Source organism: Odocoileus virginianus, chromosome 7 (genome assembly GCF_023699985.2).
Source record: "Odocoileus virginianus isolate 20LAN1187 ecotype Illinois chromosome 7, Ovbor_1.2, whole genome shotgun sequence".
Lineage (NCBI taxonomy): Eukaryota > Metazoa > Chordata > Mammalia > Artiodactyla > Cervidae > Odocoileus > Odocoileus virginianus.
In genome coordinates, this window is record NC_069680.1 from 61,148,556 (window position 1) to 61,219,154 (window position 70,599).

General features: G+C 50.5%; 1 protein-coding gene across 4 annotated transcripts; it reads left to right on the forward strand.

Moving 5' to 3' along the window:
• Nucleotides 1-343: 343 nt before the first annotated feature.
• On the forward strand, nucleotides 344-53,616 carry SLC29A3 (solute carrier family 29 member 3). 4 transcript variants are annotated; one of them, XM_020877428.2, is made up of 6 exons: nucleotides 344-665; nucleotides 11,196-11,494; nucleotides 33,870-33,952; nucleotides 41,211-41,437; nucleotides 45,742-45,904; nucleotides 52,055-53,616. In XM_020877428.2, exons 1-6 carry the CDS (start codon nucleotides 359-361, stop codon nucleotides 52,242-52,244), a joined length of 1,269 nt encoding a protein of 422 aa, XP_020733087.2. In that variant the 5' UTR covers nucleotides 344-358; the 3' UTR covers nucleotides 52,245-53,616. The 4 variants fall into 4 exon arrangements, with proteins under 4 accessions (XP_020733087.2, XP_020733084.2, XP_070326891.1 ...); XM_020877425.2 differs by lacking the exon at nucleotides 52,055-53,616 and adding an exon at nucleotides 50,166-51,951; XM_020877426.2 differs by lacking the exons at nucleotides 344-665; nucleotides 52,055-53,616 and adding exons at nucleotides 7,937-8,038; nucleotides 50,166-51,951.
• Nucleotides 53,617-70,599: the final 16,983 nt, after the last annotated feature.

Consider the following 70,599-nt stretch of genomic DNA (forward strand, 5'->3'; position numbering starts at 1 on the left):
CTTTGCCCATTTTAATTCAAAATGCTATGATGCCTATGGTTTAAAAATTCAGGTACAAAAGAATAGGTGAAAAGTAGATACCCTACCTCCTGCTGTCTCACCCCTCCCCTGCCACCCTCCCCATTCCCAGTCCTCCCCCATAGAGGCAATTGTTACTTTTCTTACATATCCCCTCAGGAAGATCTATGCATATGCACACATATATTTGTACATGTAAATATTTAAATATAATGGGTTTGATCCAAGAGTCTCAACCCCTCAAGGTATAAATATGAACTAGCTTTATTTTTCCAATAACTGCTCAGATATTCATTTTGTTGACACCATCTTTCCCGCTGGATAGCAAACTCCCTTAACGATGTCTCCACGGAGGTCCCTAACTTTTCTCTCCCTTGCAGTTATTAAGACAGATTCATTTTGGTTGCTAAGGCTCAACCGATCCATCTTGGAACGCCAACCACGTTTAACTAAGTCCCTGGGAGCGCCCTCTACAGGCCACTGGGGGCGGTGCTGCCGGCTCTCTGCACCTCCGCCGTGCCCTCCCCCTCTACTGCCTCTGCCAACCACTACCAGCTGCCAACTTCCGGATATCTTCCTCTCAACCTCCACCCTTGTCACTTCATCTGAAAAGCTGGCATCAAACCGGTTGCCGCCTCCTGCACCAGGTACACGAATCTCACACCAAAACCTCGGCCTTCTCCAAATGGACGCGAGGGAGTCTAGGGACCGTTCCCGACAGGTTGCCGTTTCTAACCATAATCCCTGCCCTGGACCATCGTTACAGGGACAGGAGATGAGGAACCGCCAGGACATGATACTTCAAAACACAAACTGGTCGGGCAGGGCGTGTCCCCGTGCTGGTGCACATCTCACTGGGCACAGGGCCCATCACTGCTGGGTACCAGGCCCAGGCAGCACACACTGCCCTCAGAGCCATGGCCGGGGGGGAGACAGTGAAACAGATGGGCAAGGGGACCGCAGAAGCTCCAACTAAGCCTGGGGGTTCCGCAGAGACTTTATGGAATAATGATGTTTTAGAACGCTAGGGTTGGTGTCTCTAAATCAGTCTCTCAATTACGCATTTTGTGGAAGATGCTTTTAGGCAAAAGTCTGCAGCAACTTTTTTTTTTTTTTAATGAAACTTTTTACAAAGAGAAGGTGCTGATGTCCTTTTAGCAGGTGATGGGCCAGATGTAAAGGCTGCTGTCTGCCAGAGGTGCTGGGGTGGCTTCAGGGCCCTATCTGTGTGTGTTTGTGTGTGAATGTGAGGGTATGGGGGGGCTGGTGTCCCCTTAAGGGTCCTACCCTGGGAGAGGGAGGTGGGGGAGAGTCTGTGGGAGGGGTAACCAGTAAGCCTGCTATTCCTGCAGTCGTGAAGGGCTGGCCCAGCCCAGGCCACACTGCAGGGGATTTGAATCTACCATCCCAGTTCTTCAGCCCAAGAAGCTCCTCAAGGAGACGGTCTGGATATTTGGAAATTCAATCAATATTTATTGATCTGATCCATAGACTGACACAGCACAGTACACAGGGGTGAATCAGACCTGGACTCGGCCCTCAAACAGCTCAACAGAATGAAAAGCAAATTCTTATAGTGGGTACACAAGGACTGGGCAGAAGCCAGGCTGAGAGGGGCAGCCAGGACATGCTCCTGAGCCCCTGGAGCTCTCTGCAGACTGCCAGAGGCCCTGCCTGGGCGCTGCTTTCTTCAGTTTGTGTCAGAGGGACAGTGGCCCCTGTCCCAGCCCCCCTCCTTCATCCCTCCCCCGATGGCGGCCTCAGCTGCTCCTCTCCTGATGAGACCCAGGGCAGGGCTAAGCTGTCAGCCCTCAGGTCCCAGCGATGCCCCCATGACCAGGAACTCAGGCACAGATGCCCTGCACTCACACCAGTAAACACTGTGACTATCCAAGGGGGTTACACTGGGCAGAGGCAGTCCCTGCGGACTGCAGGGGTTCGTTGGGATCCATTTCACAGACATCTAGGATGGAAGAGCTGGGGTTCTTCACCATTTGCTAATCTACCCTCACCCGATGCCAGCATTCCCTTCACAATGGCCTACACATGGGCTTGACCAATCTCTGCTTGAATACTTTCAGAGTTGGGGAACTCATCATTTATTAGCAATAATAATTGCTGACATTTGAATGCTGACTTACTTTCACCATAAGGAGTTGATTTTACCCTGAAGAACCAATAAGAATAAGTTTTAAAAGTCTTCTAATCCCTAAAAACTTCTCAAACACTTGAAAACAGCCCTCATGGTCCACCCTGGAGACACTTCTGCCCCAACCAAATGCTCCCAGGTCCTCACGTGATGCGGCTCAGCGTCCGCACGTGGTTCTGTGCTCCCTGGGTTCCTGCTCACCTGCCTCTGCCACTTTGACTCCCACAGGGAGTGACGATGGTGCCCGCATCTAGGGTGTGGGAGGCATAAAAGCCACCACCTGGGAGGTGCCAAGCACGAGGTGTGGCACTGAGGAGGCTCAGGAAATAGAAGTTATTTCACCCATAGCCCCATCTCAGCTATGGCTTTAAGGGGGTAAGTTCAGGGGTCTGCCTGCCCTAGGCTTGAACCCAGACTCCATCATCTGCTTTCCAAGTGACCTTGAGCCAGTTGCTTAAACCAAATTCCTGACCCACAGAATCTGTAATATAATAAACAGTTGTTTTATACACTACATTTTGGGGTCATTCATTTTGCAGCCACAGTAACTGGAACACAGGAGCTTCTGGGGTGCCAGGGTTACTGACCTGGGTTCTTAGACTCTTTGTTGGTGGTGGTGTTTAGTTGCTAAGTTGTGTCTACTCTTTGAGACCTTTGGACTCTGTGCTGTGTGCTGTGCTTAGTCACTCAGTCGTGTCTGACTCTTTGCGGTCTCATGGGCTGCAGCCCACCAGGCTCCTCTGTCATGGGGATTCTCCAGGCAAGAATACTGGAGTGGGTTGCCATGCCCTCCTCCAGGGGATCTTCCCAACCTAGGGGTCGAACCCAGGTCTCCCGCATTGCAGGTGGATTCTTTACCAGCTGAGCCACAAGTGAAGCCCAAGAATACTGGAGTGGGCTATTCCTTTCCTTCTCCAAGGGATCTTCCCAGGAATTGAACTGGGGTCTCCTGCATTGAAGGCGGATTCTTTACCAGCTGAGCTACCAGGGAAGCCAGACTCTAAACAATAACAATTGATGAGAGCAGGCGAGGAATTCCAGTGAGCATCAAGGAATGAGAACAAGTAACAGGTACCCTTGCTCATTCTCCATGGAGGGCAGGCTGGTTCTTTCAATGGGGGTGAGGCCGGGAGTGTATCAATAGGTGGGGCCTAAGGGTGACTTAGGTGTCCCGCCGCCCCTTGGAGATGTTGTGTGCAGGTATCATGCACAGTATCCTGCTTTTTCTCTGGGCACCTCAGAAGTGGCAATTGGATTTTGGCCTTTTTGTATCTTGTTGCTCATAATTTGCCCCAAGTGTGCATGCATGCAGTTACTTTTTAGCCCCTGTAGTTTCTTGGTATTCTGTTGCTCGAGGATACAAAAAAACATATGTCCAGGTGAAAGCACTGCAGCAAAGGTTCCCAGGTTCCAGCCTGTGTCACTTACTAATGTTCCATTTCTTGATCCAGGTGTTGATGGCATAAATACATCCATTGTGTGGTCATTCATAAACCCTACACTTACAATTTGTAGGTTATACTTCCATCAGAAAATGTCAAACAAGGAAACAAAAGAAGCAGAGGAAAGAATGCATTAAGGAGTGTTAGACTAAAGGTGTAAGAAAAAGAAAGCTTGATGGATCCTGAAAGGCTCCTGAGCTGGTGGGAGGGGAGGGTTTAGGATCTGGGGCCAGAGAGGGCAGACCTAGGACAAAGAGGAGAACTTTCCTGTTGTAACTGGAAAGAGAAAAACAGGAGCAGATGGGGGGCATATTTGGTGCTGAGAAATGAGGAAGTTCCTCCCTGATGGTTTCTGTTTTCTCTGCCAGGTAGGAGGCAGGAGGCAAGGCCATCTCAGGGTGGGATGTGTTCAGATGTTTGAGATGAATGGAAAAGGAAAATGGCAGCCGTTTCTATGGAGAGCAGGGGCTAGGGCTGCCATGAGACTACCAGACTCCTGGACGCCCAGCCCAGGTTGGTAACGAGTTCAGAGTGAGCCACTGGCCTGCGGGGGACTTCCTGCAAGAAGGCTCATCCACTCAGGCGTAGGGAGTGCCACTGGGAGTCGAGGGGTGTCAGAACTGAGAGTATTGTCAAGACGTTACTGAGATGATGAGCCATGAAATCTAAGCTGGCTCCAAGAGGAAGTTAGATGCCCAATGCATGGAGGGAAGACAGATGGGTCAGGGCTGGAGTCTTCAGCAGAGGCCCAGAACATTCCTCAGTGGGAGCAGTTCGGCAAAGCAAAGGACAGGTGGTTCCAGTCAGAGAGATAGTTAGGACTTGAACTAGTGATGTAGGCGCAGAGAGTTATGGGTCAGCAGATACGGATAATTCTTTACCTCCCAGGAGCCACATGCCCTGCTTGGGGGTCCAGGAAATCCTAGAAAGCAGGAAATGCCCAGGCAGCCCAGCTCATGAGAACAGCAGTGACAGGGAAGGGCCACAAGATGGCAGTAGGAGCCCGATGAGGGCTCCGCCTCCACCGGTGGCCTGCCTTCTGCGTAGGCTCTTATTGCTTAATTGCCTACAGGTTTGCAAGCTTTGGAGCAATGAGGAGTTTATGTGAGCCTCCCCCGCCCCCACTCCCAACCACTTTGGATGCAACCCCTGACTAAGTTCAGAAGGCAGAAAGGCGACAATTTGAACCTTGGTTTTGCGGTTTATCAGCTGCGTGTCTCTAAAAAGGTCTCTCTCCGCACCCCAGGTTCCTCATACATGAAAGTGAAAGTTGCTCAGTCGTGTCTGACTCTTTGCAACCCCGTGGACTATAAGTCTATGGAATTCTTCAGGCCAGAATACTGGAGTAGGTAGCCTTTCCCTTCTCCAGGGGATCTTCCCAACCAAGGGATCAAACCCAGGTCTCCTGCATTGCAAGCGGATTCTTTTACCAGCTGAGCCACAAGGGAAGCCCAAGAATATTGGAGTTGGTCCTCATATGTAAAAGAAGCTAACTAGAGTACCAGCCTCAAAGGAGATGGTTGTTGGGGGTGGGGGAAGGCAGCCAGAGCGTCCTTGAGAGCTATCAGTATTACTTTTGAACCCCCCAATCCCCCACCCCAGGCCTCATAGAAGGCTATTAGCTTGCGCTGATATGAGTAGGGAAACCAGGCTTGACTTCATAGGGATACCTAGACAGCATCTAAGCCTAAGGCCAGGTTCATATGGCTCCAGTTTGTCCACCACACCAGGAGGCCTCCCCAGCCAGTCTTCGTCAGGCCATTGCAGCTCCCCGGGGCCAGAAGCAAGGTTTGTAATACTGAGATGGCTTCTATTCAATTGTTAGAACTTTCAGAGTATTTCCAAGCCCAGGTGTGGCAGGGTGCTTTACTCTGAGAATTATAAAATGTCAACTCAGTGAAGAGCACTTGGGATGTTTTGAATTTTCATTTGTTCTTTCTTCTTTCTTCCTCTCTCTCTCCCTTCTCTTCCCTTGCTCTTCTCCTCCTCCTTCTTATTCTCCCTCTCTTCCTCCTTTCTCTCCCCACTTCTCTTTCTTCTTCATGTGCATTTCAGAACAATGGTGATGCCCAGTAGCTATGCAGCACTGTACCATTTACAAATATTTCCCTGACATTCTCTGACTGCCTGCAAACAGGCATCCGCTCTACCCAGTTGAAATGCCTCAACTCATCTCCACCCCAGACACAGAGTAGATGGCCCTCAGGTAGGAAAGTGTTGCTTCCATTCCTGTGCATGCCCGCTAAGTCACTTCAGTCATGTCCGACTCTTTACGACCCTGTGGACTGTAGTCCACCAGGCTCCTCTGTCCATGAAATCTCTAGGCAAGAATACTGGAATGAGTTGCCGTGCCCTCCTCCAGGGGATGTTCCCGACCCAGGGATCGAACCCGAGTCTCCTGCATTGGCAGGTGGGTTCTTTACCTCTGGCACCACCTATCAAAAGGGGCCTCCACAGCCAGTCCACAACATCCGCCAGACCAATCACGTGGCCTGCCCACTTGTTCCCATCCCCTCCTTGGTACTGAAATCAGTCTGTTCTCAAGCCGGCTGTAGGTTGCAGGGCTTCTCATGTCCTCCACTCTTTCTGGCCTGTCCCCCAGGCAGAGGGCAAGCCTCCTCCAAAGCAACACCCCAGCCCTTTCCTCCTTTGGGTCTTCGCATTGTTTTTACTCTCTCAACACTTCTGACAACAGATGCAGTGGGTTTCTTTTTTACATGTATACTCCAACAAATTCTCCAACTCTCTGGACACCAGCTGGGGATCCAACAATTCAATTCTGACACTATCTGGAGCCACAGATCCTACACGGTGAGGGGTCCCACAAGGCTGCCCCTACTTCAACTTCAGGCTCCAGTCGTTAAGTATAGAGTACCCAGGGTGCCCGAACTTTTGTCCAACTTGGTGCCAAAATCAGGGGTTCCCACACACTCCCTCCAGTTTCAATAATTTGCTAGGATAGCCTACAGAATTCAGGAAAAAACTTACTATCACTGGTTTATTTTATACAAAGGGTACAAAATGAACAAGGTACCAGGTCCCAAGTTTCTGTCCCCATGGAGTTGGGGTGTGCCACCCTCCCTGAAGGTGGATGTGTTTGCCAACCCAGAAGCTCTCTGAACCCCATCATTTAGGGGTTTTATGGAGGTTCATTATGTAGGCATGGTTAATTAACTCATTGGTCATGGGTGGTTAGGTCATCACCAGTTCCTCTCCCCTCCCTAGAGACAGGGCATGGAGCTGAAAGTTCCAACCTTCTAATCCCCCCGGGTGGGTTCTACCAGCCCTCATCCAGAAGCTATCTGGGGCCACCAAGCCCACCTCATTAGCATCAACTCAGGTGTGGCTTAAACGGGCTTGAATAACAACAACAAAAAAAAACCCTCCTGTCACCCCCATCACTCAGGAAATTCTATGGGTTTTAGAAACAGTCTATCAGGAACCAGAGACCAGATCAAATATATTTCTGACCCTAACACACCACAGGCCCCACTGCAGGGCCTGGAACATAGTTCAGTTCAGTCGCTCAGTCGTGGCGCATGGTAGGTCTGCTTAATGAAGGACGCACAGTGTTCTGCGAGCCTCACGATGAAGCAAGGCTGCCACCTCCCCGTGGCCCTGAGAGCACCCAGCGCTGACCCACCCCTGTGGGGTCAGGGGCCTCTCAATAGTTTTAGAACCAGACAGACCTAGCGTTACATCACACTTCCGTCTGGGCTTCCTCCAAGCCCAGCTTTCTCAGATCCGTGAGAGGGGCACAGGGCAACTCCGGCCCCTCCGGGCATGGGACAGTAATGAGCGTGGACGTCAGCTCAAAGCGGAGAGAGGGTGACTGCCTTGGGCGGTAATTCAGACAGGAAGTTCTGGCGGCCGGTGCGAGGTCCTGATGGGGTCGGAGTGGTCCTGAGGACTGTACTGCCCTCCCAGCTACTCCTCTGCCTCTGCCAGTGAGCTTCTGGAAGGTGCTAGCACCCGGGAGGGTCCCCGCGAGTGCGGAGAACAGTAGGGGATCAGGGAGGCGCAGGTGAGACTCCGCAGCTGCCTGGGAGCGGGCGGAGAGCTCTTCCGGGTCCTAGGGCGCAGGGCTCTGGGAGCTGACGGGGTGGTCCGGCTCCACGGTGGGGAAGCAGCGGCGGCAGCACCCGGAGCCGACTCACTGTGCACTCGCGCGCTAGCCTGGGCGGTGCACCTGGCGGCCGGCGCCTCACTCTCTCCACCTGTGCATTGGGCTTGTGCCCACAGCCTGCCGCCCGCTTAACAGCGCCAGGTGGCGAAAGGAGACCCGTTTGCAAACCCGGAAGCGCCGCCAGGGGTGGGGCGGGGGGCGGGGCCTGGAGGCGGAGCCCGGCCCGAGGGCCGGCCGAGCCCCGAGTCGCAGTGGCCGCGGCAGCCGGGGAGGCAGCGGCGGTGGCGGCGAGCGGCGGCGACAGTAAGTGCGGGCCGGCGGTCGGGCGCGGGCCTGGCCCCCGCCCAGCTCTTCAGGCTCCCGGTCTCTCCCCGGGCTCTCGCTGTGGGCGGCCTCCCCCCACCACAACCCCGCGGCCCTCCTGGGGGTGCTCCACGAGAGCCTCAGGACCCCGACCCGGCCTCCGGTTCGGCTCGACGCCTCTCGCTGTGACCCTTCTCCTCGGCGTCCCTTCTCTTCCTCCCTTGCTCTCTCCTCTCACTTTCCTCTCACGTTCCCTCCTCCTGGGTCTACTTTCTCCTCCAGATTCTCTTCCCGCCCCCTCAGGAATTTCCTGAGATCGGACCTCACCGTTTGGATGTGGGGGGCCTGGATATGGACTAGTTAGCCCAATGTATCCAGAAGGTGGCTGAGAGCCAAAATTGGGGCTCCTGAGTCTGGGGGTGTCCCCGACCCCAAGGAAAATTCTGCCGTGGCCTCTGGGTGGCGCCCTGTGTTTCCCACAGAGCTTTCCCATAGGGTAGCCTTACCAGCCCCTTGGCCCCATTTCCCAAGTGAGGAAATCGAGGCACAAAGGCGAGATTGACTTAAGAGTCAGTCAAAAACTTCCTGGGAACCAGCGCCCAGACCTGGACGATGGTCTGCAGTGGCCCCAGGCCCCACGAGTTCCTGCTGCGTTGAGCAGGGTCTACCCCTTGCCCCAGGTCAACCAGGACAGGACCAGGGCTGAGCCCTGCTGATTCCGACAGGTGCCTGAAGAACACACCCCAGGGCATCGCCCGTCTGGCCCTGGGGATGCCGGGACTCTTCTTTGCCTTTCTTCCTTTTTAATACAAAGCCCGCAGCTAGCTTTCATAAAGAGTAATAAGACTTTGCTCACTCCAGTGCTCCGGCCTGTGACCTGAGTGAGAGAAAATTCCTGGCTCTTTCAGAAGCTTGGTCAAGGCTGAATGGTCCTGGACAAATAGGCCCCTGGAGCTGAGAATGGACTCCAGCCGAGTGTGGCCTGAGTGACTGAACTTTAGCCGCAGAACCCACCCCTGGAGTTGGAGCATCTGGAAAGAACCACTTGCCCATTGTCTGTTGTCCTATGTGGGTCATAAATTTTACATTTTTAAACACTAATATAGAAACTGTATGTGTGTGTGCACACATGTGCGTGCATAGCCACACTGTCTGGTTAGTTTGTTAGTGCTGAGCTCCCTGTGAATCAAAGCTGGGAAAAGGCTCTGCTCAACCAGGGGAGTTTAAAATAGACTTGCTGACACAGATGCTCTGGGCTTCCGGCTGCCTCCTGCCTGCCTGCTGCAGGATAGATGCTGCTCCAGTAGGGGTACATAGCCTGGCTGTTCAGAATCCATTCGTTCAGCAGATATTGATAAGGGTGCCCTGCAGTGCTACCTTCTCCTCTGCTCACAGCTCACTGACCAGGAATTTTTCCAGAAAGTCTGTACTTGGAGCCAGTAGACAAGGTTGCACATTGCCAACCACCTTCCTCCGAGGGAGGCCAAGGAGTCCACATGACCCTCAGACTGATTGGCTGAGTAACCTCACTTTTGCCATTTGTTAGTTGCATGACTTTGAGCAAATTACTCAGCCTCTCTGAGCCTCCCTCTTCACCTGTGAAATGGGTCTTAGAGTAGCACCTACCATATTGGGCTGTCGTCAGCTTCAAGTGCCAGGTACAGACCTGGACATAGCCCAGTGCTGGATTTAACTATTGGGAATTCTCAGTGTTTGAATGTGGGACAAATCAAGTAACTTTACGTCCTCGTTCTTTGCATCTGATAAAAAGGAAGCAATAATTCCTGTCCTGCTTAATTCTGAGAAATATTGTGAGGCTCTCCTGAAATAGCAGATAAGGCCCTATACCTCTGTGACAGAGTGTTCGCATTTCTCCTGGCCTGGCTTAATGCTGAGTTAAGGCTCAGCCTCCTATGTGAGCCTGGATGCACTGATTTATTTATAGCAGAAGGGACTACGGAGTGTCCCATCCTCAGTTTTATGGAAATATTTCCCATTTATCAAGCTGCTGCCACAGCCTAGGTGCTATATAGAGCATAGAAGTAGGCATGCTACCTTGCAGCCAAACTCCACAGCCAGCCAGCCAGCTGACAAGCCCAGGATGGCAGGGAAGATGCTGACATTTATCAGCATTGCCAGCCAGTTGCAGTTTACAATAACCATTGTAAAAAGGCTTCCCCGGGTTTGCAGATGGGGAAAGTGAGGCTCAGAACTTGGTGACTTACCCGAGGCCGTGTACACAATTGTTACTGGCAACTCAGAATCTTTAGTTTGTTTTAGCTGCTACTGCAGATGGGGAATTGCTGTCTCGTGGTGGGATGTGATGAACAGAGGTGGGGGCCCAGGCAGGAGCTGTAAACCCAGGCTTGGCCATTTGCCTGGTCTGTGACCTGTTCTTTGGACCTCAGTTTTCCCACAGTGAAATGAGGGAGTGGACTATTAGATGTTTCAAACCAGCTTCTGGGGGCAGCTTTAGACACTATGAGGTTTATTTTTTTAATGTTATTTGAAAGGCTTTATTTTTATTTATAATTTTTATTTTTGAACAGATAATACACTCACAAAGTTCAAAATTCAAGAGGCACAAAAGAACATGCAGTGAAATCCCCAGCCTTGCTCCTCACAACCATTGTTTGAAATTTCTTGTGTATCCTTCCAGAGGTTATACTTACATATATATCTTCCCCTCCCCACCTATCCCATCTGTACTTCTTATGTACAGATAGTACCATATTCTACACACTTTCCTCCTCCTTAATTTTCTCCCATAAAGTTGAAAAGAGTTCAGAGTGCGTTCTTGGCTCATCAAGGGGCCTAATTCTTTTTGTTATGACTGCTTAGAAATTTGAATGCCTTGAGACCAGGTTTGCCCTTCTGGACTGACTGCTACAGGCCCCACTAAGCCCCATTGCCTTACTCCCAACCAACCTGTCTGCTATCATGTGGCCTCTGTATAGTTTGGGGGGATCCTGAGGTCACTTACAATTCTGACATCTTGTCTTTGCCCCTAATAATTAAATCTGAAGCTCTCTAATCCCACTCTGGTGACTCCACAGATCCCCAGGTAGGAGCAGAATCAGATCTGTAAGATGGGTGAGTCTCCAGCTGTACCTGGCCTCAGCTTCTGATCATGTGCCCTGTCTCTCTGCTCCAACAGTGGCCATCATCTCAGAGGATGACTTTCGTCATACCTCCAATTCCACCTACAGAACTGCAAGCAGCTCCCTCCGAGCTGACCAAGAAGCACTGCTTGAGAAGCTGCTGGACCACCCACCACCCAGCCTGCAGAGGCCCGAGGACCGCTACAACGGTACCTATATCATCTTCTTCAGCTTGGGCATCGGCGGCCTACTGCCATGGAACTTCTTTGTCACGGCCCAGGAGTACTGGATATTCAAACTCAACAACTGCTCCAGCCCAGCCACTGGGGAGGAGCCTAAGGGCTCCGACATCCTGGTAAAGCAAGCTTCTCCCAGGGGGTTGGGGGGGGTGGTGGGAAACAAGCTTCCTGGAAGGGACAAAGGGTGGGTTCACTTGGGTGCACCCTTCCAGGAAGGCTTGTATCATGTTGCGAATATGGATGCAAGTTGGGAGGCTGTGTGGAGTGTAGTACGCAGATGGAATTCATTTCAACCCTAAGACATGCTCTGTGTTATGTATGAGGCCTTTTGTTTCACATGGCAGGAGAACATGGAATTGGATAAGACACAGTCCCAGCCTTCACACTGCTTAGTATTTAACTTGGGGAAGAGATGCAAATTATGAGTCTGTGTAGTGTGGTATAGTAATTATCCCCAAAATCCAGAGTCTATGCCTCCATGGGTTTGAAAGGGGGACTCTAATAGCATCAAGTTCAGCTATGAGTTGCAGAAAATTCCAAAAGAGCAGTGACTACTACAAGATGGAAGGAAGGTCATTTTTCTCTCACGTGCAAGTCTGGAGGGGCCAGCCCAATGCTGGCATGATATTCCATGTTGTCAGGAACCTAGCTGCTCCACCATGTGTAGCTTGCAAGTTCAAGATCACTCCATAGTCCAAGATGGCTGTAGAAGTTCTTGCCATTGCATCACATAGGAAGAGGAGGAGAGGCATAAGAACATAAGCACTCTGGGAATTAAGCACATGGCTTCTGCTCGTATTGTATTGGCTGTAATGCAGTCATGTGACCACATGCACCTCAGAGGAGGCTGGGAAATATAGTCTTTAAGCATAGTCTTTATCCCGGAGAACCATGTACCCAGCTCAGATGAGTTTGTGTAGTTGTGGAAGACAGGGGGAATCCAAGACTGGGGATAAGTAGTCTTGTCATAAAGGAAGAGATCTCTGCAACTTAGAAGAATGGGAAGGAGACATTCCAGGTGGAAGGCAAAGTCTAAACTACAGTAGGATGGGAGGAAAGTTCAGATGTCTATGAGGAACAGTGAACCATCTAGTTTTCCTAAATGTGGGGCACACGTGCACGTAAGAAACAAATAAGGCTTGATTTTATTATCTCAGCCTTGAAGTCCTTGCTTGGGACTTGAATGTCAAGGTTAGGAGTCTCAGTTTGGTTGGCAGTGGCATCAGGTCTACCCTTGACACCCAGGGCTGCTCACTTTGTGGGGTGACTTTTCCCTCAAGCAGGAGAGTGTTAAAGAAAAAAAATAATTCTGCCACTTGTTAAAGCAGTAAGGAAGCCTTTACTCAAGACTGTTGCAATAAGGGAGAGAGATTGGGCTCACCTACTGCAAGGACAAGAGGGGATTTATAGCCAGGGAGCAAAGTGAGAGGTCAGTGGATGGAAAATTACTAAGAGGAGCCATCAAGGATAGGGTTGTTTTTTGGTTTTTTTTTCCTCATAAATTAATGTTTTATTATACTTCGATTTAGTATAAAAATTGTCAGTAACCTTACTTGGGAAATAGCCAGAGCATTTGAGATTTCTTTTTAAAATTTATTTTATTGAAGTATAGTTGAAAGAGCCTCAGTTCCCACTACTGATCCGGGGCAGTGTCTGTTCGCTCTTGACAGCTCACGGATGGGGGAAGTAGGGTGTCTCTGAAGGCAAGCCAGACTGGGAGTTGCCAGCTGCCACCTGTTGCCTCTAGAGCTGCCCCAGGGAACAGGAACAGGATACTGTAGCTGACCCAGCCATACCCCTAGCTGGCCTAGGAGTTGGCTCACCAACCCTCTTCTGAAAGCACGTTTGAGATCCGTGACCTGACCCCGTGGAACTTTCGATGAGCCTGGCTTATTAACTGAGGCTTCCCTCATGTCTGACTGGAAGGGATCTTCCATAGTTACGTGTCGGAATCACCCAGGGAGCTTTTTCAAAAATTCCAATCTGGGCTCTTCCCTTGACATTCTGATTGAATCAGGCAGAGATGAAATGGACATGGGAATTTTAAGACTTCACGCCTCCTCCTCCAGCCCCAGCCCCTAGATTCTGACACCCTGTGAGTGCCTCTCTCTGTTAACTGAGGAATTCACAGATGCCTCCAGGGACCAGAGCAGCCAGTATAAACTCATTTTGCCGCTGAAGGGCTGTCACGGGAATGTAATGTAGTAATTTAGAGCGTCCTACTCAAGGTGTGGTCTTGGAACCAGGCTTCACTGGGAGCGTCTTAGTGATGCAGCCTCAAGCTCCTGGACTGGCTGAGTCAGGAGTTGTTAACATGCCACCCTGGTGACTGGCAGGCACGGTGGAGCTAGGGCAGGGCTTCTAGAAACAAACTGTGTGGGTTCAAACCCCACCTCTGTTCTTAGCTCTCTGGCCTCTCGGTGCTCATCTTGCAGTATGTAACAGGAGGATTATACCCCCACCAGCTTCTTAGGGTTGTTATGAGGATTAAGTAAATTAACATGCACACACAGCACTTAGAACAGAGTCTGGTACCACTGCTGTGAGTGCCATATAAACATTATTATTGTTATTACCATTCGAGCGATGGGGCCCACACTCTGAGCTGCATGTGGCCCTGGTGTATTTGCAGACGGCTGGCTTAGCCAGGGTGCTTTATGATCCATTTTTATTTACCAGTGACTCAAGCATCCCAGCTTTCTGCCAGCCTTGGTAAATCAGCCAGCCCACTTGGGTTTCATCCAGAAGATCCCTGTCTGTCTGGGCCAGTACTCAGCCTCAGGCAGCCCCCAGGGCTGGTTCCATTTGCACCTGTCCTGCCTCTGCCTCTGCCTGCTGCCCCGACAGCAGGCTGCCCAGGGTGGGGAGGACGTGCAGTCCAGTCTCTGGGAGCCTGCCCTTGCCCGGTGGCCGTGTGCCGTGAGCCGCTCTGGCTGCAAGGCAATCCTTTCCCAGCTGCAGGCACTTAGCATTCCAGGCCCTGCTACTATGCTTTATTGCCTCTTTCCAAGTGCTGGCAGGTGCAGATGTAGTACCTGCGGCTGCCCGGAGCTCCTGGCTCTTGGCATCAGAGATGAGAGACCTGTCACCCCTCGATTCATGGGCCGGGTTTGGGAAGCAAGCATGCTGGGGTGTTTCTGCATTTTGTGGACCATTTTTCTTTGCCTAATTTCTCATTTCTGCCACCCACCTCCCCAGTTCTTTTCCCCTCTCTCCATGATTTCCCTTTGAGAGATGGTTGGTCTGTGCTGTCACCTGAGGGCTACTCTGGGGGAGGGAGCCACAATAGTCAGACGGGTCTGTCTTCAGCTGCCACCTGCAACTCAATTAACTGTGGATCTGGCTGTTGTGTTTTCTCTGTTCTTTCCTTTGTATATTTCCCAGGGATGGATACCTTTGGGTGGGGAGTTTGACTCTATAGGAATTTTGCACAGACCACCTTCTGCCCACCGCCCCCCACACACACACACATACAAATTATGTACTTTCAAGGTCACCTTCCTTCTCAGGCTCATTTCCTTCTGCCTGGAGCAGCCTTGGGATGGTTTAGAAAGCTTTCTGCTCACCTGCCCCCTTGTCTCCATTCTCTGGAATTAGAACTTTGAATAAAGTCACCACAGGACTGTGGGCCCAGAGCCAAAAAAAATTAGAACATAAACAAGGAAGAATTGACAGGAAAATCTGATGCAGAGGGAACCACAACTCTAGGCCCACCATGCTGGCAAGGGTGTTAAACACAGTGTCTTTCGTTAACCCTGTTTGTTTTTTTCCAGACAAAAAAGCTAGAGGCTCAAAGAGGTTCAATAGCCTGTCCCTAATCAGACAGCTAGAAGGGTTGTGAACAATTTTATGGAGAACTCAGGAGGATAGATGACTGCAACATTTGTCATGTTCAAAGGGTGGTGCAGAGGGAACTGTTGTGGAGAGAGGGGCCACCCCACACCCGGATTTGGCCAAACCCTATCTTTCTTCCTATGAAGAGCCTCATCCTGGTCTGGTCTCCTTTCTACCGTGGAAGCCCAGCGGCCTTAACTCTACCTCTGGATTCTGGACCCAGCTTCCAAGGTGTCAGGTCATCCCTCCCCAGCCCCACACTTCCTCCACCCCAGCCCCAGTCCTCCCTTGGCTCTGGGGTTTGTAAACGATCCCTGATCCTGTGGGGCCTCCTTGCCCTCCCCTCAGCCTTTCCTGCAAGCCTGTAGGACTGCTGCTTGGCCAGGGACTGTCCATCAGCCACACACCCCCTTTCTGAGCCAGAGAGGACAGTGATGACATTTTCTGCTGGTCACTGTCTGTCATGAGGCTTCCATGGCCCCTCCCCACACATTCTTCCATGCGCGTTGGCCTGCCCAGGGCTCCTTTCTGAGGGGGCTGTGGACATGGCCAGGTCGTGGGTGGGACCCACAGTCTGGGTTGGTGTCAGCAGGGCCAGAACCCAAGCCTGGCAATCTACAGCTGTCCCATCCATCCACTGGCCAGAGGGGGCCCCAGTGGCCCAGTCCTAAGGAGTGGGGTAGGAGGCAGGTGCATCTCTTACTCTTGGGAACCTCCCCTGCTGCCAGCTGTCTGAGCTATGGGCTCCTCATCTGGGTCCCCGGAGTCCAGTGCACTTCCGCATCAGGCCCTCACCCCACAGCTCTTGGTCTTGACCACTTATTCTGGGGAGCCATGGTCTCAGCACTTGGCATTAACTCATTTAACTCCACTGCACCCTGTGAGGTGGGAACTGTTGTCATCCATGGTGAGAGCACCCTTTTCACAGACCGTTCACGCTTCATGGGTAGTGAATACAGGTCTCTTACTGTATGTCCCTCTGTTCCCAGCAAAGAGTTGCACATGATAAATATTTGTTGCATTAGTTATTATATGACTGGGGAGGAAAGGCTTATGACCCCAATCCAAAATAAAGCTTTGCAAGGGAGCAGAAGTTCTGGGGGTCACAGTGGTCACCACCAAAGGAGTTCTGGTGTTTCAAGTGGTGGACTGAGACGTGAAGTGGGGTTCCTGCCTAGGAAAGGGACCCAGGTTGATCTAATTTAGCCAGTGGGGATCTTGAGCATCTTCTCGTTTATGGTAGCTTTGTCCTCACCCAACCCCTCAGCCCCACCCAAAGGAGCAAGATAGCATGACTGAGGAGCTGTTCTTACAACTAAGGGCAGACATTCCAGTCCAAGGAGGAGGGTTCAAAGCAACCAGGATGAGCTAGTTTAGAGAAGGATAGATTATCAGAGGTCTTGGTTATGACTTGTTGGTTTTATAGAGTCCCCACCACGCAGCCTGTGCCCACCACCAGTAGACCCACCATCTCACTAACATTTTGTCTGCCGGATGACCTGGTGAGTTAGGTGCTGTGCCAGTTTTCAGATGGAGAAGCTGAGGCTCACAGATTTGGAGCTAGTGACCCAAGGTCACTGACTCCCAAGTGACAGAACTGGGCTGTGGACCAGTCTGGAGGTCAGCAGAGCCTGTGCTGGTCAGCAACATGCCTCTGGACTCTCCATCTCCCCTGGTGCCTTCGGCTCTGGCTATACACTAGAATCACCCAGAGAGCTGTGAAACTTACCCACCTGCCCCACCCACCCGATTCTGGCAACACTGAAGGAGGGGCCTGGACACAAGTATTGTAAAGTTCTCTGGGTGAGGCTAAATGTGCAGCCACATGATCTAAGAGAAGGGTTACCAGGTGGGGGTAAGGAGCAGCCTCTACCAGAACATCCATCAACAGGCTTGGGGTACCTCATGAGAGACGTAAGTGAGCCTTCTGGAAGGACTTCCTACAGTGCAGGTTGTCAAAGCTGGCCGTAGAGGGGAGGATGAAAGCAAGCTTCCTGTTGGAAGTCCAAGGAATGGCTTTCCTTGGCCTGAGCTTCTTCAGAGAGAGTGGGGTCCTCACTGGGACCCTTCCAAACGGAAATGGTGGTGCTGAAAGCTCAGTTTCTATGCACCAGTGCTGAATCAAATCTTAGAGACAAGAGTTTTGGTTGAAGTATAAAAGAATAGCTTTATTGCTTTGCCAGGCAAAGGGAGACACAGCAGGCTCCTGCCCCAAAAAACTATGTGTCCCTACCTGGGAGGATTTGGTGAGGTTTTATAGGTTTAATAGTTTATAGGTTTATAGGTTTAATAGTTCAAGGGTGGGGATGCTGATAAGAGGAGTGTATGTGTGCAGGGCCTGCACGGCCTCAGGCCGTCTTCTCTGCACTGAAGAATGCTAACTCCCTTTGTTGGGGGTTTTGATTCTTCAAAGATCTCAGAGATATTGTGTATCCCTTGAGGTGAACTGGAACCCAGCCCCAAGGCTGCACTCCTGTTTCCTGGCTGCCCCTGCCTTATCTCTGTGTACCTTACCAGATTAGCAGCTGTTAGAACCTGCCCTTTGGAGGCTGGAGTCTGTTCCCTACAAGAAAAAGGGACAGAAAGGCTCCCTTGCCCAGAAGCCCTACGGGGTCCTGCTCGGTTTCAGTGCATGCGGGTCTGGTGTTCCTTTGACCTAAATGCTTCGGGTTTGATAATTCCTCAGCGTGCCTCTGCCATTCCCCTAGGGCCTGACAGCCTTCCTCTGGTCACGCGCCTCGTGCGAGCTGGTGGGCTCCATAGCCACCCTCCTCCTACTCCTCATTTGCCAGCCTCCTGGGAGAGGAGCAGCAGGGCCAACTGGGTCCCAAGGTAGATGTCCTAGACCTGGGGTGACAACGGGCGAGAGCAGGTGAAGCCATGAGAAGGGAGGACAGGGAAGTGGAGGTGGTCCTGGCCTCCTCTCTCGTGTGCTGCCGTCTCTGTGAGGACCAGCCAGTGGACTGTGACCTGCTCCTGGAGTTTCAGAGCCACGGGTAATTTACTTTGTAATGCTCAGTACCTGGGAGAAGCTGGGTCTGTCTGTCCCATGGGACTGCAGGGGAGTTGGGAGGAGCCCAGGAGGGTGACAGGACTTTATTCAGCTGTTTTAGTAGTGCCCTCCCTCACTACATGACTTGGGGTCAGGCTCCGAGCCACCTGGGTCCTTTGCGCTCAGACCCACCTGCAGTATGTGCAGAGTGCTCCGGATATTGCTGGGAGGGAAGTCTGGTATTTACTGAGCATCTCTTGTGAGGCATCTGCTGTTTACGGACTGGGCCGAATCCTTATAACATTCACCACCTTTACCAAACTCTTGCCCTGTGCCAGCCACTGCGCTAAGAGCCCTGGTTTGTTTATTAATTCCATGAGATTTATTAAACCACCTACTGTGTGCCAGAGGTTTTCTTTATCTCTCTTGGTCCTTATAGCCCTCAGGGTATTATTATGCCCATTTTACAGAGAAGGAAGCCAAGGCTCAAAAAATACAAAGTAATTTGTTCCCAAGCACAAAGTCAGTGACAACTGTTACTCAAGCCAGGCCATCTGAACCTACATTGTCCATGCCCTTATTTCCTGTGCCCCAAAGCAGCCTTTCTGACCTCGGTGGCCTTGGCCTACAGTGGCTTGAAGCAGGGCTTGGGTTCCCAGGTAGAGATTGAAGCCGGGTCACAGCGGTGAGAACACCAGATCCTAGCCGCTAGACCAGTGGTCAGTGACAAGGGCCCTGACCCTTCAGCTTTGCAGAAAAGAATTTCCATAAAGATGGAAAGTAGTGAAGCAGGTGAAGTATTTATTAGAGGGAGAAAGAGTACACAGTACATGTGGATAGACACATGGGCAGACTCAAGAGAGGCGAGAGTCCCAGAGTCGCACCCTGGTGGCAGTTTGAATTACTTTTATGGGGCATTTCTTCTAAGTTTCCTTTGGCCAATCATTTTGATTTGCCTGGTTCACAGTCCATATTTGGTATATCTCAGGATCCTCACATGTGTGTGCACACATCTCTTAGCCAAGATGGATTCTATCGAAAAGGTTGTGGGTAGCTTAGCATCACTAGATATCACTCCCCTTTAGACCTGCAAGGAGCCTTTCTGTGCATGTGTGGTCAGGAAGGTACCCTGATTCAAAAATAAGAAATATGTGGTTTGGGTAGGGCCCAGCCTCTTCCCTTAATTGTCCTTCCCTGTCTTGGAGTTTCAGTCCTCAGGGAATGAATCCCCTAACACTTTACCCTGGGGGGAGGAGGAGGGTCCATCTACCTCCTGCCTCATTTCCAGATGTTGTCAGACTACTTTTGACCCCAGTGCACATTTCACCTGGCAGAACCTAGATGCCTGTAATGGAAACAGCGTTTCATGAAGCAGCATCTACAATTTTAAAAAAAGATCTCTGATTGTAGTTTTCAAGGAGGAGCAAGTGATCATCAGCACTGATCTTATAAATGGCTTATAAGCCACCCAGGCTGAAGATGGCGAGTTTGCTTTGGGATTTACCCTTTGGTACGAGCCCATGATGGCCTTGGGGAGCAGCATCGTGGGGGACGGGCAGAAGCTGGACCCGAGACTGTGAAGGAGAGGATGAGGGAGGAACTGGGGAGACTGCACACCTGGGAAACACCTCTAGGAGTTCTGCTCTGAAACTTTCTCCTTCTGGAGGTTTGGAGTGGGAGTTACAGGGGGACATGTGGTCAGGAGGGCATGGATCTCTCTGGGTTTGTCTTGTTTTTAATACAGGGGAAATGGCAGGCAGTTTGTGTGCTTGCGGGAGTGGGCCAGTGGAGAGGGGACCGTGGGTGCTGAGGAAGATGGTGCAGCAGAGCGGGGTGAGGCCGCAAGCAGACAGGGCCTGGGCTCGGAGCGCAGCAGAGGGGTCCCAGCAAAGCCCGCAGATGGTTCACCCTCAGGAACAGGAGAGAAGGCAGCCGAAGAGAAAACGAGATAAAATTTTGGTCCTGACCTATTAAGTGGATTTCATATCCATTAGTGGGTTGCAACCTGTTATTTGAAAAGCCCTTCACCTGTTTGCCTATGACCTCACAGACAGCCATAAGGATGCATTTTGCCCAGAGGGAAGGAAGGTGAAGCGGTAAGTGATGTGCTGATGCCACAGGGCTGTGAAGACAAGGGTAGGGACTGTAACCCAGGGGTACCTGAGGCTGCGTTAGATTTCCTGGGGCACTTCGGCAGACACTCAGATTCTCAGGCTCCGCCCTGCGAGCTGCCTCTCCCCGGTGGGCCAGGGCACTGTCGCCAGGTGCTCCTGACACAGCCAGTTGGCAGGGGAGTGGGTATCCAGGTCTCCTCTGTGCCATATGCTGTTCCTTGGGAAGCTTGCACCTTTCTGGATGTAGATGGATCATGGCTCTCCTGCAGTCCACTCCTAGTGCAACTCACATCTCTTTGAATGGAAAAGATGCCCCAATTCCATTTGGGAGTCTATTTTTCAATAGCAGCATGCTGAAGAATGATGCCAAGTGAGTGAAGCACCCTTCCTCACCCTTTGAAAGCATATTAAGGGAGGATTTTGCCTGAGCCCTGTCATCCCAGAAAAGGAGACAGTGGGGGCAGTCTGGGGGTCAGGCAGAATGGCAGGGGGCTCCAGGCTTCCTGCACAGGGCATGGGCGAGTAGTTGCCAGGCAGAGGGCAGGGCCCTCCCCCTGCACTGCCCAGCAGCCTGGGCAAACGTGGATGGCTGCTCTAAACCATTTTTTAAAATTAGAACCAAAGTGAGTCATTTTTTTTTTTATTCCCTTGTCCGCCCTCTGATTCTAACTGCAGACCCAGCCAGCATGCCATTCCCAATAAATATACTGTGATGGCTTTTTCTTCTGTTTTTAGCTCTTGCTGTGTCCTGCAGAGGGAGAGAAAAAGCCCAACCTGAGACGCTGTCAGTCATGCCTTCAATGGCCTCGACTTCTCTTTATTTTCTCCCCGTGTGCTCAGGGCCCCTTTCCACTCCGGCACCCTGCACCTCCCCAAGCTATTGATCGCTCCCCACTCTGCCTTCAGTTTTATTCCTTCTCTCTTGTCCTTAGAATCTAGAGGTGATTTCCTCGACAAATTCGAGGGCTTTGAGTCTCCTTAATGTGATTGATCATCCCGAGGATCCAGAGAGCATAAACAGACTGTAGTCTTTGTGGGCGCCTTTGTTACAGGGCCATCATCTGGGAGGGGCATGTGGTGGTGGCAAGGACCTGGGGGGCGGTCCTCTTGGGAGTCCTGTCTGTGTGTGCACATGTGTGTACACACATCTGAGGTGTGTAGCAGCCTATGGTTTCTGCCCACATGGACCTCAAAAAGAGAAACAACCTCCCTGTAGGGGAGAGGTCATGCTGGGTGAGGAATTGCAGCCTAGTCTGCTGAGGACTCCCTCCTCCTGGTGGTTCTCCTGGGTTACCTTCTACAGAGAGAGTCTCTAGAGCACCGCCAGACCACCTCCACCTTACACACATGCCACAAGGCTGGTCCCTGCCCTCAGCAGTCAGCCTGGGAGCTGATGCATGTCAGCCCTCTGGGGGTTGCAGAAACTGAGGGTAGGTGGGGAATTTCCTTGGAAGGCCTCTTCCTCCTCGCCCTGGCCATATGGTCAGCCAGCAGAAGAGGAAGGACCAGCTGGCCAAGCAACATCAGGCCTGAGCCCCGAATCAGCTCTCACTCTGTGGAGGTTGTGCATGAACTTATAGGCTTCCAGTTTCTCTGACCTTTTGTTCTGTCTGTTTCTGAGCCATTTCCCTGCCGACTAAGGTTCTAGCCTGAGGGTGTGTGGTGGTGGTGGTCTAGTCACTAAGTCATGTCCAACTCTTGCCACCCCATGAACTGTAGCCCACCAGGCTCCTCTGTCCATGGGATCTTCCAGGCAGGAATTTTGGAGGGAGGGTGTGTGGGTAGCACATAAAGGATGAAGATTCAAGGCCTGCTTGCCCCTGGTCAGGGACCAGGTCAAGGTGAAGGGGGGAGGGGAGCAGAGTGGAAGGTTGGCAGAAGTGATGTTGCCATTTACCCTGCTCACCCTGCCTGGTGGAAGGACCTGGGGTTCAGGAGGGCTGGGTTGTTTCTGACTCTTTGTCAAATTTTCTGGGTGACTTAGGGCTCTGTTTCCTGAAGAAACTAGATTGAGGCTGGCAAATTTTTTTTGCAAAGGGCTAGATGGTAAATGTTTTAGGCTTTTTGGACCACAGGATCTCTGTGGCAGCTACTTGGCTCTGCCCTTGTAGAGTAGAGTGAAAGCCACTGTGGATAATCCATAAACAAACAAGCATGACCTTTTCAGCATTTCCCCAAAAAAGGAAGCTGGACAGATTTGACCCCAGGCCAATCTCTTGCCAACCCCAGGACTAGCCACTCCCTGTGGTTCTCCCCCTACAAGTGTTCTGAGATCTGTTATAGAGGTGCCTACCTGACTTGATTTCTCTTTATAACACTTTACCACTGCCTGACATATTGTCTGTTTATTTGCTTATGCGTTTGCCGATTGTCTCCTTGACCAGAACATCAGTTCCAGAAAGCAGGAACTTGAACTAAATCCCCTCTGAATCACTCCTGGCTCAGAAAGACGAGCAGAGTGAGGAGTTGATGGATACACATTTGTAGAGGGCCTATCGGTGCTGGGGAGAGGGCACGGGAGGAAGACCCTCGCAGGACTGGACGCCGTGGTCCCACATTCAGGGGGCTGGACTCTCACCATGGGGTCAGTTTTCCTCGTTCGCACAGAATGCGCTGGAGCAGACCCTTTCCCTGCCGAGCTGAGTTGCTCACGCCTGAAGCTGAGGGGTTACCCTCTGTCTTCCTCTGTCCTTCTACCCCCACAGTCAGCCTTTCAGCAAGTCCTGTCAAGTCTGCCTCTGAAACGTCTTAATGCCTCCAGTTCTTCCCTCCACGGCCTCAGCCTCACTGGCTCCCAGGGCATCCCCTGCCACCAATTCTCCTTGGAGGCTGCAGAAGTCATTTCTTTAAGACAAAATAGGCCAGGTAAGGGGAGTCTGAGCCGTGTGACTTTGGACAAGCACCTGACCTCTCTGAGCCTCAGTGTCCTTGTCTGCAGTGTCGAGGGAGTAAATACATGAAGAGCACTTGAAATAGCTCTGCATGATGGGGGCTTGGTGAGTGGGTGCTGGTACCAAATTTCTCAAGGGTTTAGAACCGCACATCCAAACTCTGGCCTCAGCCAGCTTGGTCCCCCCTTCTCTCCCTCACTCCTGGATTCCAGAGTCACCTTGGTTTTTCAGCTGTTTGAGCACACCAACCTCATCCATCCCCTCACCTTTCACGAGCTTATCCTTGGGTCTCTGCTCACATGTTACCATCCCGCTGCCCTTGCCAGTATAAGTCCCCCCATTAGGCCCTGTTGGTCCCCTTACTTGGTTTTTCTTTTCATTGCGTTTGTTACAACTTGCTGTCTTTTAAAAAGCTTGTTTACTCATTTTTTTTTCCTCCCTCACTAGAGTACCCTATCCTCTAGTACATGCTGGGCAAATAGAAGGTGCTCGGCCATTACCTGTTGCATAAATGAGTGGGCTCTGAAAGACTAACTGCCTTTAACATTTCTTGAGTGAATGAATGAGTGGATACATGCATAGCCCCTGTCACCAGCTTCTGCCCCTCCATTCACTCCAAACCTCCTGCCAGGTGACCCACTAGACCTAGCCCTGACCATATGGTTTTGCTGTTCAGAGGCCTTCCATAGCTCCCTAGTACCATCTGATATAAACACCCCTCTTCAACCTGCTGCATGAGAACACCCATTATCCTTCTTCACCCCCATGTGCCATCATATAACCAAGCTGGAGCTTAAAAAGGGTCAAAAGGGAGGAGACAGTGCATGGGGAGGTCCAAGGAGGGGCCAGGAGGCCAGGCTATGTGGAGAGGAGTCCATAGCTGCTGGACCCTGCAAGGCAGACACACGTAGGACAGATGGGCTTGGATCGGGGGTGAGGAGGTGTGGGCAGAAGAAGGAGCTGAGCAAAGGCATGGGTGGAGCTGATCTGGTGGAGTGAACATGAGCCACAGTCAGCTTTTGGGGATATGGGGACCAGCAAATGATGGAGCTGGAGTGAGAGTGAAAGGGAAGCCAAGCAAACTTTGGCGGGAAGACACAGAAAAGGAGGGAGGAACCATGGGCCTGGAGAGGGGGGCTCGCCTTGAAGGCCTTTGGCTGGGGAGGGTGGACCTTGGGCTCAGGTAGGATGGCCGGCTGGCAGTGGTAAGTGTTCTGGAGGCAGAAAGTGATGCAGGTGTGGGGCTGTCGAGGCCGGGGAGATGAACTCCCAGGCAGGGCTGTAGCGTAGGAGGGAGGAAACTAACAAGGCCCCTCCAGTGGCAGAGAGAGCTGGACTCTGTGCTGCCAAGGGGGGCAGGGAGGTGGCCCATGAGTCCAGGTTGAGGGGTTCCTGTGGCTGCCTCACAACTCAGGCGGCGTGGAACAGCAGGAAGTTCATCCTCAGGATTCTAGAGGCTAGAAGTCAAAATCAAGGGGTCAGCAGGACATGCTGCCCCTTTCCCTTACCCCCGCCCCCAACGACAGAGACTCTGGGAAGAATCTTGCCTCTTCCAGGCTTCAGGGCTCCCGGTCAGCCTTGACTTCCTCGGCCTATGGCAGCACTACTCTGGTCTCGGCCGCTGTGTTCCCTGGGCACCCTCCCTGTGTCTCTGTCCAGGTACCCTATCCCTCTTGTAAGGACACTAGGCGTTAGAGTTAGGGCTCACTCTTATCCAGTATAACCTCATCTTAATGGATTATATTTCTCTAAGACCCTATTTCTAAATCAGGTCACCTCTGAGGTTTTGTGAAAGTGAAAATCTCTCAGTCTTAGCGACCCCATGGACTATACAGCAACCCCATGTATAGCGAGGGACTGTACAGTCCATGGAATGCTCCAGACCAGAATACTGATGTGGGTAGCCTTTCCCTTCTCCAGGGGACCTTCCCAACCCAGGGATTGAACCCAGGTCTCCCACATTGTAGGCAAATTCTTTACCAGCTGAGCCACAAAGGAAGCCCAACCCTGAGGTTCTGGGTTGCTGTGAATTTTGGGGGGACACTTTTCAGCCCATTATAGGGGTGGCATGTGTGTCAGGAGCCTGAGGACTGACAGCAGGCCTTGGATGTGGGTGGACTGCAAAGGGGACCCTTCGAAGGAGTCTTTCTGAAGAGCCGTCCAGGAGTGATAAGGAGTGCAGAGTGAGGGCAGAGGCCTCTTTTTTAGGGAGCTTGGAGTGAAAGGAAGGAGGGGCCTGGTAACTGGGGACAGTGAAGTCAAAGAGGTGTTTTTTTTCTTAGCCCAAAGGAGACCTGAGTGGGCCTGTTAGGCAGAAGAGCAGGAGGGAGCAGTAGTGCCGGAGAGAGAAAATGCAGACAAGGATGGTGAGGCTGTGTGGAGGAGTCTCCCAGAAGCCGGCTCTGGTGCAGGAGGGGCACCTTCTTGCCCCAGAGAGCTTTACAAAGAGGGGAGGAAGGGCGGAGAGGCTCCTTCCAGAAAACGTCAGGAACTTTGCTTATCCACTGGCAGGAATTCCAAAAGAGCTGTGAGAAAAGATTGCAGTCTGGGAAGGGCTTCTAAGTTGTGAAAGAGCAAGAGTGATGGTAACCCCAGGGAGTCTGGGCCTGGGAGGCTCAGGCCGAGCATCAGGGCTGATGTGAGAACAGCGTGCAGAGGTCTCATGGGGACTTCTTTCCTGAGTGGCTGGGTCATCTTTCTGGACCTCACCTGTCTTGACCCCAGCTTGGTTGTGCCCTTGGGCCCCTGGTACCCCATCACACCTAGGTGGATTTGGGCTCCTGTTTGTCTCACCCGTCTGACCTTAGAAACAGGCACTGCCCCTCCCTCCCTGGCCAGCCAGCCCTCCCTGTTCATCCAGGCCTTGGGCCACAAACCCTTTAGCTTTCCGAGGCCAGTGCCCCAAACATGGGCCTTAGAACCCACAGACAGAATGCCACCTGAATCTTCGTGGGGACATCGGCCCTCTGCTCCATTCTTGGCCTGCCGAGGAACCGCACCCAATGCCGGGGTGGGGTGCCTTCCCAGTAACATCCTGGACACAGCTCGGCTCTGTGCTGTCCAAAGGCAGCAAGTTTGCAACGGCAAGCTATTCTTGGCTCCAGCCTCCTCACTGCTGCTAATTTCATGCCCCTGTGATCCAGGTAATGCTTTGCTGCCTCAAGCTGCCACCCCCAGGCTTGAATCGCTTTTTCTCGCCCCGCAGGAGCCCAGCTGCCTCTGCTGTGCTGTTGAGGTGGGGGCCACACAAAGCTGCCTCTCGGAAGCCACTGGGTGGCCGGCCCGAACTAGTCGGCCACAGCTCGTGACTAATTTGCCGCACTTATTTCAAAGTGTCCTAATGGCTTTCGGGGGAGAGGAGGCTTACCCGGAACCTGCCAGAGATAAACGGACTCATTTTGGGGCCTCCCTGCCTGAAGAAACCTCTTTACCTGGACTCCGAGCTCAGAATTAAATTCTTCCAGAAGAGATGCTTAGCATGGAGCTTCTCAGCGTGGCGGAGGAGAGGAAATGTTCCCATCGTAAAATGGGCCTCACATCTGGCCAGCTGGCTCGGGTGGGGTTTTAGATTGTGTTTTTAGAGCATCTCTCCCCGTTCCTGGTGTTCACAAGCTGGGCCAGAGCATCACAGATGAAAATGGGTTTCCTCATCTCCATCACAAGTGGATCGATGCCCCGCACCCTGACCATAGGGCGTCTCCACACCAGGCCACAGACCCCCTGGTGCGCCCCTGGTGCGCCCCTGGTGGCTCTGTCCACAGTCTGGCTTTTGATCCCCACCCCCACCTGTCCTGGGGCATTCTGCTGGGGTTTGCATGGTCAGGAGAGAAGCTGGAAGCCTGCCCGGTGCTTCCCAACTATAATGTCCTCCTTCACATGGTCTATTCTTATCAGCAGACCGTGTCCATCCATTTTGGTGGCTGACAGAAGTGAAGGCTTTTCTCTTAATCTTTTTTTTTTTCCTTTTTGATGCTATTCAGATCTGCAGACCTGAGGAAATGCCCAAGAGAATGGATGGTGGGGTTTAAGGAAAGGAGATAGTTAGCAGGCAGATGGGAGAAATTAAGCCCATCATTTGCTGTCTGGGGCAGAGGGAAGATGTCACCCTGATGAAATCTTTGATCCAAGGGCTGGGCCCTGCTCACTGCTGGGAAACCATGTGCACTGCCAGTCCCAGCCTCTGGGGCAGCCAGTGACAAGCTGTAATCCCAGCGATGGTTTTTGGGTTGGTGCAGCTGTGAGGCAGGCAGCCCCAGCTACATGGCTCTTAGTTTGAGGAGTGATGATAATGATCTCCTATCCCACCCCTGCCCTACATCCCCACTCCCCAAGTGTGCACCTCTGTGCAATTCATCTGCCTCTGTTAGCCTCAGGCTTCTTATCTGTAAAATGGGAGCAATCCCAGTTCTGACTTGCTCTTGGAGGCTGAATTAAGAGCAAATGGACTGGGGTCTGTGCAGGTCACGTGAAAGCAGTTTTGTTCAAATGTCAATAACCTGGTTCTCTGCAGGGCCTCCATGTCCATTGGGTTACCTGAAAGTGAAAGTGAAAGTTGCTCAGTCGTATCCGACTCTTTGTGACCCCCTGGACTGTACAGTCCATGGAATTCTCCAGGCCAGAATACTGGAGCAGGTAGCCTTTCCCTTCTCCAGTGGATCTTCCCGACCCAGGAATCGAACCAGGGGTCTCCTTCCTTACAGGTGGATTCTTTGCCAACTGAGCCATGAGGGAAGCCCATTGGGTTACCTGGCAGGTGCCAAAGAGGACCTTTGATGTTACCTTGGCCAGAGGCCAAGCCTGAGATAATTGCAGAGTGCAGGGAAGGTACTGGAGGGCAGGGGGATTTGATTAGACCTTCAAGAAGCAGAAGTTTTCTTCCTTGTTCCTCAGAGCTGGGCTTTCCTCACGTAGGGTTGGAGAACTCCGAATGATGGGGCTGCCATTTCTCCTTAGCAGTCCCAGGGGGAGGGGCGGGTGCCCTGGCTGCACTCCTGCCTCTCTGCCCTGTGGATTGAATGGACCACTCATGCCTTCCTGCCTCAGCTCAGTAGATTCTTGTGGATACCAAGGGAAGCCTCAGGGTATTCTGTTCCAACAAATGAGCCAGGGTTAGAGTCCTCAGTGGCGAAAAAGTGTCCATTCCTGTCTTTGCATGTGCTCTTCTTCCTCTTGGAATGCCATTTCTCTTTCTACCAGCACCCACCCCCTTCCCATATCTGTCTGGCAAACTTCCCCCCATCTTTCAGGCGGCAGTCCAAGATGGACTCCTATGAGAAGTCCCCCTAAACTCCCTCCTTCCCTCCCCACCCCTTGGATCCATTGTTCTACAGCTGTGGGATTGCACCCAACTGCGCGCTTCCTAAGGGCATCAGCCACCCAATCTCTTCTATTTTATATGCCAAACCACCAGCCTAGTGTTGGGTACACAGGGGCTTGCTGCATCTTCAGTGAACCAGGGAGTGGGTAGAACATGAAGGGATGCTGATCCAGATGGAACTGGTCACTCAGCCGGGCGTGGGGCTGTGGGATTACCAGCCTCTGGGTCTCCCACCGGCAATTACATCAGTCCCAAACTGATGCCCTGGTTTTCTATGAACTGTGTAAACAGGGCTGCCCTGTTGCACAGCTCTGAGGAGCTCCATTCATATCACTGCCCACATGACTGTGGCCCCCTGGGGTTGTGCAGCGCACAGCCACCACTGCTATAGGAGGGGGCCCAGTGCCATGGCCCTGGAGGGGTGGTCTTCTCCTTGCCCCACTCCTCTGTCGCCAGAGTCCTTGGGGCCTTTGGGCTCATCTCTGGAGGTGGAGGCTGCAACCTTGCTGCCAGGCACCTAGTGGGGCAAATAACAACAGAGCCTTTTGAGGGAGCTCTCAGGGATCGGTCCCAAGTGGAGGTGAACTATATGACACAAATTATCTCCAAGCATTGCATTACTCAAAAATCACCTATAGAATGGAGATTTCAGATTGCTTTGGAGAGAGCAATGCTGTTACCATTCTGACTGCAGTGTGTTTGAACCAGTATTCAGCTGTCTTCACATTTACTTGAGTAAAATTGAAGAAGGTAACCTCAACAGGCCTTGGGAACAAATGAGACGAACCCAGGAAGGGAGCACCAGCTGCGAGTCTGCAGTGTGTAGAGTCGAGAATTGAACACAGGGCCTTCGCTGTTGGCTGTTTCTTAGAAAGGAGCCTGAGGCAGCATCTTATGTGCCATACTCTGTTGGGGAGTGCTGTCCCAGGGAAGTAAGAGTGAGGAAAAGGGAAGTGAGGCAGGGATGGAGGGGAGCAGATACAGGCTGTGGTATCACTGCACTGACCACAGCTTTGCGACTAAAACACAGCTGCTTGCTCAGGCACATGGGGTGTCTCCTGAGGAGCCACGTGGAGCCACCACATTTCAGAACAGATGTTAGGCTGGAGGAGGAAAGGCAAGCAGTGTGTCTCTAGTCTCCTTCCCGTCTCCCGCCTCTCATTGGTTGAAACCTACTTTGTGGGTGGGGCTTCCTCCACCCTCCTGAGAGGGTCCCCCGGCCCCTCCCACAGCCACCCAGGGAGCAGGAGCCTCTGCAGGGGCAGCCTGGGCAGTGCACAGGTGCAGGGGTCTCTCCTGGCAGCTGGCTCCCCTGCTGGTGGCAGCAGTGGCTGTGGCTTCATGACTCTGTGGGACCAAACAGAAAAGCAAATGGCCTGAGGGGGAGGTAAGATGAGCAGACCTGGGGTGGCGCATAAGCCAAGTCCAGTTTCTTGAAATCAGTGCATGCTGCTTGCAAAAATGATACTAATTTCAGCAAAGGATTTGGAGAGGAAAGGCTTGGGGGACTAATGTGGTCAGCCAGCATAACCTTTGTTCCCTTCATGGGCAGGCATATCGGTCCTCATGTCTGGCAAGAAGTTGAATGAAATCATGGTCAGCTGTCTCTGCTTTCATCAGGAACTGAATTTAAATTGTTCTAGGAAGGCTCCTGCATTCAGAATAACCCCAGTTACTAGGAACTTGGCTATCTCACACCCTTACTAATTAGGAATCTATTGCTATGGAACAAAATACTACAAACTTAGTGGCTTACGACAGCACATGTTTGTTATCTCACAGTATCTGTAGACCAGGGGTCTGGGCATAACCTATCCCAGTCCTCCGCAGGGTCTCACATGGCTGCAGTAAGGGGCTAGCCAGGGCTGCAGTCTTACTGGAGACTCGACTGGAGAAGGATCAGTTCCAGCTTATTTGGGTTGTTAGCAGAACTCAGTTCCTTGCAGTTGCTGGATTGAGAGCTTCAGTTTCTTGCTGGGTGTTGGTCAGAAACTACTGTCAGCAACTAGGGGTCACCTGCAGTCTTTGCCACATGGGATTCCTCAGCCTGGCCACCGGCTTCCTCCAAGCCATCACAGGAGGAATAAAAGAGTCCAGCAAGGTGGGTGCCACCATCTCGTGTGACATAATCCCATCCACATACTCACGTATACCCTTCACCTTTGGCATGTCCTCTTGGTTAGAAGCAAGTCCAGGCAGGTCCCAGCCACACTCAGAAGAGGGGAAGATTCAAGGGCATGAACACAGGAGGCTGAGATCATCGGGGACATCCTAAGAACCTGCCCACCACACCTCATTTTATTAGAACTCTACTCAGAGGCAAAAGCAACAAATAATTAAGTAAAAACCACTTAATGTTTATATCAGGAATTAAGTGTGGAAAAAAAGAAAAAAAACAAAGCTCTTTGGGATGTGCTGAGTCCACTTATATCACCAACCACAGCTTCCTGATCTGATCCAGTAGAAAGATGGCACATGGTCAAGTCCATTCTTCCCCTGCCTCATTGCCTACTCCCCACCCCTGCCCACATGCTCTTTGTAAGGCAAAGAAATGGGCTCAATCAACAGAAAGGGAGTCCTAGCCTTATCCACTTGTCAGTATTTTAAAAGCTTTCCAACACTAAAAGGAACTTTTTCTGCTTAAATAGCAACAAGCCAGAACAATAACCTAGAAAATCCCCATTCCTAAAATGTTCAGGGAACCTGAGCCTGCTTGAAAAAACAGACAGAGCTTCTGCATCCCACGTGATGGCCATTCATAGACTTGTCACAGAATGAACAGCCGCTGACAGAAAGCTGTCATCTGGAGCTCAGATTTGGGACCATCCTGGTCCCAACCTGCAGCCATCTTTTCCTTGGGGCCTTTTTCCATTGCTTCTGCCCGCCCAGCGCCTGACTAGCCTCACGTATGCCCAGCCACTGTGTCAAGACGTAATTGACTGAGTGCCTCAAACCAGTCCAGGCTCTACTGAGCCCATCAGGGCAGGAACAATGAGGTAGCTCCTCAAAGGAGGAAGGTTATTTCTGAGGCTCATGGTTGATGGACCGCACTAGCTGTGATTATCATTTTAATTGCAAGGCCACCACCACCTTATATTCAGGGTGCAGATTTCAAAGACCACAAAGAACTCTGCAGGCTTAAAAAGGGACCATGGAAACGGTCTGTGCTTCAGACTACAAGGGGCCCATTATGACATCTTTCTTTCTTGGTCTCCACATTGCAACCAGAATCTCCCAGAAAGGAAAGAGCTCCCCCTCCGTTTTAAGATCTGACACAAATCCTACCTCCTCTGGGATCTCTTCCCCAGACCCTTACTCATTCCTGTTCTCTCCAGGACTCAGGCCCCTCGTCCCACTCCGCTACCTGAAACTTCCTTTGAACGCATCGCCCCTACCACACAGATTTGACAATGACAGCAATAACAAAAAAACCCACAGAATTCTGACAGCTCTTCCTATGGTGTTTTGAGACATTAAAAAAACCTCACACTCAATCTCATACTCTCCATGGGACACCCTGTTCTTAACAGGGAAGAAGTGTGTCTTAAATTCTGTAGAGATCCCTATTACTGGGGCTCTTTGTGCATTGGCAAGATTTTTGCACACATTGTTCTTTGCACTTGGCACATTTGTACTCAAAATATTTCCCCAGTTAAGTTCAATGTTGTAAGCTTTCCAGAGTACTCACAGCTTTTTAATTTTTTCAGGTAAAGAATATCACTTGTATAAAGCCCTTGTACTTGCACACAGTATGCTTCATGCATGTAAGCTGTTTTCATGGCTTAGAACTGTCAGCTTAAAAAATGCACAGCATGAGAGTTGCAAGTTAAATTTTATTTGGGGGCAAAATGAGGACTATAGTTCAGGAGACAGCACCTCAGATAGCTCTGAGGAACTGTTCCAAAGAGGCAGGGGGAAAGGTTAGTACACATATGATTTTGGTAAAGGGAGAGTGAGTGAAGTCGCTCAGTCATGTCCGACTCTTTGCGACCCCGTGGACTGTAGCCTACCAGGCTCCTCTGTCCATGGGACTCTCCAGGCAAGAATACTGGAGTGGGTTGCCATTTCCTTCTCCAGGGGATCTTCCCAACCCAGGGATCGAACCCAGGTCTCCTGCATTGCAGGCAGACGCTTTAACCTCTGAGCCACCAGGGAAGCCCAAAAGGGAGAGTACATGCAATCAACATATTTTTTGTAGATTTCTGCTAGTCACGAGGAGCAGTCATCACTGTGAAGGATTTTAGTGCTTTTCTACATATGAGATGATACAAGAATTGGGCTTATAAAACCCGTTCTGCCAGTCCCTTGAGCACAGAGTTCCTCATTTTTGCTCTCTACCCTGAACTCTTTTCAGGGGGTGTTGAAAATCAGCAGCTGCAGCAGCACATGATTTGATTTTTATAGAGGTAGATGGCAAGTGCCAATTTGTAGTTGATAGAACCCATCATCATTACTGATCTGGGGTTCACGATTTGACATACAAGCACCAAAGCCAAGATATATCATCCCATTCCATGTTTTGGTTTTTTGTTCGACGGGTATATTGAAGGATAAGGTATACTCAGTTAAAGCCACCCTAATGAGTGGACAGTCCACTGACTTTCAAAAAATGCATATAGTTGCTACTTAGCTTCTTCAGTTGTAAGTTCCAGCACATCATACTCAGAAATTCTTCATCCTGTCTGTGGTCTCATGCACTCTTTGTACTACTGTTGAGCTCCTTCCAGGAAAATGCCCCTTTTGCTCATCCTGGCCAGTTTAGAAGCCACTTCCCAAAATGACTCTGATCTTGGGTTACAGCTCTGTTGAAGAAGCAAATCCACAGTCAGAACAGAGTTTCTCTGCAGGGATCGGGGCCCCGTGTATTGCTAAGAGTACTCACTTGGTTGCAAGAACATGAGACTGTGAATGAATCATAACTAACCCACTTGGATAACTGCAAAATTTGACAAGGGGCAAAGATGACTGACAGGACAGAATTGTTTATTTTTTTTTTTTTAAACATACGTCGAGTCCTGTCTTCATCGCCTCATCCATGGGGTGTGAGAACAGGTGGGATGGGTGGGAGCATGGACTGCAGAACATTAGGGCAGGGATGTCCTACCCTTCCTTATGTCCCCAGCACTTAGCACAGCTCAAGCTGGTGTCAAGTGACCGAGTAAGTGGTCTTAGGTTAGAGATGGAAGAGACCATGGTGTCTCAGGGTGGACTTAGCCATCACTCGTAGGTGTCTGAAGATTACGGGGAGAAGCACCACCAAGAGGATCCCCAACCCTGCTCTCAGGTAGGGCCCTCCCCTGCATCCCAAGTGACCTCAGCGACCCCCATCTTCTCTGCTTGCAGAACTACTTTGAGAGCTACCTGGCCATCGCCTCCACTGTGCCTTCTGTGCTGTGCCTCGTGCTGAACTTCCTGCTTGTCAACAGGTAGGCCACTTTCCTCCCTCTCGCAGGCCCCCTGACCTTCTCCTCCAGCTTATCCACTCTCCCTTGGTCCACAGCTGCCTGAACTGTGGCCGCCAAAGTAGGAGGCAAGCCGTTCAGACTCCTCCGCAAAGACTGAGAGTCAGATCGGTTACCCAGGGCCCTGCCGCAGAATGCCCAGTGCTGGGGCAGTGGGGTCAGCTGCCTGGGCGGCAGGGACACCGTGGATGGTGGGTGGGGCCCCAGGAGCAAGGCTTGTGGAGGCTGGCCTTCCCAGCCTTTCTGAGAGCAGCAGGAAGTTAGGAACCTGGGGACTTCCCTGGCAGTCCAGTAGTTGGGACTCCACAGTTCCACAGCAGGGGGCACAGGTTCCATCCCTGGTCTGGGGAACTGAGATCCTACATGCCTCATGGAGTGGCCAAAAAAAAAAAAAAAGAGCTGGAAGTTAGCCTGTCACCTCACCACCCCGGCTCTTACTATATGGAAAAGGGTCACCTATGTTCAGTGCCAAGCTGGTAACAGCAGCTCATGAGTCAAGCACTCACAAGGGCATTACTGGGTGACTTCTGACACTGCATTCGTGAAGGGCGGGATGCACTGTGGAAGAAAGAATGGTTTAGGAGACAACCCTTCAAACCCACTGTGTGACTGGTGCTATCCCTTCTCCATTTAGGTTTACAGGGGTAACCGCCTGAGTGACTTTGCCCCCATTTCTCCTAAGCTATCATTGTCTGATAACGGTGGCTATGTTATGCTTCAGAAACCTGGGCATCTCTCGGGCACAGCCTACTGAAATCTTCGGTCCCTGGGGGCAAACTTGTTTTATCCAACTCTGCTCAGTTTGTGGTGACTCCTTGGATCTCTGCTCGAACAGGATTCTAAAGCAGCTTTGGCCTCAGGGAGTGTGCTGTGACTGATTAGTGATGTCTGTTCGGAGTCTATGAGGAGAGAGGGCAGCACAGGTGCCCCAGGTGTGCTAAGCCTTAACAGGCCAGTCTTTCCAGACATGTTATGAGGTTATTCCAATGATCTATTGCATAAGAATGATCCCCAAACAGAGAGGCTAAAAACCCTGACAGTAATCGGTGTCTCTCGTGGCCCTGGGAGCCCACAGGCTCAGCTGGCAGCTCTGGCTGGCCGTCTCTCATGCGGGACAGCTCTTTCTCTGCCCCTCCCCTTGGTCTCTTGTAGGTTGGCCTCAGGTAGTGGGGCTTTTCATACTGTAACTGAAGAGCAGCTGCTCCTGGAGAGCAAGGCAGAAGCTGCTTGGTTTTGGTACCCTACTCTCTGCAGTGACATACTGTCCTTTCTGCCAAGGCAGTCACCAAGCTCACTCAGTTTCAAGGGGACGTAGACTCCATCTTTCAATGGAAGGAATGTCAGTGAATTTGCACGCCTCTTAAAACCAAAGTGCAGGCTGGACAAGTGAGAGGGAGGATGGTCTCGGGAAACCTAGGGGCTGAATGCCAGCTGCACTCCCCACACACACACACCTGCCTCCTTGCACCTGCCCAGCACATAGGGCTATGATCAGTGTCCCAGCAGGGAGAGCATAGCCTCCAGGAACCATCCCAAGGAGGGTGGGGAATGGAGCTAGGAATAGGGCTGAGCGGGGACCCTAAGGGGAGAGCCGGGTTCCTGGCAGTGACTTAGAAGAGAAGGCGTGAGGAAAAGAAGGGTGTGGATAAGGAAGAGGTGACCGAGCCATGGCGGTGGGTAGTCCCTTGACCTCTCACTGCCCTCTCCCCTTTCCAGGCCCCTCTCATGATCCTCTGTGCAAAGTGGAAGTCAGCAGATGTGTGCCCAGGCCCACAGGGCCAGGAAGGGGTAGCCTGAGCTGACATCTTACCCAGCACTGCCCCCTCTGAGATCATGAGGCCCAGCAGGCAGCAGCCAGCCAGGACCTGGGGTCAGCAGTGCCAGGGCAGGTTTCGCCTCAGGGCCCAGGGCAAATCATCTCTAATCCTCACAGTTAGCAGTCTGAGCACTCAGTCCTTGGCATCATTCTCTCCTTTAATCCTGGCAGTGGCCTAGAGCAGCAGATTTATTCCCCTGTTTTATTGATGGGAAAACAGGCTGACAGAGGTTACCTGCCCAAGATCATGCAACCATTAAGAAGTAGAGGCAGGGCTGGAGCTGGGACCCTTCCCCCACATCTGGACTTGGAACCTCTGGGCCTTCTGTCTCCTAGCTCTCTAGCTTTGCGCCGCCCCCCCCCCCCCCCCCCCCCCCCGGCCCCAGCACCTAGAAACACATCTCAGACCGTGTAAGTGAGAGCCCATTCTGCCCTGGCTTCGTTCGAGTTGCTGGAGGGAAAGAAGTGGTGAAGAAGGTCTGAATCTGTCTGCAGTGGGGACTGTGGGCCATCCAGGTAGCTGCCCTCCTGAGGATGGCTGGGAGCTGGCTCTGGGAGCTCAGCATTACAGGGCATCCTCCAGAAGGGTCCAGTTCACCTCAGGGCCTGCCCTAGCCCTTTCCCGGCTGCAGGAGTGGGTGAGAGCACTGTGGGGAACACTCCAGCCTCTGTCTGTTTCTGGAATGTCGGAAGATGGTTTGGAGCTAAGCTGTTTTTTATTTAATGTGTGAGATTGAAATGTCCCCTTTTCTTCCCTCCTGGAGAACCCTGGCTTTCTCTAACTGGCTCATCCATAATCTCCAAGTGTTTTATTATGTAAAATCTGTAACATCATAAATACTTATGAGGAGGATTTACATTTTGGAGACTTATGAAGAAATCAGTCCCCTGGGGTCCTGAACCCTCATGAGCAAGGGAAGGGGGTGGTGCTGGCAGCCTGGGTACAGCTGGTGATCCGCTCCAAGAATGTCACATCAGTGTGGCCTGCCACACAGTCCTGGGACTGGAGCTCTCACCTCAGACATCCCCTGTCCCAGAGCAGAGCCACCAACGCCAGGCTGCACTTGTCTAGACATTCCCTCACACCCCCATGGTGTCCCCAGCCCCTGGGCCACCGTCCAGGTGGAAAGAGCAGAGAGTAAGGCAGCATGCCCCTGTTCGTGGATGTGGGGTGGGCTTGCACAGGGGATGTTTCATAAAGCTTTCCTGGCATTGAAAACAGCCCTGGGCAAGATCCCTGCGGGCTCGGAGCCCCTGTAGGGATGTTCCTGCTGGGAAGGGTCCTGCAGTTGATAATTAGAAGGAGGAGATCTGTGCAGGTGAGGGGCAGGATGCATAGGGAGAGTTGGGAGAGTTGGGAGCTGCGTTGCTTTTGTTATGCACTTAGTGTTTACCTCCTCACCTCCCACTCTGCACCTCCGCCCCCACCCCCCTCCTCCCCACCCTGGGGGTGCCTGGGTAAGAAGTCCCCCAGCTGTCTCCAAAGCCACTGTCCTGTTCAAGCAATTATCTACCTTGTTGTGAAGACACAAGAAAGTTTCCGAGATGCCCGCAGCATTCCTGGGGTGGACTTTTTCTGTGTTGCTCCTACGAGGAGGTGGTGAGAGGCCAAGGCCATTCCCAAGCCTGGCTGAGGTTGCTGCTGATGTTTCCAGCTGTCTCCCTGCCACACTGAGGGTGTCGAGAAGCAGGGACTGAAAGGGAGCTTGAGGCCCAGCATGCACTGCTAGGCTCCTTGCTAGTCAATCTGTGGGTCCAGCAGGTGTTTACAAGTGCCTGCCAGGCCCTGTGCCAGCCCCACCGGTGAGAACAAGGCAGGGTCCTGTCCCTATGGGGCTTCCTGCTTCTGTTGTGCCTGCTTCTTGCCCCCAAGGAACTGCTAAACTTTTGGGCTTTTGTCTTCAGTCTCTCTCTCCACTTGAATTTTTTCAGATTTAGAAGAAAACTGGAATGTTATCTTGTCCCACCTCTCCTTTTTCAGGATGAGGAGACTGAGGCCCCATGAGGTTGAATGTTTGCCTGGGGTCACACTGTGAACTGGTGGCAGAGTTGGCAGGGCTCCCGTCTCTGGACTCAGGCTCTGTGCCCCTGTGGCTCTTATCTTTGAGTGTGCAGGGAAGCTCCCGCTGCTGGAATAATGTGGGGGACATCGTGTGACAGGGGCTACATGTATAGCATCACCTCGAGCATCAGGAGTAAGGCCTGACTCCCAGTCTTCAGGGTACCTAGTGTGCATTTAAAATGGACTTTCTGGGCCCCCTGGAGTCCAGATGCTCACCTGATTGCCCACCAACTCCTGCCCAGGTCGAGGGCTCTGCAGATGCTAGGAAGATGTGTCTAAGGAGTTTCTCAGAAACAGACCTTAGAACAAGGATTCAAGTGCAGGTTTGCTTGGTAGGAGAAAGGGGGAGACCAGGAAGGTGTGGCAGCCAGTAAAGGATGCCTTGTCAAGCCAGTTCCCACTGCGGGTGACCGAGCTTGACCTGCCCCAGAATGCTGGCAGCCAGTGTGGAGCACACACTCGAGGCGAGAGGGAGCGGGGGCGGGGGATTTATCCACCCACTTTCCCATCATTGGTTGAAGGCAGCTCTTGGGAGGTGTTAAAAACCTAGACAGCATATTAAAAAGCAGAGACATTACTTTGCCAACAAAGGTCCGTCTAGTCAAAGCTATGACTTTTCCACTGGTCATGTATAGATGTGAGAGTTGGACTATAAAGAAAGCTGAGCACCAAAGAATTGATGCTTTTGAACCGTGGTTTTGGAGAAGACTCTTGAGAGTCCCGTGGTCAGCAAGGAGATCAAACCAGTCCATTCTAAAAGAAATCAGTACTGAATATTCATTGGAAGGACTGATGCTGAAGCTAAAACTCTAGTACTTTGGCCACCTGATGTGAAGAACTGACTCACTGGAAAAAGCCCTGAGCTGGGAAATATTGAAGGCAGGAGGAGAAGGGGATGACAGAGGATGAAGTGGTTGGATGGCATTACCGACTCAATGGACATGAGTTTGAGCAAGCTCAGAGAGTTGGTGATGGACAGGGAAGCCTGGCGTGCTGCAGTCCATGGGGTCGCAACAAGTCCCAGTTGGTACTCTTGGTGACAAACAGAAGAGACACAAAAAGGATTTTCTCATTCTTTCCCTGGAAAATTAAAGTCAGGCCTGCCTCCGTTGCTGGATCTAGGAGAGCACTGATGTCCTTATCCACCAACCTTGGGCTCTGTGTGTGTCTGCTTGGCTTCATCTCAAATGGGGCCTCTCTCCACGCAGCTGGCCAGATAGTGACCAGCAGCCCCCAACTCAGTCTTGGCAGACAGTCAGCTTCTCTCCACCTTTGAATCCCAGGGTTCACTCACTGGCCCTGCCTTGGTCACATGCTAACACCTAACCCAATCCAGTGGCTGGAAGTATGGAACACTGATCACCCCAGACTGGCCTGTGTGCACTCATTTGTAAATGGGTTGGTGTAGACACCATGAGTGGCCACCTCTGCAGGACAACTTGGCATGGAAGGAGTGCTTCTGGTGGGAGGGATGCTGGCAGACAAAGCCTGCACGTCCACTCTCTGCTCCACCCTGAGATCAGGTCTTGGCACTTATCCATGGGACAAGGCCCTCTACGGAGGGGTCCCTGTGTCTGTTCGGCGTCCTCTGCTCCCAGTGTCACCTGCAGCCAGAGTTCACTTCAATTCCCTGAATGTTCCACGCTCTGTCTCACAAGATAACATGCAATCCCATCCAGGCATACCTTACACTCAAGCTTAGGGATCACCTCCAAAAAGCCTGTGAGAAGCCCAGGGTGGGTCCTGTGCCCCTCATAAGTGCCCAGGAAGCCCCATGGCCCTGCCAATGGAACACTTTATGCTGGAACAAAGTGCCCGTCCCTCATCTGCCCTGTGTCCTGGGCCTTCAGCCCAGGGTTGGACACACTGTGGTTGGCCTGTGTGTGGAATGAACACACCAGAGTGGATGCGTCTCTGCAGAGAGCCAGGGGCTGGGGCTCAGCACACCTGGGTCTCACCCCAGCTCCTCACACCACAACCTTGAGCTCTCCGTTCACTTCCTCAGGCTTCCTTCTGCCCCTGACCCAGCGGAGGCAGCACCTGGTCTCCCTTCAGCCGGAGATCGAGGATCGGAAGGAAGCTCAGATTAGCCTTGGGGCCACAAAAGCACTTTGAAAAAATCCTTTCTTGCTTTTTATGCTCATCATTTCACACCTATTTACACATGTACAGATCTTTCCTACCTTTCATGTCTTTCTTATTTTTATCCAAAAGAAATTTGTGTATAACTAATCTGGGTTTTCGCTCGCCCCCTCCCAACTGGTTAGCGGGAAAATTAACTAAACATCCAATCTGGTTTAAAGCTTAGTGTAATCTGATGATTTAAACAGCCTCTTCAGATGATGTTCTCTCCCTGGAATAAAAATGCAGTTTCTCAGAGATCCCAGCTTCCCTGCTTCTCCCTGCAGGGTGATGTCTGGGCAGTTTGGGGGCTGGGAGGAGTGTACAGCCTAGATGCAGAAATAGAGTTAGTGGGAACTGGTTCTTGCTTGGCCTCAGCTGCTTCCCATGATAGCTGAGACCATCACAGGAGCCTCCTTCTGTCCTCACCACCTGTTCTGGACCACCCATAGTTCCTTTGTGTCAAGGGAGGCAGTAAAATGGCATTCTGAGAGCACCGACGGGAGCAGACCTCCTGGGTTCACAGCTGAGTGACCTTGAGCAAGTTGCTTAGCCTCTCTGACCTCAGTTTCCTTATCTGTGTCTGTGGAATAGGTAAGAATACCTATTTTGTAGAACTGATGTAAGAATTCAACACATTAGCATTTAAAAAACACTTAGAAGAGTACCTGGCACGAATGAAGTACTATCTCAGTGTCTGCCGTGATGATGATGACAGCGATGATTCTCTTCCCTTCTCCCTCCTCCCTCTGCCACTGCTAAGTTTTGGGGAAGGAAGCCAGTGAATGGTGGTTCTGTTCAAATACTAGACAAAGCCAGTGGGAGGAGTAGGGGTTGTGCCTCGCAAGCTCTCATCTCCTGTCCTTGAGCATCACAGCAAGATGAAAAGAAGCAGCAACCAAGAGCATGTGCCCCAAGCTGACACTGCCTCCTTTCTCTATGTGCTCCTCTCTGGAGACCCTAACCGTGCCTACAGGTAGATTGATCTTCTTTCTGTTTTAAGGATGCGGAGGCTGAATCCAGTGTGATAGAGTCACTTATCCAAGGCCACACAGCCTGTGAGCCAGGAAGGCAGGATTCAGACCCAGGCCTCCTGAGTGCAGAGTGCATGGTCTCAGCCACTGAGCACACCTGCTTTCCTTAAGAATGGTCACTAACCCCCACCCAGCTTGGGAGGCCTGGGGGCGGGGTGTCTCTAACCACTTCCGGTATCTTTGCCTCAGGGTTCCGATCCGTGTCCGCGTGCTAGCCTCGCTGACAGTCATGCTGGCCATCTTCATGGTGATGACCGTGCTGGTGAAGGTGGATACCTCCTCCTGGACCCACAGCTTCTTCACCATCACCATCGTCTGCATGGTGATCCTCAGCGGCACTGCCACCATCTTCAATAGCAGCGTCTTCGGCATGACTGGCTCCTTCCCCATGAGGAATTCCCAGGCTCTGATATCAGGTGAGAACCAGGGTCCAGACAGCTGACCAGGTTGGACTACCTGGGGATCATTTGAAGGAGGTGAAGGGGATCATTGCTCAGAGGTGAGCATGTGGTATCCCTTCCAGAAAAAGAAATCAGTGTTAGATGTGTTTCCATGATCTGTTATTACAGAACAAAGCACCCCAAGCTCAGTGACTTAGAACAGTAAGAATCATTTCTTTGGCAGGGGGCAGCCATGTGGCCTCGGCCAGGATAGCTTGCCTGGGGCTGGTGGCACACTCACCTGGCCGGCATGTTGATGCTGGCTGTTAGCTGGAAGCTCAGGTAGGGTTGGGGCTGGGGCCAGGGTTCCTCTCCACATGGACATACCCATGGCCACTTGAGCTTCCCCAGGGCGTGGCATCTGGGTTGCAAGTGCAAGCATCCCAAGAGACCCAGGCAGAAGCACTATGTCCTTTTATGACTTAGCCATAAAGACATTTAGGGGCACTTCCACTATAGCCATAAGCCTACCTGGATTCAAGGGGAGAAATCACAGACCCTCACACCTCAGTGGATGAGTGTGAAAGTTATACTGTAGAAGGACAGTTGTGAGGGGAGATATAGTTGCTGCTACTTTTGGAAAATATAGTCTGCCTGCCCAGTGGGTTTCCTGAACCAGCGTTCCTTTCTTTCCTTCCCTCCTCTCCCCCTTTCCTTTTTGTTTCTTTTTCTTTCTCTTATCCTTTCCCCATTTTTCTCTCCTTTCCTCCCTTCCATTTGTCTTTTCTTCCTCTCTAATTTTGTAGAAAACTTACAGTGCACCAAGGATTCAAGAATGAATGAGACTCAGCCTCCCGGGAGCCTAGTAATAAACTCCTCTGTTTCCCTGAACTTTGGCATTTTCTGGGGGGTGCCGATGTGATTTGGGCCAACTCCTTTAACTGAATGTTGATGCTAACCTGAGCCTGTTGCCTAGAGCTTAGTAGTTCTGTTCTCTCACCCAAATGTCTTGACAAGATAAAAAGGAGCTGGGTCAGAATCAGTGCTTTTCCAGGAGACCACCATCCCTTAAAGCAAGACTAGGGGCTCAGCTGCTCTGTTCAGTGTCCCTGCATGTCTGTCTTGTGTGAAGGAGTGCTGTAAATGTTTGAGAAGAATTTTGCAAAGAATCCTGTCTGTGCCCATTAATTGATAATGCTAGTAGTATGTGATGACAAATACCTCGACAAGTGTATGACTCCACCCCATTCCCACACCAGGGCCAGACATCACTGATTGATCTGTATCTTTTCCTAAACTTCTAAATCCTTCTCAACATAGCACTGGAGACACTTACTGTCAACAGATCAGAGATCAAACTTGAGCTCAGATATGTTTGTCATTTTTGATATAAGATTGGGCTTCTGGCTATATCCTCAGAGATGTTCTCGGGCCTGAAATAAAATAAAAATGGACCCATTGCTAAGTTTCCTGAGTACAATCAATACACCCCTTGTAGTGCTTCAAGCAGGGCCTGCCTAGGCTGAGGGAAGTGATCATTGAACTTTGGATTTAATCCCTTATGTCACCCGGTTTCTTTCTTTCTTTTTTTTTTTTTCACCCTGGTTTCTTGTCCCCTCATCTCCCTCTATCGTAGGAGGGAGGATGTATACATCCTAGAGGATGTATTTTTCAATATAACAGTCTTGCTGGCTATCTCTCCAGAAACCAGTGACCAAACACACCAATATGTTGGCAAGAGGCCTTTCAGGTTCATCTGACCACCTGCAGATCTTCCAGAGAAGGTGACTCTCGGGCATTTTGCAGGAAGTCCATTTTTGAAAAAGTGGAGTAATCTGGTACTCGCACTTGGGCGTTCATTACCCTGGGCCCTGAGCCTTGTCTTCACTGTGTGCAGCCCCCAGTGCACACCCTTCACCTGGGATTTGGGGTGTCCGGCTCTCCCAGCGGCCCCAGCACCACTCTCCAGCCCCCTTGTCTTCTGTCCAGAGGAGTCCATCTGTGAATTCACTGTGTGTTGGCATCTGAGGAACAATTCATTTGTTTTGTACTGGTGTTTTTTTAAGCTCCTCATTTGCATGTATTTCCATAACTGATGAGATAAAAGTAGGGAGTCAAGAAGGATGAGCTCCCGGAGGCCTGGTTTGTTGTTGATGATAATATTGTAAATTCTCTACAAGTTGGGAAGAGAGAGAGGAAAGTCAATAGGCAGTGATGTTAAAATCTCTTCCTCGGGGCAGCCGGGGAATGTCTTACCAAGTTTAACTCCGGTTCTTACAAAACACCCAGGTGGGGATTACAGCTTCTCAGAAGTTGGCACCCTTTTGGCAAAAGGTTTACCCTGTTGTTGCTGCTTTGATGTAGGAAGGACAGAAACAGCCAAACACCTATTTGGGGATCAGAAAGGATTTATATGGCATTTCTCAGCACCAGACACTGTCTTGCTTTACATGCAATGATCTTTTCAATCTTTGTAACTGCCCTAAGAGGTAAGTTTTAACATTCCCATTTTACAGACAAGAAAGTGGAGGCATAGAGAGGTTAAGTGATTTGCTGAAGGTCACACAGCTAGAAGTGGTAGAGCCAAGATTGGACTGAGATGTTTTTAGAGTCTGTGCTCTTAATCACTATGCTAACTTTCATTTCTTTGCCCTTCCTTCATGTTCCAACCTCTGACCCCACGCAGGCTAGTAGAGATCACAGAGAAAGTTAGGGAGAAAAGGGTTGTGGGGTCTTCCCTGCAGAGCCACAGAGGTGGTGGGCTGTGGTGTGGGTGAGGCAGTGAGGATGGCCATCATGGTGGATGAGGGGCTGACCATCACTTTCCCACCACGGCTCCACACAGCAGTGGACAGAAAGGTGGTATCTGGTCAGGCCTGCCGAGTAACGACAACGCAGCTGGTGCCCGCTTGGACCAGTTGGCCTTTTGCAGTCAGTGGCCTTCTTGCCTCCTTGAGAATCAGTGTTGTGATCCTCTAAGGCCAGCAAATCCATCCACGCAGCCAGGCAATCCTGTATTCACAGGCCCTGACCGTGTTAATCCTGTTGGACATGTCCATGTGTTCAGTGTTTTTCCCATTCATTGATTTCATCCCACTATAGTCTCAAGGGAGGGATAGGATAAGTATGAGCCCCTTCTTACTGGCAAATAAACAGGCTGAGAGGAGTAATGATCTGCTCACACGTGACCGTGTATAAGCTCTGACTCGTGGCCACCCACGGCTGTGATGGCCCAACAGAGAAACAAGGTGCATGCCCTGCCTCCCAGAAGTGACTGTGTGATGGTGGCAAAGAAGGGGACTGGCATTTGTAGAAAGCCTGCTTTGTGCCGGGCCCTTTCTAAATGTCATCTCATTCAGCTCTTAAAGCAGCTACGCAAGGCGGGTGTCATTGTTCTCACTTTACAGATGAGCAGACTCTGGTCCCAAGAAGCCATGTGAGCCCCCAGGTCACAGCGAGTAAGTGGTGGAGTCAAGCGTCAGATGTACATATGTTTGACTCCTGGACCCGTGGGTCCCCTGGGCTAGGATGTGCTGCCTCCTCTGTGACGTGGCACAGAAAGTGTGGTGCCACGTGGTCACCTGGGCCACCTGCCAAAGCCCTTGGCAGCACAGCACATTCCAGGCGGTGGGGCAGTTGCACACGTATGAGTATGTGATAGCATCTTGTGGGAGTATATGTGAGTGTGTGTAATAGGGTGTGAGTGTGTGTTTGAGATATCTTGTGATAGGGTGTGTTTGTGAGTATATGTGTGTATGTGAGCAGTGTATATGTGGATGAGTGTGCATGTGTGTTCATACATGTATGGTACACAGCTACTGTAGGGCACAGGGTGAGCTCTGTGGGCTCCTGGCTGGTTTTCCAGCCCTTAAGGCCCCCCAGTTGGCCAGCCTCACTCAAGGCATCAGAGAACCTGTGCTTGGACAGGACAGAGCTTTTTCCCCAGAGTGATTCATGGGTGGTTGGGCCCAGGGCAGGAGAGGAGCTCTCTGACATGTCCCACCCCAGAACCTAAAGTTTCTGACCCCATCAGAAGGACAGTAAAGAGAGAAGGAGGGTCGAGGGTCAGAGCTGAAACCAGGAAGCAGGTGAGACCTTGGAGGCCATTTGCCTCTTCAGGCAGCAGCCTCTTCACGCCCATCGGAGGAGCTGGGCTAGAGACACCTCCATCGAGTCAGAAAGCTCACGGCTGCAGGGCCCTCCTTGTCTGCCAAGGCCTCGGGGTACTGTGAGAACTGAAGCATCTCTCTCACCAGGGAGAATGTTAAGCCGGAGGGCCTGAGAGGCAGGGAGGATGCACCCACCCTGACCTTCCCCGTGATGTCCCGCACTCTCCGCAGGAGGAGCCATGGGGGGCACCGTCAGCGCCGTGGCCTCACTGGTGGACCTGGCGGTGGCCAGTGACGTGACAGACAGCACCCTGGCCTTCTTCCTAACAGCGGACATCTTCCTGGCGCTCTGCATCGGGCTCTACCTGCTGCTGCCGCGGCTGGACTACGCCAGGTGAGGCCCACACGTGCTCTCTGGCAGCGCGTCAGTCTCTTCTAGATTCACCTCCTTATAAGCCATTACAGGGTATTGAGTAGAGTTCCCTGTGCTGCACAGTAGGTCTTTATTGGTTATCTGTTTTTTATATGGTAGTCTGTACTTGTCAGTCTCACAGTTTATCCTTCCCCTCACCTTACCCCTCAGTAACTGTGATTTTCTGCATATGCAACTCTATTTCAGTTGTGTAGATAAATCCATTGGCCACCTTTTCTTAGATTCCACATAATAAGCAATAGCATATGATACTGTGTGGCATCCCGCTACCTTTATCCTGTAGGCCTGCACTCTTCCTGCACTCTTTCCTGATTTATTGCACATCTTCCTGTTGAAGTGTCATCCCTCTGAGGGCAGAAATCATGTGGGTTTTGTTCATTGCTGTATCCCATGCCTCAGGCTGAGCCAGGCTCACAGTAGTTGCTCAGTAAGTTGGTTGGGCCCTTGGACGGAAGAAGTCGGCTTTGTATCACAACCCCAAGCAGCTGGAGTCTGCATGTTTTCTATTAGAGGGCAGGCAGCAGAAGTGGGACCTGAGGAAGGCTGATAACCAACAGTAACTCCTTGGGCTGAGCCCTTCCATTGTTCCTCTCTGCACTCAGCCCAGCCTGCTGGGGCCTCACATTTAAAGCTCATATATCTACTCCTCCTTGGGGCAGGGCTGTGACTTACTGCAGTTATTCCCACTCTCACATGAGAAAACCAGGCTCAAAGAGGTTAAATTACTTGCCTGAGTCCTGCAGCCCTTTGGCAGCAGAATCAGGATTTGAGCCCAACTCCAAAACTGTGTTTTTAGCCCCTGTCTCTTGAGGCCCCTCTCTGCTCTGCAGGACCACTTTTCTTGCTTTAGTCTCTCTTGCTTTCTCTCTCTCCTTCCTCCTTTTTCTTTCTTGCTTCATACTTCTCTTTAAAAAAAACAACCCATGACATTTTCTTGCTTTTTATTCTTTTCAATGCATTTTCACATCCATTGTCGTATTTGATACAGGAATGGCAGGAGTTATTTTCCCCATCTCACAGGTGATGAGATGGAGAAAGAGAAGGCCAGGTGACTGGCCTCTGGTCCCATGGCGCACAAGCTAGCAGAGCTGGGGAACACACAGGTCCTGGCTCTGCCGGATCCACAGGAACCTATTTGGTGTTGGGGCGCTGAGCTAAGCAGTTCATTTTTTTCACAAAGGCTACATGACCACCTAGTGCAGTTGTTATCATATTTTCCCATGTTACCAATGAGGAACTGAGGCTTTAGAGAATTAACCAACATCCCCAGGTTGCTCAGCTGGTGAGTTGTAGGCAGGGATTGGAACCCGGAGCTGTTTCTGGGCTGCATTCTTTCCACTGCTTCATGCTGCATCCCTGGCTTGTGACTGCAAGGTCCTTCCTCCCCACTCATTCCTCCTGTCCCTGTGAGACTCACCTGCCTTCATCAGAACCCCAACTCTGCCAGGGACAGGTTGCTCCCCCCAGTTAGAGGATTGTTACAACTTCAGCTGGCCCAGTGGCCTCAGGATAAAAGGGGATGGAGTGATGACACCAAGTACCATAGGTGACTTCAAATCCATGAGTCTGCCCCTCCCCTCTCTGACCCTTCAGGGTTGTCATAAAAAATTACCCAGTTGTATTCCATGATGATGTCCCTGTGATGCCTGGGGTCTGGCTGGCTTACTGTCACCAAGCGCCCCATACATTAATACTTCCTGGCACCTTGTTGGTGCTGATTAAGTTATTTGAGTCAGTGAACAGAAGGCAGGAGGCTCCCCAACTCCTTCTGCTGTTTCCTGTGTCCTGTTTCATGGAACCTTGCATGTGCTGTTTCCACTGGAGTGGCCAATCTTCTTTGTTGGCCTTGGGGCTGAAGGGGTCCCAAGGACCAGGGACTTTCAGTGCTAAAACCAGGACAGTCTCGGGCAAAACAGGACAGGTGGTCACCCTAGTTTTCAGAGTCGCTTAAGCACACCAAAATGCCTTCCAGCTAAGCACATGAGACAGCATACCCAGGACTCTGCCAGCCCGTGAAGCTTCTATTTCTTTGCTGATTAACACTTTGGTCAAGACTTTTGGGCTTACAGAAACTCATCTGAGGATGGAGCGCAGCGCCCCAGGGCTGCTCAGACTAAATTTTACTTGAAAGGAGCCCTAGGTTGCTACAGGTTGCTGCACCCAGTGGGGCTGGCCACACTGCCCCATCACACTCAGGAAGAACTGAGCCTCACACAGTGTTGGAGTCTGCTGACCACCTCGGGGGCAGTTAGATCTGGAAGAACTTATGGGGAAGAGCTTCAACCAGAGGAACTTTATGGGGAGCTTCCTCAGAGTCAACTAAGGCAAGGACTTGACACTGAGTAGAAGGGGAAGTAAGAATAGCCCTTTCCCTAAATAGTGATTGGGAAACAAGACGGTTCAAGGCCAAAGTGCCCAGCTCAACATCACATGGAAAAGTGATTCTGGAGAGGAACCCGCCCACTGACTTGCTCATTGACAATATTCAGCCCATAGGATAGGAAGGCTGGCAAGGATCTCAGAAGCTTATAGCTACAGAACCCTCCATTTTACAGAGGATGAAACTGAGGCCCCAAGAGGCCTCAGTCACAGACTTGGCCTAAGGTCACACGGGGATGCAGAAGTAGGGCTGAAACCAGAACCCAACTATCACCAACCTTATGTTCTCCCCAGCCTCACCCAAGTCTTCTGTTTAAGATATGTTAATACATATTGGGGCTTTCCTGGTGACTGAGATGGTAGAGTCTCCATCTGCAATGCAGGAGACCTGGGTTCGACCCCTGGGTTGGGAAGATCCCCTGGAGGAGGGCATGCCAACTCACTCCAGTAATCTTGCCTGGAAAATCCCCATGGACAGAAGAGCCTGGCCACCTAACAGTCCATGGGGTCACAAAGAGTTGGACACAAATGAGCAACCAAGCGCAGCACAGCACATGTTAATACAATCAGCCTGTATCTCCTGGCTTTTAGGCACCCAGGGACCAGAGAGGTTGAGTGACTCAGGCAATGTAGCAATGCAAAGAGAACTTAGCCTTTTCTACTCTGGTCAGAGTAGAAGAAATTGAAAAAAATGATCATATTCAGTATTGAGAATATGGGGGAAAATATACTTTTATAGGCTTATCAGTTCTTTCAACAGTTTTGTTTTGAAGGGTTATTCTCTGCCTAGAGATTTAGCTGGGAACAGCCATACATGTCCTTGCCCCAGGGAACTGTCTTCACTTCAGGGAGACAGATGATAAACCTGTAAACCAACACAATGAGTATAAATTGTGGTCAGTTTTTTCTAAAGAAACAGGTGCTCTCGTGGAGATTGAAGGGTTAGGTTACATTAGTTTGGGTAGGTAGGTGGCACAAAGCGGAGATAAATTGGTTCTACCTATCCGGAGAGCAGGTTATCAATATCTATCAAAATTTTAAAGATTTTAAAGCAATTTTAAAAATTGCTTGTGATCCATCAGTTCTTCTAGAAATCTGCTCTACTGAAATTCTACACAAAGATTTATGTATAGGGATATTCATTGTACTGTTATTTATAGTAGAGAAAACTAGAGCTAACCTAAATGTCCAGCATTAGGGGAGCAGTTAAATTGTATATACATACAGTGAAATACTCAGTGGCAACACAGCATAGAGGCAGAACCATGTGTCCCTGTGTGAAAGGATGGACACAAGATACTCTTTTAGACAACAGTGTGCATGCATTTATGTGTAATATTTATGCACCTATTTAGGCAATTATATAATATCTATTATATCATTTATACTATTGCAGAAAGTTTGCTTGAGAAACTTCACTCTGTATTATTTGGGTTCATTTCATCAAACATGTGTGACTTCTATAATTTAAGATTTTAAGCTATTTTATACTTGAAAAATAAATACTACTTCAGCTCCACCTCTCCCCACCCTAAAACCAAGCAAAAATAAGTGAGTGAAGACCAGAACCCAGGCTCACCATGCAGTGTCAGTACTGGCTTCCTTTGTCCCTGCTCATGACACGACCAGCACCGCAGAACAATGGACTGGAGCCCAGCCTTTCAGGCAGCACCAGGGCAGGAAGCTTGGGGACTCTGCAGGCCTCCCTCCAGCCACCCCGCAGCACATGTGTCATCCGAGGGCATCCTGGGGCTTGGGCTCTACATGCTGGACCACCATGTCCCTGGAAATCCCCAGTGACCATTCTTTCTCGGCCCTCTGACCACCAGCTTCTCCCCTGCAGGTACTACATGAAACCTGTGTGGCCAACCGTGTTTTCTGGTGAAGAGCAGCTGCCCCAGGACTCCCCCAACCCCACTTCGGTGGCCCCAGGATCCAGTGACCCCCAGACACCACCCCTTGGCCCCATCCTGAAGAAGACCACTGGCCTGGGCTTCTGTATCGTCTATCTCTTCTTCATCAGCAGCCTCATCTTCCCCGCCATCTGCACTAACATTGAATCCCTCAGCAAGGGCTCAGGCTCGCCGTGGAGCACCAAGTTCTTCGTCCCCCTCACCACCTTCCTCCTGTACAACTTTGCCGACCTGTGTGGCCGGCAGATCACAGCCTGGATCCAGGTGCCAGGGCCCAGAAGCAAGGTGCTCCCTGGGCTCGTGCTCCTCCGGACCTGCCTTGTCCCCCTTTTCGTGTTCTGCAACTACCAGCCCCGCGTCCACCTGCACACGGTGGCCTTCCAGTCTGACGTGTACCCAGTGCTTTTCACCTCACTGTTGGGGCTCAGCAACGGCTACCTCAGTACTCTGGCTCTCATCTACGGGCCCAAGATCGTGCCCCGGGAGCTGGCTGAGGCCACCGGGGTGGTGATGACCTTTTACGTGTGCCTGGGCCTGGTGCTCGGCTCTGCCTGCTCTGCCCTGCTTGTGCACCTCATCTAGGAAGGGCGATGACCGGACTTCAGTGCTGCATGGTGACTGGGAGCTTCAGCAAGAGGGGCAGGAAGTGCCAGAAGGGCCCAGGTGGCTAGCAGGAGGGGCTGGAGTTGGTCTCTGCAGAGCGCAGCATGCACCCGGGCCTGGTTGCTCCCAGGGAGCTGGGACCAGTGCCATTCCCAGGCCAGGCAAACATTCCAAACACTTCAACAGACATCCTGAGACATTTCAGGACCAAAGACACCTGAATAAGACACAGTTACCAGTTACACAGTCAGAAAACTCCTTGCCAATGGGCATATTCCTCCTGTCATTATTCCCTCTTGGGAACTGTGTTGCCAGTATTTGGCTCTGAGTTGTTAGAGGGCGAGTGCCAAGACCGTCTCTAGTCACTTTGCCTTCTCCCAGCCTTGCTCCTTCTAGCTGATGGCAAGATGTGAGACTCCTTAGCCCTCCTACCGAGGGGAAGTCCCCCTGGGATGGCCAGTCCTCAGGCCTAAGACCCAAGCCTGTGCAGACCCCCCGTTCCACTAACCAGACCGCAACCCCAGGAAGACAGGTCTTCTAGGAGCCCTTCATTCCCTGGACGTGGGCTCCAGAGGGCCTCCCTGTGTACACGGGACCAAGCATGTCAGGCCTGGATTTCAAACAATGATCCTTCAAATGGTCTGTGGCCTGGGTCAGGACAGGTTTTATGTCCATGTTTACAAAATGTCAAGGCCATTGGTTCAAGGTCCTAATAAATACCTGGGTATTTAATGAAAGCCTTATTGATGGCTGTTTTAGGGTTTTGGTAGGAAATAGTATACTCAAATTGAGTAATTTAAGAATATTTGAAGAGTGGATATAGGAACCGTAAGGGGTTATGCATTATATCCCAAAAGTAGTAAGGTGGTTCTATTCCAGGCCTGAAGGGAGAGACACGCCCAGCCTGCTGTAGCCCACAGGATGTATCCCTCCCTGCCATCCCTCTATAGCAGAGAATCAGGTGGAGAATGGAGAGTGGATTGGAGGGGCAAATGTCCAGAGGGAGCCACCAGCCCCTTCACTTGCATAAGTTGCTTTATTACGAGCATCAGTAGAGCTCTGAAGCCTTGTCAACAGAATTAGATGTTCCTTTGTCCTGGCTTGTTCTGAGTAGTTGTGTGTTTCGAAGTTGTTGTTTCCAAAGGCAGTGCTCATGTTCTGAGGCCCCTACATGCTTGTGATCACCTGACATGAGTAATAATTTGTACTTTTTCAGGTTCCTTGAAGGCTCCAACAAGGCTGTTCCTTGGGAGAGCAGGCTGATGTGGGAATCGGAGAAAGGGACTAGATCAAGCAGGAATTCTTTCTCAAGAATCGTCCTGGAAACACAGAGCTTGCCTCCAAGAAGTGGCAACCCTGAGAGACATAAATCAAGGAGCCCCTGCTCTGCAGAGTGCCTGATCTGAGATGTCCTGCAGACAGCTGATTAAACCAGGAAGCAGCCAGTAATCCACCCAATGGCAGCAGATTATGTTCCCCACCGACTCAGGCTAGTGCACACTCCTTTTCTTTCACCAGAGATTGAAAAGGACACCCTTGAAAGGTTTTCTGAAACCTGATACTTGGAAAAAAAAAAATTTTTTTTTTAATTTTAAAAATAAATTATCCCATCTCCCCTGCCCTAACAGGAAGCTGAAATCTCCCCCTTGGTTTTTTTCACTGCCTTCAGTGCTGTTGATTATTTGGGGCATCTGTCTGGCAGGTGACTCCTCTCAACCTCAGGTATCTTATAAATGGGCAGCATGTCTGTGTGAAGGTAAAACGGCAGTCTCTGAGCTCGGAGCTGGGGCCCACCTGGAGGTAACAGAGGAGTGAGGGTCTCGCGTGCTCTGTTGAAGAGGGGTAGCTTTCCTCTGCTAGTGAGATGATTGGAGATTGGCGTGAAGTGAGAGGGGCAGGAGGGCGGCCAGCCGTGTCGGTGCAGCGCTGTGGGAACTGAGATGATGGACTCTATCAGTGCCAGCGCCAGCACCGCTGCTAGAGGCAGGGCCGGCTGCTTGGCTGGTGGGAAGAGTATTCAGGTTTTTGCCCACTCTTCTTTGTTGCTCACTTTAGTGGGCATTTTGCAAAGGATCGTTTCTTCTCAGGAAAGGAGGAAGGAAAATAAAAACACATCTCCAAGTAGAGGGGCAGACCGTGGAGTTCAGGCACCCTTGTCCCCAGGTTCCTGTAACAACCGCTTATGGGGCTTGGCTGCTCTGGGTCTCAAGTCTCATGTGACCCCAGCAGGCTTGTGGAACTAGCTCACATGTTCTGGGTGTGAACAAAACTTGCTAAAGAGAAGGGAATTTTTCAGTGACAGAGGTGGAGAGGGAAACCTGAGACGTTGCCTTTGTCTAATAGTTCTCTCATTCAATCCCAAGTGGCAGTTTTTAGCACATGCCCTTGTGTATTTCCAGACATTGTCATTTTCCTCCTTTCATTCAAAAAAGAAAGCCAGAGGCAGTCAAACGACTGACTGTTTAACTAGTGGGTGACCAGTTCCTGCACCCATGAGGACATGAGGAGGCTGGAATCAAGGGTGGATTTTATTAACAAAGACCCCCATTCTGCTGTCTTCAGCCCAGTGCTGCCAAGGAGATTTGGGGCCTTCTAATTAGCTTGGACATGCCACGGGGTGGGGTGGAGGGGTCACTGCAGGACCTCAGCTTCTGAGACTGTGGAATGCTTTAACAGAGAACACCAACTAATAGAGGGAAGGCCAAAAGTCAGTTGAAAGAAGATTTTATTCCACTGGAGGTTAAATTTAAATAAAAGATGTTCATCTTTTTTAAAAAACTGTGTCATAGTTGATTTACAATGTTGTGTTAATGGCTGCTGTGCAGCAAAGTGATTCAGTTGTACATGTATATTTTTATAATATTCTTTTCCATCATGGTTTATCATAGAATATTTTTGTAAATTATTTATGTATTTTTGACCATGCCGGGTCTTTGCTGCTGTGCAGGGTTTTCTCCAGTTGCGGTGAGCAGGGGGCTGCTCTCTAGTCGTGGTGCAGAGCTTCTCACTGCAGTGGCTTCTTCTGTTGTGGAACATGGGCTCCCGGGCGTGGGGCTTCAGTAGTTGGGGCACGTAGGTTCAGTAGTTGTGGTTCCCGGGTTTTAGAGCACAGGCTCAATAGCTGTGGCCCATGGGCTTGGTTTGTCCTCGACTATCATAGGGTATTGAATATGGTTCTCTGTACTACACAGTAGGACTTTGTTGTTCACCCATTCTCATAAAAGCTTAGGTCTGCTAATCGCAACTTCCCACTCCATTCCTTCCCCAACTGCTTCCCCCTTGGCAACCACAAATCTGTTCTCTGTGTCTGTGTTCTGTGTTTCTGTTTTGTAGATAGGCTCATTTGTGTCACATTTTAGATTCCACGTGTAAGTAATATATTTCTCTTTCTCTTTCTGACTTACTTCACTTTGTATGATTATCTCTAGTTGCATTCATGTTGCTATAAATGACATTATTTCATTCTTTTTTATGGCTGAGTAGTTTTCCATCATATATGTACACCACATTCTCTTTATCCATTCATCTGTTGATGGACATTTAGGTTGTCTCCATATCTTGGCTATTGTGAATAGTGCTGCTGTGAACATAAGGGTGTGTGTTTCTTTTCAGCTTATAGTTTTGTCTGGATGTATACCCAGGAGTGGGATGCTGGATCATATGGTAATTCTACTTTTAGCTTTCTGAGGAACTCCTATAGTGTTTTCCACAGTGACTGCACCAGCTTACATTCCTACCAGCAGTGTAGGCACATCCTCTTTTCTCTACACCCTCTCCATTGCTTATTATTTGTAGACTTTTTAATGATGACCATTTTGACTGGTGTGAGGCAGTACCTCAGTGTAGTTTCATTTTCATTTCTCTATTAGCGATGTTGAGCATCTTTTCATGTGCCTATTAAGCCCATGCTCATCTTAATCCCATGTGAAAATATCTAGTTCCCACTTTACCAGCATCACTTCCTTGGTGGAAACTTGGTCAGTGCCGTTTATGCCTGGGGCTCAAGTCAGCTGCTACCCTCCACCTGTCAGCTGGGGTCAGCCCAGTTTCCAATCCAGCTTTGACCTCGGCAGGATCCACTAGGAATTTCAGTCCACTAGCCGGTGGAGGCAGGGACTAGCCACCTAGTCACAGACCTCTCCTTGAAGCTCAAAGGAGACCCAGGGTCTTGGTCAGCCTTCCCATCAGCTGCCCAGACTTCTGGCTCATTGCGCCCTGTGCCACAGCTTTACCTACATTATTCCCCCATCTGTAGATGAACATAGTGAGGCTCAGAGAGGTTAAGTGACTTACCCAAGATCACTCGGCTACTAAGTGCCCAAGACAAGAAACCCAGTTCTTCCTAAACTCCGAGGTCCTCACCCAGCCTGCCTTCATGCTTCCATGTTGAACTCCCACTTTCTCCTTGGTTCTGTTGCCTCTCTTTCTTACTCTTAGATTACTAAGTGTTGTTCCGAGTAGCTGTTGCCCAGAACCCTGCCCTAGTTGATATGACTAGTGCAGCTGACCAGAACCCCTGCTGGACTGAGCACCTGTGGGTCCAGACCCGAGGCCACATTAGGCTCACCACTCCGACCACGCCTTGTTGGGCGTGGGCTCTTGGGCTGCTTCCAGTCTGCTCTGTCCAGTCCATGTCAATCCCCAGCCCCTGCCCTCCTGGTCCCATGTCCACATCTCCCCCACACCAGCCCAGCTGCTGAGGTCACCCCAGCATGGCTGCTGCTGGACCCATCTTTGGACCCAGGGTGGCAGCTGGGGGTCGGGAAGCTTGCGCCCAGCCCCCCCAGGCTGTGTGAGTCATGAAGCCACCCTTGAGTCAGTTTCCTCATCTGTAAAGAGGGGTGACAAGTCCAGGCCACCTGCTGTGCCAGTGAACCTCCAAGCACACCCAGTCATGCCCACTCCCCAGCCCACACGGGCAGGGTGACTCAAAGGGCACACCCTCCACTCCCACCCAGGACCTGGCCACACAGGAAGGGCAAAGGCAGCATCGGCCTCAGAGGAGGAACTCCGCTTCAGGCTGCTGTGGACTTGACCTCAAAGGAGAGCAGTGAAGTCGGCTGTGCCCTCTGCCCCATGAGACTCCAGCCAGCTGATGCTTTGCACTCCGCTGAAAGCAGTTCCTGCCCTCAGCTACAAGTTAAAGGGTACCCAGGGTCTGCAGCTTGGGATGGAGGAGTGACTCGTAAGCTTCTGGTGCCCAGCACATGCTGGAATCCTGGTTCTACCACCTGCTAGCTGGGTCGCTTTGGTCTGGTCTTGCAGATACTTTCTCATATCTAAATGAGAAGCCTCTCAGGGCTGTCGGAAGGGTTAAATATGTCCCCATATTGTAAGTCAAAGTACCTGGCATGTAGCAGGTCCTCAGTGCATGTGTTTTCTGCAGTTTTTAGTGGTTCCTGGAGAGTCGTGGTGATGCCCAATGCATTCCCTGTGGCAGGTACCCTGTACCCAGTGCTCATTCCCCCCTTGTCTGGCCCCCAGGCTCAGCACTTATCTGCACCAGCACCTCTAATGCTGATGCCTCCTCTTTGATACCCAGGCCCCTGCCTAGGTCATGCCTGGCCTGGGGTGGGCAGGGTGCACCAAACAGAAAACTGGAAATCCAAGACCCCAGACCACGCTCTGCCCCCGACTCTAACTTCTGGCCAAGACACTTCACTTTGTTTCTAAACCTCAGCTGGAAATAATGGACACTCCAACATTTATCCTGCCTTCATCATGGACATGTGGCCAGGTACCCAGATGCCCTTTAAAACACGGTTTTGTCCAAAATGGTTCCATGGGTCTGCACTCGAGCCAGGACTGTCTGGGTCCGAGCCCTCACCACTTCCTAGCTATGTGACCACTGGCAAGTTCATCTGACTCTATTCTCTCAACTGACCATGGGGGCGATTGTAGTCCCATTTACCTGACTAACCATCAGTACTAACCCATTGCCCTCATTTGTTTTCCTCACTGGATGCTGGGCATGGCCCTGCATCCCAGTTCCTGGCCCCTCCCATGCCCCAAGGGCTGCCTATCGTTGGTGCCAACAGAGTCCACTTGGAGGAGCTTCCCAGGAATGTGGCTTTATGGTGCTGCTCATCCAGTGATGTTTTTAAAAAGGGAAAGAGAAGAAGAAAGGAAGGGAAGGGAGGAAGGAAGAGAAAAGAGGAGATGAGGGTGGGCTGGGAGTCTGGGGTCCACTCTAGGATGCAGGTAGGTTTGTGAATGGGAGTGAGAGGGTATCACTTAAGTCTGTTAAGTGCCGAGTTCTAGAAAGATTCCAGCTGTGTCTACTGGGTCTGTCTGGAAAGTACAGATGCTTTCCTTTCCTGTTCTCACCTACCTGCTTCACCTGTCTACCTTTCGGTGGAGGCAGCTGGAAAGGCATTTCTGGCCCATGGGACAACACTCTGCTTTGTTATCCCCAAGTGGGTTTTGGTGCCTTTAGCCCTGGAAGAGCACTCATTGGATGAGGTGTTTCTCTGCTGGGTGGTGGATGTCAGAGACCATGATTCTAAGGAGCAGGCCTGGCTGCCGTAGCCTGGCAAGGGTATGGTCTGCATCACAGTAAAGGAGGGGCTGATGAATGAGCACCTGTGATGGCCAGGCTGTGCCCGTACAAGAACCCTGCATCCCATTTCACAGAAGGGTAAACTGACACTCAGAGGGGTTAAGTCAGCGAGAGGCTGAATTGGAATACAGACCAGGGCTGAGACCAAAGCCTGTCTTATCTCCTGTCCATGCAGCTCTTTTAGAGGATTGTGTGTGTTAGTCAGTCAGTCCTGTCTGACTCTTTGGGACCCCATGGACTGTAGTCCACCAAGCTTCTCTGTCCATGGGATTCTCCAGGCAAGAATACTGGAGTGTGTTGCCATTCCCTTCTCCAGGGGATCTTCCCAACCCAGGGATTGAACCCAGGTCTCCTATGTTGCAGGCAGATTCTTTACCATCTGAGCCACCAGGAAAACCCTAGAGGATTGAGGTAGTGCTGTCAAGTTAAATGGTTTGCAGATCTGAGGAGCCCCAGGCCACATGCTCGGTAAGTGGGATGAGGCTCCAGGAGGCTAGATTAACCTGTCCAGTGTGAGTGACAGCGGTCACCCAGTCTGCCTTCGGTGCCTCTGTGGGGTGTGGTGTGGAGGTCACTGGTCTTCAGGGACCAAGGCTACAGTCTTTACGGGAATTTGAACCACAAGCTCACCAAATCAAAGGCAAGGTTTACAGAGATGTGAGAGGCAGGAGTGTCACTGTGTGGACCTTACCTGTCAGACGCCTTGCGTGTATCTGCTCCAGGGCCCGCCTTCCCAGGCAGGAGGAGTAAAGTGTGACATTCTGGGATGAGCACACCGCCTGTGCTACCCTGCAGATTCTTCTAGACTGCGTCCCGGAGCCCCAGGGAGACTGAGGTGCCTCAGCCCTGCTCTTCTGGAAACAGCCGTGTGTTGCCAGTGCACCTCCCCCACAGTTCACTCAGAACAGAAGACAAGGGACCTTTTCCCCAGCAGTCTCACCCGACAGCCTCCGTCTCTGCCGCTCTGGCCCCAGTCCTGCTACCTGGAGTTCAATGAGGGCATAATGTCTGACACCCCTGAACTTCTAAATCCTTCTTACTTACTTCTAAGACTCTTACACAGGTCTCGACTGGGGATCCCTGGATGGAACGAGAGGCTCACGGAACCCTGAGATCATAGTCAGAAGTTGGGATGCTTCTCATGGACCAAGGGGCTATAGCTTCCATCAGATTGTCAAAGGGTCTGTGTCGTAAGGCTTCAGAGGCCCTGGGACCAGGCTACAATGACCTGTCCTAACAGATGGTGTCCCTAGATGGGCACAGTGCTGAAGGGTGGGATTCTGGAGCCCGGCTGCCTGATTCTGAATCATGACTCTCTCTCTCTTATTATTGATTTGGGGCAGGTTTCTTAACCTCTCTGTTTTCTTATCTGTAAAAGAGATCAAATTGACAGACTACCTATGCTCATGTGGTTGTTAAGATTAATCCACACAAAGCTCTTCATCTGTGTTTTAACTGTTAATTCTGCCCATCGCCCTGTGAAGTTGGCAAGTCAGGAGTGATCCTCACCTCTCTTCTGATGAGGAGGAAATGTCCCTGTAACTCAGGGACAGAGCCTCTGCCTACAGACACAGCAGGTCCCACTGGCCAGCCCTTGAGATCCCTGCAGAGAGGAAGTTAGGACAATGCCCTTGGAGGTGGGAGGGTTCCCTTCAGAGAAGCTGGGGAATAAACCGGATCTGCCAACAGTTTCAGTCACAGGACACAGGAGACTGGAGGTGGCTTTAGGTCTGAGTCAGAAGCTACATACCTGAATGGGCTTGCCTGACACCCCGACCTGTGACCATCTTCACAATGGCCTCCGTAAGGTCCCCCTGTCTAGTCTGATTTCCAGAGAAATAGAAGAGCTGCCATTTATCAAGCATTAGGAGCCAAGCATGTTAACACATAATCTTAATCCATTCAATCACACTATAAGGAAGTATTATTATCCCCATTTTATTGGGGCCAAAACTAAGATTTAGACATAGCTGCTAAGTGGCAGAGCTGTGATTCAAAGCCAGGTCTGTCTGCCTCCAGGACTCCAGCTCCTAACGATCATGACAGGAGCAGTTCGCATCAGAGTCACTGGAGCGCTTGACAAAGTGCAGACCTCTGTACCCACCCGCAGGGATTCTGATTTTTCAGGTCTGGGGTGGGACGTGAGCATGTGCATTTTTTTAACAAGTTCCCGGGTGGTGCTGATGCTGCTGGTCAGGGAGTCCCACTTGGAGAACCAAGGTTTTGGACCACCGAAGATGGATGAGGGGCTGTTAGGAGCTCACACGTGTCCTGAACAAACAGAAAGCAAGGGCTCCATCTGCTCCAGTTTCAGTCAAGTGAAGGCTCAGGACTGAAATGTCTTTCAAGAAGTGAATACACTGTGGACACTCTACATCGCTCCTTAAAACAATCACAGATCTGGGGCAGAGACTCTGCATTTAAGTGCCAAGCTCATCTGTGGTTCAGAAGGTAAAGAATCTGCCTGCAGTGCTCAAGACTGGGGTTCGATTCCTGAGTTGGAAAGATCCCCTGAGAAGGGAATGGCAACCCACTGCAGTATTCTTGCCTGGAGAATTCCATGGTCAGAGGAAACTGGTGAGTTCCAATCACCAGGTGATTGTAATCTGGTGAGTTACAATCTATGGGGTCGCAAAGAGTTGGACACGACTGAGTAACTTAACACTTTCATCTTCTCCACCAACCCCCAAGGTTGGCACCCCGTGGCTTTACTCATGGCCACATCTTTCCCACCTGCTCCCTTCAGCATCAATATTCAGGAAGAAGGAAGGAGTGAGAACAGGTAAGTCCTGAGGACCCAGCCCACCGCTTGCAATTGGCAGGTTGGAAGAAGCTGTGTTCTCACTCCCTCAGGGGCATCCCGGGGAGCGGTGGGGTGGGGGTACTGGGCCATCTCCTGCCAGGGGTGGGGTCACACCTCCTACCTGTTCTCGGGTGCTCATTAGCTGCTGAGGTGGTGTTAACTGTTTCTCATTTTGCTGAGTCTTTGCTGAGACTCAAAAAGGGAAATGAGCCATTACCAAATAGCAGTCCTTTTTGAAACAGAAACTGAACTGACTGCATTTTCTAATAACATCTTATGAGCTCCAAATGCAGAAATCTGGCCTTCCTTTATTAAAGTTGCCTTTCAGAACTTGTCCCTGGCTCTCCTTCTGCTCACACAGTTCTGTGAAGAGGGATGTGAAGGATCATCTGCCAAATTGTGCCAGGCTGTTAGAGCCAGCCTGTTGTGAGGATATTAGGAAATTTCCCTCTCCTCGCTTTCTGCTGCTCCAGAACCTCAGGCTCTGCCCTGATGCGTAAGGACTAGCCAGCTCAATTCTTGAAATAGAGAGCCAGGGTGCTGACTTCACATTCAGGGGACTTTGAGCAAGTCGCTAACCTCTCCAAGCCTTAGTGTACTCACCTACAAAATGGGGATATTAATCTTACATATCTTAAAATCCTGATCAGGTCAGAGTGCCCTATAAACTGCAAAAGATATACATAGTTATTATTATTATTATTATTCTAAAACTACTGTAGTTTCATTTGTACCCCATCCCATGGGGCAAGGTATCTGCAGATCTAAAGGGACCTGACAGCAAAGAGGTCACACCTCTTTTCCCTCTGGACCATCCTCTGGGTACCCAGGATCTCTTGCCTAATAGGCTCAAAGTACAACCTGGGCAGGCTCTTTACTCAGTCCATCCCTCAAGGGCAGAGTGCTTGAGGAACTTCTAGACTCAAGGGCTGGCTGTGTGCAAGTGGTGCTGAGTTGGGACATATGAGCTGGAGTATCCACAATTGTGCATAGAAGACCTCTCCAGGTTTGGGACTGAGCCACCACATTCCAGAGTCAGAGAATCCCAGGTTCCAACCTGCCAACCTTTATGGCATCCCAGGTTCTATAATGGTGTATGTGTCAAGGTAGGCGGGAGAATACATTGCTACCTGATTATAACTAACATACTGAGATACAAGATTTATGAGCCTCCATTTGTAGTCTTGCCTGGGGGCCCACAGATGTTCCTTTTTATTACTAGAAGTTTGAATTCCACTTCCTTTGAGTCAGGTCAACCTCTTATTTTCCTCTTTGAGTCTGTCCTCCTATTTCCTCTTCTCTGTCTTCCTAAATATTCAAAGCTGTGCCTTACTTGGAAATGTAGCCAGGACTAGTGGAAATTCATTGAGATTCCTGGGGCCCTCTTTCTTCTCTTCTTTAAATCATCTCTCACCCCCTAGAGACACATAGGGCAGACTGTGGGCAGCGTCTCCTAAGCAGTATCCAGACAGTGGGTGTCTGTACTACTTTGGAGTATGAAGATAGAGCTCCATGCTGCTGCCACCATGGGGTTTAAATGATGGGGACTAAATGATGCTAAAAATAAGCCATGGGATCCATCCTGGAGTGTGGGGGAGGCCCAAAATGTCTAGAATTTTGTACAAGGAGCAACTATAGGAAGAATGATGCTGCCTCGCCTTCCCCCATCTCTGTTTTGGAAGGGTGCAGGTCCTCAGTGGCAAAAGCAGGGGAGGATCTGGCTGGTGAGAGGAAGAACACGACAACTTCACACCCCATCAGGTTCCCCTACCTCTTCCATGGCCTGGTGTTTCTGGTATCATTATCCACATTTTGCTCCATATAAAACCCTTTGCCAATGACTCCTTTCCTATTCAGACACCCTTTGACAATGCAGACTCTGTAAGTAAGGTTGCTTGCCTCTGAGTTAAGTCTCCCCTGCCCAGAGAGAAAGACAGGAAGAGCTGCTCCTTCCCCTTACCTTCTGAAATCCTGGGAAGATGCAGACAGTGGTCAAACAGCTTCTTGTGCACATCAAGTTCTGTTCATCTCACCTGTGCCTGAGATGTTTGTATGTAGAGGAGGAAGGACATGGGGAGAAAAGGCTTATAGTGGACCCACTAGGAGGTATCTCCTACTCCCCACCTGCCCCATAGACCTTAGAAGAATCAGACCAAATTCTGGCTATTAGACAACTCCAAGGGCTGTCTAGACAAGTGTTTTTTCCAAGTGTTGAGAGTGAACTATTGGTATTGTGCTGGGTGAATTCACATACCATCCAGCAGAGCATTACACAACACAGAATCTCAGCATGTGGAAGTTCTTTCAATCCTAATTACCCATCGGAGGAACTTTTGGTTTAATTCGTGAGTGTCTTCAACACCTTGCTAAAAACTTGCTCTTCTCCACTTTTAACAAAATGACATCAGACCTCAGTTCACGATCTTGCCCACTAAAGTGAGAACAATGGTTTGTTTTTGTTTTTATTTCTTTTTATAGCTTCTTATCTTCTACTTATGACAAGTGATACTGGTTTTCCAGGAATGATATACAGTTTATTTTTATAGTAAATTTAAGTAAACCATCTGAGTTAATGAATATCAAATTTAAAAGATACAGACAGTATTTTTATATGGCTAATATCAGATTGATTATACTCTTTGCAGCCAAAGATGGAGAAGCTCTATACAATCAGCAAAAACAAGACCGGGAGCTGACTGTGGCTCAGATCATGAACTCCTTATTGCCAAATTCAGACTGAAATTGAAGAAAGTAGGGAAAACCACTAGACCATTCAGGCATGACCTAAATCAGATCCCTTATGACTATACAGTGGAAGTGGGACATAGATTTAAGGGACTAGATCTGATAGATAGAGTGCCTGATGAACTATGGACGGAGGTTCATGACATTGTACAGGAGACAGGGATCAAGACCATCCCTATGGTAAAGAAATGCAAAAAGGCAAAATGGTTGTCTGAGGCAGCCTTACAAATAGCTGTGAAAAGACGAGAAGTGAAAAGCAAAGGAGAAAAGGAAAGATATTCCCATTTGAATGCAGAGTTCCAAAGAATAGCAAGGAGAGATAAGAAAGCCTTCCTCAGCAATCAATGCAAAGAAATAGAGGAAAACAACAGAATGGGAAAGACTAGAGATCTCTTCAAGAAAATTAGAGATACCAAGGGAACATTTCAGGCAAAGGTGGGTTCGATAAAGGACAGAAATGGTATGGACCTAACAGAAGCAGAAGATATTAAGAAGAGGTGGCAAGAATACACAGAAGAACTGTACAAAAAAGATCTTCATGACCCAGATAATCATGATGGTGTAATCACTCACCTAGAGCCAGACATCCTGGAATGTGAAGTCAAGTGGGCCTTAGAAAGCATCACTATGAACAAAGCTAGTGGAGGTGATGGAATTCTAGTTGAGCTATTTCAAATCCTGAAAGATGATGCTGTGAAAGTGCTGCACTCAATAAGCCAGCAAATTTGGAAAACTCAGCAGTGGCCACAGGACTAGAAAAGGTCAGGTTTCATTCCAATCCCAAAGAATGCTCAAACTACCGCACAATTGCACTCATCTCACATGCTAGTAAAGTAATGCTCAAAATTCTCCAAGCCAGGCTTCAGCAATACATGAACTGTGAACTTCCAGATGTTCAAGCTGGTTTTAGAAAAGGCAGAGGAACCAGAGATCAAATTGCCAACATCCGCTGGATCATCGAAAAAGCAAGAGATTTCCAGAAAAACATCTATTTCTGCTTTATTGACTATGCCAAAGCCTTCGACTGTATGGATCACAATAAACTGTGGAAAATTCTGAAAGAGATGGGAATACCAGACCACCTGACCTGCATCTTGAGAAACCTGTATGCAGGTCAGGAAGCAACAGTTAGAACTGGACATGAAACAACAGACTGGTTCCAAATAGGAAAAGGAGTACATCAATAATGTATATTGTCAGCCTGCTTATTTAACTTATATGCAGAGTACATCATGAGAAATGCTGGGCTGGAAGAAGCACAAGCTTGAATCAAGATTGCCAGGAGAAATATCAATAACTTCAGATATGCAGATGACACCACCCTTATGGCAGAAAGTGAAGAGGAACTAAAAAGCGTCTTGATGAAAGTGAAGGAGGAGAGTGAAAAAGTTGGCTTAAAGCTCAACATTCAGAAAACTAAGATCATGGCATCTGGTCCCATCACTTCATGGGAAATAGAGGAGGAGACAGTGGAAACAGTGTCAGACTATTTTGGGGGGCTCCAAAATCACTGCAGAAGGTGATTGCATCCATGAAATTAAAAGACGCTTACTCCTTGGAAGGAAAGCTATGACCAACCTAGATAGCATATTAAAAAGCAGAGACATTACTTTGCCAACAAAGGTCCGTCTAGTCAAGGCTATGGTTTTTCCAGTGGTCATGTGTGGATGTGAGAGTTGGGACTGTGAAGAAAGCTGAGTGTGGAAAAATTGATGCTTTTTGAAGTATGGTGTTGGAGAAGACTCTTGAGAGTCCCTTGGACTGCAAGGAGATCCAACCAATCCATCCTAAAGGAGATCAGTCGTAGGTGTTCATTGGAAGGACTAATGCTGAAGCTGAAACTCCAATACTTTGGCCACCTCATGTGAAGAGTTGACTCATTTGAAAAGACCCTGATGCTGGGAGGGATTGGGGGCAGGAGGAGAAGGGGACGACAGGATGAGATGGCTGGATGGCATCACTGACTCGATGGCATGGGTTTGAGTAGCCTCCAGGAGTTGGTGATGGACAGGGAGGCCTGGCATGCTGCGAGTCATGAGGTCACAAAGAGTTGGACATGACTGAGCGACTGAACTGAACTGAATATCATTCAATCTTACTATTTAAAAGGCAGGGAAACTGAGACCCAGACAGGAGTCCCCAGAACCCAGGATGGGTAAGTGTCTCTAACATTTAGGAAAGAGAGGCATTTCTCTTCCCTGAAAAGCATAGTCTGTTTTCTGCTTGAATGTCACAGGCTAAGAGACGTCTCCCCTTCTAAGATCAAGCTCTCATTAACTTGTTTCAGGGCTGGTGTTTTCACTATGTCCATTTTAGCCAATAAAAATGAGAACTTTTGAAGTTACTGATTATCCCACTTAAACTCAGGGCACAAACTGGGCCATTTTCAGAGACAAAGGGCTTCATCACTGAAGCTAGCAGTGACTGGTAGGGAGGAGAGGAATGGGGTAAAAATAGAAGTGGAGGGAAGTTTAAGGCGGAAGTAGAAGACACAGCAACGTCAACATTTTTAAGGACCTGAAACTGGAGGGGGGGCAGCTATGTCTCCCAGACTGCCCCTGTCCTAAGTTAGACAAAGCAATATGTCTCTGACAAAGTTCTGGCCAAAGTCACCCTTTAATGTGATAGAACTATTCCTTGTTACCACAGCTGTGATGATTCGCCCACGAACCTTGCCTGAGCACTTGGTGGGTGTCTGGCACTTGGCTAACTTTTGACATCCTCTCATTCCTCCTCACAAGAAGTTCCTAAGATCAGAATGCTTCTATAATCATAAACTTATCAAGGGTAGAAAGTAAGCCATCAACAATGACGTCATTCATTATTAATCAATATTGATATCAACACCAGGAAGGCTAAGCTTCTGATAGTCATTCTACCCCAGGTCACAGAGCTGAACCAGGATGGCTAAATTGGAGGGATAGGTCCAGGAGTGCTTGGGCCTCTGGGCTTCGGGGCCCAGGGCTGAGGTGGCGCGACAGGGGCTCCTGGACAGGGACCCAGGCCGCCTGGCTGGTGCTCCAAGCTGCCTCCAGGCCCCAGGCCCGTTCTCCTGGGGATCGAACTGACCGGAGACTCATACTGCAGTGCCCTCCCAGGCGGGATACGGCGGATCCTCAGCCCTGCAAGGCCGTCCAGCCTAATTACACATAGCGATGACCGGCCGGCAGCGCTCAACTGACCTGGGAACCGATCCCGCACCTGCCTTCTGGACAGGCGGCTCCCAAATGCGACTTCCGAGAGCCGCGGGGCGTGCCGGGAGTCAGGCCATACAGCCAATCCCCGCGCGGGGGCGGGCAGCAGTTGCTCGGCAACGGGGCGGGCGCCCAAAAGAGGCCAGTAAGGCAGGGTGAACAGGTGTGCGAGCCGGAGAGGTAGGCGACCTGCCAATCCCGGAGGAGGCTGCTTTTCCGGTCCGCATTTCCTTTACTCCTACCTGGGCTTTAAGGAAAGAGACTGCTGAGAAAAATGACAAGAATAAACCATGAGAAGTAATAAAGATATTCATGTTTATTGAGCACGTACCCTGGGCCTGGCTCTTGACAGGTATTATTTCACTTGATCCTCATTTGATTTTGCATGATTGCTGGCCTCAGTTTGGAAATGAATAACCGGAGGTTTCCACAGAGTAGGCACTTTGACCGAAGTAACTCAGCCAGAGAGTAGCAAAGCTACCCAGGAATTTGAACCTGGGTGGTTTTGAACCCAAGTGGTCTGTGTTCTTACTGAGTCAAGTAGTGAACTCCCATTTCAATTAAGGAAAAGAAGTCTGAGTTCGTACCTGCAGGGGCCAATCCAGGTTTTATGAGGTCTGAAGCATAGACAATTTGGGTACCCTCTCTAGAAAAAAACAACAAACTGCAGTATAAAATTAGGTGCATAAAAGAAAACTTGTTTAGAATGCAAAAAAAATTACAAAACACTTTTGTTAACTTTACAAAACTATCTGACCATGTGAACACGTTGCTAGGGCCCTACCCAAAGGGTAGGTCCTTGGTCCTTAGCTCCCACTGAAGTCCTTGAGTCAGGCATCAAATTGCTTTGCAGGCTTCTCTTCCCTCCCCTTGACCACCCTGCATCCCAGCCACAGGCCTTCTCTTGGCTGGGCCCTAGCAACGCCTTTAGTAGGGCTTTTCTGGCTGTGACAAGCTTGGCCTGCCCAGTGAGCAAGCTAAAGAGTCAGAGAGTTAATACACTTGGTTGGAAGCAGGCTTCAAACACTGAGGGACCCAGAGATGCTAACCTTTGGCGGTCAAGAAGGATCACACCAAGACGTCTTTTATACCAGTGACTCTTAGGGTGTGGTCCTTCAACACTTGGGAACCTGTTAGAAATGCACCCTCTCAGATTTCACCCTAAACCTACTGAACTTGAAACTGGGTGGTGGGGTCCAGCAACTGGAATTGCAACAAGACCCCTGGAGAGACTGATGCACACTTAAGTGTGAATACCACCCTTATGCCACATCACTTCCCACAGTTTGCTGTGGCCTGGAGCTCCCGTGTCTACATTGGTAACATGCTCAATAACACACCTTTTTTTTTCTTTTGGTCTCCCTCCTTTACTTGTCTCACTTTCTCAGTCTTCAACTGGGGCTTCCTAGGATCGTTTCCAATAAACTACCTGCACTTGAGCCCTTGTCTCAGGCTGCTTCGAGAGGAACACCAGTGCAGGTGAGAACAGGAGGTGTCACTGCACAGTGAGGAGGAGGGTGATGACTGGCACCCGCTGAATGGAGGCTGAATGTTCTGCTAAAGGCTTTGCTTTCATTGTTTCGAAGGTGACTAAGTGGCTTTGAACTCAAAGATTTGAACCCAAGACTGCTTGAGTCCCAAGGGTAGGCTCCTTACACGCAAGGGCAGAGGGCCAGCCCACGTTATGTCTGTTGGTCATTGCTGCTTTTCTCTGGGCAGGCAGGAATGCAGTGTTGTCCTATTCCCGTTGGACACAGCCGGAGCACTCACTAAGGGATGCTGAAATGGTGAGTGCACCGGCCTCACAGAGGACGCAGCTGAAGAGGTACCCTCTCTCCAGTGCTGAGTTCCCTTGGGTCCAAAGCTGGCCCCCTATGCCTGCCCTGCAGGCTGCTTCTGTGCCCAAGCATGTGCCCTTAATCCAGAGCCACAGCCTCTTCTGTCACAGGTATGAAATCTGGCCAGCTCTGCAACTGAGAGAGCTACTTGGGGGTGGGGTGAGCAGGGTGAGTGCTGACCCCTGAACCCTGTTTCCTCTGATGTTAGAGGCCCTAGTCACTTGGGTCTGCATGTTTCTGGGAAACTCCAGCTCTCTCTGCCTTGTCACCCGCCCTAGCCCCTAGGCTTGCATGCTCCCGAGGGATACCCTTGCCTTCTCTGGGCTCACGGCACCTGGGGCTTGAGGTCCCAGCTGTCTTCCTTGTTAACAGTTTCTCCCTAGTCCCCTGCTTGTGATCCAGGGATGATGGCTGTGTTAACAGTTTAGGGGGAGTAAGGGACACTGACGAGAGCCCAGGCCTCAATCTTCGGCTCTGCTGTTGACTTTGAGCAGGGTTGTTTTTTTTTTTTAAACTCTTCAGAGCCTTGTTTTTCTCATCTGCAAAGTGGGGAGTGCACCTCCTCCCCTCAAGGTTCTTCTAATGATGCTCACGGGAGACAGCAATGTACGCACATGACATAATCATGAGCCGTGAGGGGTGCGGTTTGCACCTGGGGCCTCCTGTTCCCTCTATCACAATGACGAGGGACCTGGGGGATGGTCTTGGGTCCTCCAGGTCCCGTGGTCTGCCAGAAGGCTCCTGGTGATGCCCAAAATGTAGAGTTCTCCCCAGGACACTGCCAGCCCTTCCTTCAGGGTGGGAAGAGATAGAAAGGCTTACTTGAGCAATCACTAGCTTAAGGATGTTCCATTGCCTCACCCTGCCAAAAAATGACTCCCAATCTCCAGTTGAAATCAGACCCCTCTATAATAATTTCCCACCACATATTTGTTTTTCCTTTGTGGAAGTTATCAAGAATTGTAACTACTTACCTGCCTCTTTTTTTTTAAGACATTTTAAAAAATGGAAATTTGTGAACAATTACAGAAGAAAACAGAATAGTACATGGCCCTCATGTACACATCACCCAGCATCAACAATTGCCAACTCAAGGTCGGTCTTTTTTCACCTCTACCTGCACTCACTCCCCCCTCCTGTGTTAATCTGAGGCATCATATCATTTCATCTGTAAATATTTTGGTGTGTGTCTCTGAATGATTAGGGCTCTTTTATGAAATATAACCACAGTACCATTATTACACTTAAAAATGAGAAATAATTCCTCGCTCTGTGATTATTGTTAAATGTCTGTAACCAGGCTGTGAGCTTCACTAGAGCCTTGCTCCTGGCTGTATCCATAGTGCCTGAGAGCTAGCACACTCAGTATTTGTTGCACAGATGGACGGATGGATGGATGAAAGGGAGAAAGGTGAGAGATGCTGGGGACCCAGCCTGCTTCCTGTGAATGCTGCTCCATCCCTTCAGCACTGTGGTGTGATGGGTGTGATCGCTGCCTTGGAGATCAACAGTTACATACTCTCTCTGATGTGAGGGACACCGTAAACCTCTCAGTTTCTTTCCCTCCCAACCTGCCTTCAGCTTAATCGGGCAGCAAGTCACTAATCTTCTCGTGGCTGCAGCCTGCTCCCCCTACTGCAGCTAATTCCACCTTCTGACTTAATCATCCTCCTTAGGCTTTCAATACAGGGCTTTGCATCTTCAGAGCCGCTCAGGCATTAGCTGATTACTGTAATCTGTCCAACTCCCATGGCGTAAGCCAGGATGGCAGGGGAAGCATAGGACTTCCATTATCCTCCTGGATCCTCAGTTTCCTCATCTGTAAAACTGGGTGAGTGGGCCTAACTGACATTATTGGTTGGAGATTAAGTAAAATGAAGTACATCAAGTGAGTGTCTCCTGACACACCAGAAGCCCTCAGAAATGGTGATTATTTCCCATTGTAATTCAGGGGATAACTCTCACTGAAGAACCAAGCAGGTCGGATTTCAATCTGGCTTTTTCTGCTTAAAGGAAACATTTTCTGAGCCTGTTTTCTCATCCTTAAAATGGGGTGAACAGTGCCACCCTTTCAAAGTCTGCTAAATGGAATAAAAGCTGTGATATGTCTATGAGCAGAGTACTGGACACCTAGTAAGTGCTAAGAAAGTCCTGGTGGTTCCTGCTCTTCCCAGAAGGAGACAGAGACAGGGGAAGGAGAAGGAGGCAGTGGTGCCCTTAGGAAAGTGCTGATTATATCTTTTCTCCTCCGTTGCTGAAGTTGTGTAGTTGGAGGAGGATGCCTGTTGCACTCACCATCATGTCCCCAGCTGTTTGCCTTCCTGAGTTCTCAGTCACGAATAAGTGAATGAATTTGCTGTGGATGAGATTAATACATCTGAACAGGACTGGATAGTTTATAGAGGACTCAAGATCTTTATCACACAACCAGAGAAGGTAAGCAGGCCAAAGTTTAGACCCACATGTTACAGTTGAAGAAACTGGGGTTCAGGGAGATCAACAGTGGTCTGTAAGTGTTAACAGCTGTAGCTAATCTCATGCCATTTGGCTCTGCTGGGAAGAGTGAGTGGAGCATTGGGCTCGTGAAGAATCCGGCCTGTGTCATGGGTGGGGTTACAAGTC

Bases quoted from the DNA above. Each gene is read 5' to 3' on its own strand.
- SLC29A3 (XM_020877425.2), top strand. From the start codon at position 359: ATGTCTCCACGGAGGTCCCTAACTTTTCTCTCCCTTGCAGTTATTAAG. The intron at 666-11,195 runs GTACACGAATCT...CTGCTCCAACAG, and splicing joins GTTGCCGCCTCCTGCACCAG to TGGCCATCATCTCAGAGGAT. The intron at 33,953-41,210 runs GTAGGCCACTTT...TCTTTGCCTCAG, and splicing joins AACTTCCTGCTTGTCAACAG to GGTTCCGATCCGTGTCCGCG.